Genomic DNA, 72,089 nt, shown 5'->3' with positions numbered 1-72,089 from the left:
TACTAAAGTCTAGAAACGGCTTAGTACTAAGATTCTAGCGGTATAGGAGATAAAAAGCTAGCCTACTAAGTATATAAATAAGCGGCTTTTTATTTTATAAAGCCCTAATAGTCTTAAGGCAGCTATACTAGTTCTACTTACCTACGCCTATAGTAAATATTAAGGGTATATAGCGTATAGGGCCTTTATCCTTAAATTTAAAGGTAAATAGATCTAAGATCTTAGCGGAGTATTTATTTCCGCTATAGGTAAGTATATAGTGGCCTAGTAAAATATTAATAAATATATAGAAGTAGTACTCCGGGGATAAAACGGCGTCCCTAGTCTAAAGCTCGCGGTAAATACTCTAAAACTCTTCCTTAGTATAGCCGTTAAGGAGGGTATCTCTACCCTTATTAGCGAACTGCTCTTTCTTATACTATATATCCCTCCGCTATAGCGTCTTTAAGTACTTCCTAACGCTGTCCTTCTATAGAAATAGGTAGCTATTTATTTTTATAATTTTCTATATCTAATAGAGGTCTATTAGAGTAGTAATATAGCTATAAACTAACTGCTATAAGAGACGCGTCTTCTTTTAGGGTATATTATTATTAGCCTTATAGCTTTTTCCTTTTAAGGGCTGGTCTATAACCTTCTTAATAAGAAAAAGAAGTAACTTATTCTTTATAATAGTATTACTATTATAGTACTACTTCCGTTTATAGAAGGCCTAAAGCTAAATAACGCGTTAGCTATAGGGCGCGATACTTTTAGGGGGGATATTATATCCTTCTTACCTTAAACTCTCTCTGCTTTAGTTTATACGTTAAAGATATATTTTTAGGCCTAGTAGTATGCGTAAGGGCGAGAACATGCTACGCGTTAACGCGTAATTCGGCATTATTGGCGATATTAATCTCTATGCAGTTAGTTAGCGCTATCTTATATAGTAGGTATAATAGCAAACATGCTACCGCAATTAAGGATTAGGTAGGGAGGACTTTTTTATATATACTTGGGGCTTTAATGGCCCTAATTACCATATAGTTAGCGTTAATTAGCGGCTTAATTAGCGGGTAGTCTTTAATACGCGTATTTCCACAGCTTGGCGCTCGTGGCGCCGTAGAGATCCTTAAATCTACCCTAGATAGCTAGCTAAACACGTAATTTTTTAGCTAACCGAGGATTAGCTAGGCCTTAAATACTAATAACCCTTTATAGCGCATTATTAAGTTTCTTAAAATAAATTTAAATAAAATAATTTCCTAAATATAAATACTCTTTATACCTATTTCTCTATAAACACTACTATAGATAAACTACCGCTAGGACGCTACGCTGCTCACCCTATTAACACCCTATTAACCTCTATATTATCCTATAAGTAGTATACCATCTCGCTTTCTAGCCTACTACTATAGTGTCCTAAAATGCCAATAACTCGTTAATTATAATTATGCTATAAGTAACTGGTATTTATAATGTTACGTTAGAAGACTTAGTATTAATTAGTAGTTAAGGCTTAGAAAACCTACAAGATACTAAGTACAAGCCTATTATAATAAAAATCACGGCGAATCCGGTAGATATATTACTTTATATTTATCCGTCTTTTAAGTAAAACAAATTACTTAAGACGTTTAGCGAGGAAAAGATAGGGTATAGTAATTAAGACTTATGGCGCTATGGTAACTATAAAGGGAATGGAAAAAATGTAGATATCGAAAGGTAATTAAGGGAGGAGGGGGGGGGAGGCAATTTCTTATTGGACAAAACTAGAAGTTAACTATTAGTTTCTTTAAAATCTAGTAGAAAGTACCTATATTATAGATTATATCTTTTATATAAGTTGACTGCTCTTTTTAAGGATATATTTATACTATGGAGCATAAAATGGAAAAAGGTACTATTCGCGATTATTAGGCTCTAAGGTAAGGATAAAGATATTAAAGATACTCTGTAATATTAAGTTCCTAAGACCTAATCAGCCGAGTATTAAGATTAAACGAGATTTAGAAGAAGCTGGCGGCTAAAGTAAGGAATTAAAGAAAAGGCGGTATAACTATAAATAAAGGATATCGTATAGGCCCAAATGCGTCAAAAACTAGTTTTGTGGTTTAAAGCCGGCTAATTAGCCAATTTGCTCGGATAGGCAAGGTTTTTAGATTTGGTAGGTTAAAGCTTCTATCCTCGCGCTATACCTAGATAAATTAAATTAGTAGCCTATAGACAACTAAGGCAAAGCTAGACTATAATTTAGCTCTTCTAGCGTCCCTCTACCTTATATTTCTCCTTTTAAAGACCGCCTTATCTCCTCCTAGAGCTTTTAAAGCTATTATAATCTAAAATATTCTCCGGTACTTAGCGCGGTGCTTTAATTACTAGAGATTCTTTATAGTATGCTAAAGGTTCTAGTGTAGATAGAAAACTAAGGACTTGTATAAGGCTCTAATAGCATAGAGCAAGCTCCATCCTCTAGTGCACTAATTTTTTATAGTTATTTAGGACCCAGCGAAACCTATACCTAATTCCAACATAATATCCATACTTAAGGTCCCCACTTACTCGCCTAGTATAACGGCTAATCTAATAGAGCGCATTCTTTATATCAGAAATGGTTCTCCTAATCTAAGCTAGCTCATCTAGATTGTTGGAGAGGGCGAATTTAACGGATGGAAGGTAGAGTAAGCGCTCCGTTTCCGCAAGGTCGATCTATACATGCTGGACCAGGCGGACGAAAACTTCGTTCTCAGAGGCGACTTCGTGGAGCTTTTTGGCACGAACAGCGAATTCGGAAAACGTGTATGCTCCAGCGACCGCGCTTAAGGCAGCGCCGATGCCAATGGCTTCCAGGAGACCCTTCTTGGCCATTCGGGACCGAAAGCTTTAAAAGAGGTGATGGTGGTTAAGCTGCAGCGAGGTAATGCGTTGACGTAAGTCGCAGTAGCTACGGCAGAGCTGAGCAGGGGAGGCTTTGGTAATAGGCAGGAGACTGTCAGATAGTGCATATAGAGCTGTTTATTGATGAAAGAGTTGATTAATTGATAATCTTGACTTAATCGTTGATTGACCTTGTTTTGAGCCCCTAGGACTTTGAGCTACGAAGAGACTTTATAGTGCACGAGCTCCGTGCACGTAACTCGTACACGTAATCCACGCCTTTAGAGAATACAGATTATCTAATACACCTCCTTAGCTTTAAGCTCTGTAAGGTTAAAGCTAACCACCCTCTTATATCCGTTAATAAGTTAATTAAACTATAATCTTATCTAAATCCCTCTATCTTTCTCTAATATTATCCCTTAGGTCCTCTAGTTGCTTCTCCTTAGCTAGCTATTCCTTAATATCTACTATTCCTATTATATAAACGAAGCTTTAAAACCTTTACTTAGGTAGGGCCTTTATAAATCTATTAGTAATTATCTCCTTTATTACTATCTATTAAAATAGTACTTATCTTATTACGTATTCCTAATATAACTAGTATTAATAGATATTAACGTATTAGAGCTTTATAATTAGCTTTACCGTATCTTCTATAATTAGTTAAAGTATTTAAGTATTATTGCATTTAATAATTAAGGGCTTGTTTAGCCTTAATATTATTACTTTAAATAATCTACTAATAAAGATAGCTTCCTTTGCTATCTAAGATAGGGCTAATAACTCTACTTCTATGCTTAACGTTATAACTATACTCTACTTATTTGCTCTCTAGGCAATTAGCCCCCTAAATAGCTTTATAATATACCCTTATAAGCTCTTTCTATTAATAGAGTTATCTATAAATAATATATTACTAGTATATATAAATAATTACGCTTTACTTTTACCGTCTCTTTTATTATTTTATCCTTTATTATATATTCCTTTATCTCTCCCTCTACCGTTTATTCCTTCCTTATCTCCTCTATAGTAGATTACTCTACTTCTTATGCTATATAGGTACTAGATTACTCTATCTACCGCTTAATAGTACTATTAGCTTAGGTTCTAATTAAACCTTACTAGCTATAATACTACAAAAGTAATATCTGGACGCGTTATACTAGCTATATAGAGTACTAAACCTAATTTTCTCTAATATAGTATTATAGAGGCTAGTAGGGATATAGGACGGACTAATAGGTCTATATTAGGGGACGGATATATTAAATAGATTAATCGGTAATTAGTAGAAAGGGGTTTTAATTCTACTATAGGAGTATCTAGAAGACGCCCTTTAAGATTTTTCTTATACTAGTTAGCTATCTTTTTAATATAGGCTTCCTAGAATAGCTATAGGAGCCTTTAACTATAATTATATAGCATATAGATTTCTAGAAACTATTTTAGTTCGCTAAGGGTATTTATCTAGTATTCTTTACTTAGCTCCTTAATCGCTTCTTAAGCTTTCTTCTTATTTATCTTTTAGTAGTAAAAGACAATATCGTTAATATAGAAGAAGATAACTATTTTTCCTTTTAATATAACGTACGGCTTTTAGGGAACCTTTTTAAAACCTAATTTATTTAACGCGCTCGTGAGATTCTTTTATTATAATAGAGGTGATCATTATAATCCGTAAAGGACTTTTTTTAAGCATAATACTTTATCTGTTTTTCCTTTATTAAACCCTAGTAGTAGCTTTATATAGATAACTTTATTAAGATTATAATAGATAAACGCGTTAATTGCATTTATCTATATTATCTCTAGGTTAAATTTTATAGTAATCGCTATTAGGGTTTAGAAGGTCGTACTCGCTAATATAGTAGCTCTTATAGGTAGGTCTTCTAGGGCCTATTAATTTCTATATACTACTAGGCATGCCTTATATTTCTAGAGGAATCCGTACTTATTTGTCTTATAGATAAACACCTATATTAAGCTAAGGATCTACTATCCCTTTACGTACTTCTTATCTATTTCTTAAAATAACCTTATTTAATAATAGGATTAGAGATAAGCTTATTAAGTCTTTTAGAACTAATCTTAAAGAGGGTGTATATTAAGGTCCTTAATTAACTAAGGTAGAGGAAGTAAGTTCTTCCTATATAATCTAATATTACATATTCTGCCTAATTTTAGCTTGCTATTATTAAGTTAACTATTAAGGTTAAATTTCCTTCTTACTAAGAAGGCGCTATAATAGGCTAAAGTAATCTTTTTAGTAATAAAGTCTTTAAACCTATTATTGCCAGCTTCCTTAAATAAGTCTTTAACTAAGTTATTAAATATCTCCTAAGTATAAAACCTATCTCCCACTTAGTTAATAATGTCCTAATCGGCATCTTATATATTTAACTTTATAGAATACTTAACGTAAAAGGCATATAGTAATTCTTTATCTTTTTCTATTAGAGGTGGCGTATAATATATACCTTTAAGAGCTTTTGTAAGCTTAAGATTAGCTAACTTATTAAAGGTTTAAACTAGCTTATTATTAGCGTTATTATCTTCCTCTTAAATTAACGGTTTAAATACTTCTTTATTATCTTTTAAAAGAACCTTATTCTTAATTAGAATATTAGGGAGTTAAATCTTCTTAATTAGCATATTTAATTTAGCGTATAAATTCTTTAAGATGTCCGTTTACTTGCCGTTAAAGAACGTCTTTTTATTAAAGATAATGTCCCTAGTAGAGATAATAATACCCTTATATAGGATCTAGATCCTATAGATATTAGTAGAGTTATAGCTAATAAGGTAGCCGATATAGACTTACGGATCTAGCTTACTTAGCCTTTTATTTTTTTAGCTAGGCAACTAATATTATTATATACGCCCTATAGCTATAGGCTTTTAGGTGCGCCAGTTACGGTTTTTTTTAATCTTTTATTAGCTAGGAAGGTATAGAATCTCTTATATAGTAATTTCTATCTATTACTTTTCTATAGTGTTTAATCTTAAATATAGACTATATAGTTAACTATCTCGTTCTATAATAGATCATATAGTAAATTAGCAGCAATTCTTATTACTTATACTTTTTTAATAATTATACCCCCTAAGCGTTTAGTGGTATTATTTTATACTTAGGTATATAGCGCTAAAGGCTTAAATAGAATCCCTTAAGTCTATAGCTATTTAAGGGTCTTCCTTTTCCCTAGTTTATTATCTAATCTAATAGTATTAACTTTAAGGTTATACCTTAGACGAATCTATAAAATAAAATCTTTACGCACTTATAGTATCTCCTTCTCTTTATTATGCGTTATTATAAAATATAGAAAAGATCTTCCTAAAAAGGTATTATAGACAAGTATAACTCGTATAAATCTAGTATACGCTTTTTTAAGGTTAGTTTAGTTAATATAGAGGTTAAGATAGGGTTTATTAATATTTTGTTTAAGAACCTTTATAAAACCTAACGCTTAATTTTAGCGAGACTGTAATATTAATATTCTATTATTTTAGGGCCTTAAAGCTTAACTCTTAGGGCGTTAATACCTAAATAATAAAGGCTTATAGGTCCTAGATAACCTAGACGTAGATACTATAGTTATATATTACCTTTTATATATACACGAATATCTCTTAATAATACTCTGCGCTTTTATTAGCGGTATAGTAGTTAGCTTATATTAAACGCTAATAGACTTTTTAGTTAGACGTATTTAATAGTCTATTATCTATAACGTTCTTTTATTTAATATAGGATTATATTATTCTTCTAAACTAGAAGATTATTATCTTCTTTATTATTTTAGTAGTATCCTTATTTTTAAAATAGACGGAATAACACTAGATTTATATTAAAGTCTATATAAAAGGCAACGTCCTTAAGACGTAGGATTCCCTTACTCTTGTTTAGTTTTATAACTTAAATAGTAATATTGCCGTAGCCTAGTATAGGCACTCTAAACTGCCGGTAATAATATATTTATATCTTAAAGCTTTCCTAAAGTTATAGAAATAAAAGAGGTTATTAAAGATATAGAGAGTAGTTCTTAAGTTAAGAATAATTAATAACTTTAGTAGATAGAGTTAATCGGTGTAATATAATTCTAGGAATATTATATTAGCTTCTCCCTTAATCTTAACTTCCTAACTCTTATCCTATTATTATTAAGCCTTATCTTCTTATTCTTTAAGTCTGATTTTTATAACTTAGTTAATAAGTTCCTTATTCTTTTCTACCTTCTTTAGTGCCCTATTAATATAAGTATCTCTAATTATAACTCCTATAGGTCTCTTATCTTTAAATAAATATTAATAGTCCTAAATAGAATATCTTTATATTCCGTACGCTAAGTACTTAGGTATTAGCTTTTTATAAGACGTCTCCTTATTTACTAGTATCCTAGCTCTCTTTAAGCGTCTATTATATACTAAGGTTTTTCCTCTCTATAAACCTTTAGTAGTATTAGAGTAATCCTTAATAGCTTACTCTATAAAGTCTGCATTAAAGGTACTCCCTCTTATAGTAGTATTAGCTTTCTTTAAGGGTGTTCTAAGTCCTTCTTATAGCTTCTTTACTACTCTACAGTATTTAGAAGATCTTAACTTTTAAAGGTTATTTAACTTAGTAGTATACTTTATACAGTAGGCGTTACTAAAAGGTTAAATAACTTCTACTAATTTTTAAAGCTAGATTTTATTGGATATTTAAGGGATCTTATACTTTTCTCCTAGTAATATTGCGTGTTTCTATTAGTCTAACTATTAGTTTAGCTTTAATAACTGCTTAAACCCCTTAAGAGCTTCTATATACTAGTGTTATACCTTCTTCCTAATAAATAATAAGGTAGATTCTATATTCTCCTTTAACTAAGATAGCTATTCCTTAACAGTTAAAAAAGGGTTTGTATAATTACAGCACCTGTTGTACCAACCGCGTGCTTACGCGTTCGGTACACCAGGTACGCGTTTACGCGTTCAGTGCACCAACCACTCGCTTACGCGTCTGGTGCACTTATAAAGCACTGACTAATTAGGGGGGAGGTGCATCAGTATATAGACCACGTAGTCTGCTTTATACAATCGACAGTCACTATCCAAACAAGCATACGATACTACATGTATTTCGTGCCCGTGGATACGACTCACTCGTGCTATTAAGTTAGTACGAACAGGGTTAAATAGTAGCTTCTTCTAAATTAATACTATAGACATAATTTAGATGCGGATTTATTAAAGGTGTTCCTCTTATTTTAGGAAATACTTTATATTAAGTAAAACCTAAGCAGATAGTTATATAGCTGCGAGGCGCTAGTAACTCGCATACGACTTACCTATAAGGCACGTGCGCTACACATACCTAGGGAAACCCCTTCCTTACCTCACATCTTAGACTCCTCCTTTTCCCTTAAGGATTTGTCTATCTATATAATATACCCTATTATTCTATTAATTGGACTCCCTATCTACATCCTTACCTTATATTTAAATCCTTACCAATCCCCCTAGGAGGATAGCTGGTTTAATTTTTCCATAATGCCTCTAAAGATAAGATCGACGCCTATACTTAACGGTAACACGCCTATAATATAATAGTAAAACGCCTTAGGATCTAGTACAGACGAAGCCTCTATACTAGCAATATCTAAGCTACCTTCTAAATCTTAAGATAATTAGATATCTATAAACGCTAGAGACTAGTTTAACTTATATACTTAGGCTTAACAGAAGCTTAGTAAGGTTACTAGCGTCCTACCAAATACTACTAACCTAAAGGAGCTAGATAAGCTAGTTAAGAAAATAACCAACTTATAGAGCATTATCGATTTAATAAAGCCCTCCTATTGCCTCTCTAGTAAAGAGCATAAGTTACGCATTAAACGCATACAACAAGCGAATCTTAATACTCTGGTTAAGAAGTCACCGCCTAATATTAGTAGCACTACTTAACAGAAGTTTAACTAGTGGATTGCCGCAGTTAAGAACCGATTTAAAGTTAATAACGCTAACTATAATTATAAGCGACGCATGTAATAGGCCATTAAAGGTCTTATAAAAGTTAAGATAATTGCCTAACTAGTATATTGCTGGCTAGGCGCTAAGGACAAAGGTCCTCTACTATAGGACTAATTTAAGACTATAGTCTAAAACCAGATTAAGAACCCTATAGTAAGACGCTTTAATAATACTACTGCGTATTATATAACTATAATAAAGGAGAACCAAAAATTCGACACCTTTTTAGCCCGTATGCATAGCTTAGAGGACCTCTTCTTATATACCCCTTTTATTAACCCTAACCAGGAGGTAGACTTTTAGTTTTTATATCTCCCAACCTACCTATAAGCAGAGCTCTTCCGCCAGAACTTTATTATATAGGTAAGAATTACTAAGAACCTCTTTGCTAAAATCTACTATATAGAGTAATTACCTAGCACTATAAAGCTTGCGGAAGATTACGTAGTTAATAGTAGTAGATCCTTGCGCTTAAAGCGCAGTTATAGCATAAGCTCTATAAGGTTAGGTTTAGAAGACAGAATCTAAAAAAGGCGAGGCTTTCCTAAGCAAACTTCTAAGGAGATTACTTAATAGCTAAATAGCTCTAAGGACCCTCCGGACGCTAATACTATGTATATATATTATAAGAAGAACGTGGATAGTAACCGCAAAGAATACTAGCGGTAAGCCGCTATAGATAAAGCTTAACTGTTAAATAATAGGGCTGTTTATAACTAGGGTTCTTTAATTAGGGTCCTTTAACCCACTAGTAACCTACTAGTAGTAACCTATACTAACGGCTTAAATATTAGGTGGTAGGTCTGTCTATAACTGGGGTCCTTTAACTAGGGTCCTTTAACCCACTAGTAACCTATTAGTAGTAACCTACATCGACAACTTTATATATATATTAGGTACTAGGCCTATTTATAACTAAGGTTCTTTAACTAGGGTCCTTTAACCCGCTAGTAACCTACTAGTAGTAACCTATACTAATAATATATATATTATTCTATAAAGACTTAGATAACGTATACCCTAAATATATACCTTATATAGGCATATTGCGACCTAATATTAGATATAAGAAGACGTAGATAACGTATACCCTAAACGTATACCTTATATAGGCGCATCACGACCTAACATTAAAATAGGAAGAAGACTTGGATAACGCATACCCCTAAATGTATATTTTGCGTAAGCGTATTACGACCCAATAATAATAACCCTATAAGAGACCTGCGTATTATATATTACCTTACTAGTACTAACTTTACGCAGAGTCTCGTGCTATAGTAAGTAGTAGTAGTAACTACCCTAGCTAAAACGGCTTTAAGAAATACCCTTAAGTTACTAGTCTATCTATAGAGTATAAGGGACGCCTTTATACGCTCTATACCTAATTAGTTAACCTAGAGCCGGGTTTTTACTAGAGAGCCTTATAGCTAAAGCGTAAGCAAAAAGCAAGCGCTACTATTAAGATATAGCCTATACTAAGGATGGGTAAAGGATATTCTAAGGGATTAAAAAGCTAATAATTATAGTAAGAGTTACGGTATATATATGGGGTAAAGTTTAATTTATTAATATTCTATATAAGCTATACTCTAATATAACCTGGTAATTTACTAGTAACTTATAGGCGACTTATAGGCGAAACTATAGCGTATAACAGTGACGAAGCTTAATTTATTAATATACTGTGTATACTACAGCCCTAAAAGTACTCTCCTTAGACCTAGTTTATTACTCTATACCTATTTAGCGGACTGTCTATATATTAGGTAATAGGTCCACCTATAACCAAGGTCCCAGTGTGTCCAATAGTTAGCCTAGCTGCGATCTTGAGAAAAATAGCTGACTAACTACGTTAATTGGATCGCTCGCTGTCCGCTAACTGTTGGATAACGTACGCTAACTATCAAGCTGCCAGCTAGCTGTCCCAATTAGGAAATTTATATAGAATTTATAGTGTTTCATTTTAGATTTTTAGCAGCACCTCTCTATATACAAATATAAACATTGCCCGATTAAAATCTAGCCCTAATTTACCCAATACAGTATTTAAATATAGCTAAACTCGTCCTGCACCCGTAGAGGCTTAAAAGGTAGGTAGAATAGTTAGTAGTAAGGGCTCCAGAGGCTTTATTTCTATATTAGATTTAATTAAATATAAAGCTCTGTTAAATTTACCTTACTAAGCTGGCTTTTCTACCTCTGTAGTTGGCTTATAGCCAGTAAGATTAATATTTAAGCTCGTTAACTAGGGTGTAGCTAAAGCTCTATTATAGTTAATATAGTCGATTAAACTGCTTAATAAAAGGCCTTTAATTAACCACCACTTCTGACATTAATCTGCTTTAATCATGTCGGCTAATAGTCTATTCCGCTTATTAGTAATAATCTTTTTAGCTTAACTAAAGGCTTATTTATATGCAGAGCTTATCGCCGGTATAGAGAACATATTAAGGGTAATCTTAGCAAGCGTTAGATAAAGGATTTAACCAATTTTAAGCCACCAGTTAAGAGGATCAGGAATAACATTATTCCGCTCGTTACCGTTATTAGAACGGATCTTAATAAACTTAAAGCCTGCGTTATAGTAGCGGTTAAGCTTACTGGCGAGCTTAATACGCTTTTAATTGCGCTTTAAGAAAGTAAGGCTCTTATCTATAACTAAGGACTATGCATATTTATTAGCTAAATCGTCGTTAGATTTATAAGGAACCTTTTAATAGGAAAGATATAGCCGTAGTTCTAATTAGCTAGAGGAGGCTCTCGCGATACAGAATTATCTTAATCGCCCGATTCGGTATCATCGTTAATTAGAAGAGGGGAGGAAGCAGTTAATCCACGAACCCTACACAGTGTTAAAGGAGTTAAGTAACGCGTAGATTGTGGATTTAATGAGAAAGAAGTAGAGGAAGAAGTAGAGGAAGAAGCTCTACTGCCTGGCTAACGCGTGAAATGTAATGTATATTATATTTTGCACAGGTGATAAAATAGTAAATTTTAGCATAGGAGAACAGGCTGCGCGTAATAGAGATATTGGGGGAAATACCCTATTTACTATAGTTAAGCGAGAGATTCCTAGGGGTTTCTTATTGCTTGGCATATAATCTCAGTTAAAGATTTAAATATCCTTAACTTCTACCAAAAGCTTTAACTTACTGTAACGGCGCTATCGCACGTTACCTGCCAAATTCTGCCATATTCTGCCGACCTGCGATTGGCCCGCCCAAAGCTAGCGCCTTAGCGGCTCACCCTATATATTTGTTTACATCGGTCCTAGCAACCCCTTTTCCTTCTCTTTAGCTTAGTATCTTCGTAATACAGCATTCATTTAAGCTTCGGTTTAGAGGCATTTATTTAAGCCGTGATATTATACTAAGCTCTCCCTACCTTACCTGGGAAGGCCTTAATAATATCCCACCCTAAAGAAACTTCGTCTGCAACAACGCATTAACGCGCTATACTTAGACACTAAAACAACTCTATATTACCTAGAAAGGCCTAGATAATATCCCACCTTATAAGCTAAATAGGACTAAACCTATACCCCCAAAATTAAAACTAAAGCATATAATACTAACAAACCTTAGGAAGCTAATAATAGCACCTAAAGTAAGCTTATCTAAGAGAGCTACCTCTACCTAAGAGGAACCTAAGATCCAATTAGGATCAGAAATTAAAGACAATAATAATATTATAAACATACGCGAGCAGATTCGCGCCCTTGCAGCCAGCCAGGAAGCCAATTATCTTAAAGCAAGAAATATATAAAAGACCCTATAAGAGATCCTAAAAAGCCTTACGGCCCTATAAAATAGCCTAGCTTCCCCTTCTTAAAGCCCTAGCTAACCTATTCACTCTACTAAATATAATATACTAGGGAGTACGGATATAATAATAAAGTAATTAAAGTCCATTAAGCTCCCTAACCCCCTACTACTATCTAACGGGATAAACCCTACCTTTAAGAATTAGAGGATTTAAGTATAAGGAAAGCTCCGTATTAACCACAACTATTTCCTTTCTAAAGAAGCTAAAATACTTTACCTCTTTAGTTAAACCACTAGGGACACCCAACGGCACCTTTAAGCTAAGTTTAAGGACGACTCCCCTATCTAATTTATATCTATTAATAAGATAATACGGCACCTAGTAGCTATCTATATTAACCTAAATAAAGTACGGGATGCCCGTTATAACTATAATTACCTAATAATAAAACTAAACTAACCCTTTACCAAATTTTAGACTTAATTCCTATACCTTACAGAAGAAGGCTAGGTTCCCCTTAAGAACTACTAATTAGACCTATATAATAAGCTAATAATCCAGCTATAAGAAAAAATCGCTATAACCTTAGATAACCTACTAACCTATAAAAAACTCGTAGCTTATTACCTATTATTAGACTCAGAACTAAAGCAAATTAACGCCTACCCTAATTAGCAGAAGTAACTCTATAACAATTAAAACTCGCTAGCTATACCTATAAAAGCTAAAGCAGAAAGACAAGTTTTAACTACTCTTATACTAAAGGCGGTTATAACTACATACTAGCAAGCCTCGCCTAACTAGCTATATACCACACTATTAACTAGTATTCGCCGTAATACTCTAATTAACCCTACCTTAGCCACGTGCTTTAACTATAATAAGTAAAGTTACTTTACCTTATCCTGCCCAGAGCTAAAAAATATAGGCGATATTAAGGAGATAGAGGAAGGAGAAACATCCAATAAGTTAGAAAAAAAAGAACCCTAGGGAAAAACTCCCCCCTAGGGTACCCTATTAATCTCAAAGAAATTAATCTTAGTTAGTTAATAGGTAGAAAGCATTTTACGGTTCTATATATAATATCTTAAAATAGATATAGAGTTAATATAACTGCCCTTATTAATACTAAAGTAAATAGCTTCGCCTTTATAAATACTGCCTATATAAATAATATTACTAAGTTTCTAAATACAGAAGCTATCTAACTAGAGAAGCCTATCTAGGTAAAGGGCTATAACGGCCAAGCCAGTTAGCCCATTACCTACATCTTAAAGTTATATATTGCTCTTAATAAATAACGCTAATATAGTATCCCCTTTTATATTCTAGACCTAGGGTCCCATAATATAATCCTTAGACGAAAATAGATATCCTATTTTAATATTTAGTTAAATATACAAAAAAGACGGTTTGTTTAGCCGGAGGATAGACTAAGGTTGCCCTCCTTTATTAGGGAGATCTAAACTAACCGCAAGACACTAGCTATAAGGGCTAACCCTACCTACTAGCAGGATATCCGGGCCTATGACCTAGCCTTTACCCAAGAGAACGCCCGCCGCGAAGCTAGAAAGAACTCTATACTAATAAAGATACTCTTCTAAAGCGCTATATTTAAAAAGGACTCTACATATAAAAACAGGACAGATAATAACGTAAATAACGTCCAAATTATATAGATCTAACCATTATAGAAAAGAACGTATTAATAGGATATAAGGGATAACCTCTAAAAGATACAATAGGAGCTAAAAGGAGTAACAATAACACTAGTACCCTAGAAGTCCCTAAAGTTATATACGCCCCTATTATTAGTTAACCCCCCTACTATAAATATCGCCGTAATTAGCGCTATAGCGTTCCACTTTAATATATACTAGAAGGATAATAAGGTCTTTATAATAAGCCTATATAAGATTAACCGAATTATTAATAATAGAGAGAAAAGGCTAGATAAGGAAACCGATAAAGAACTAGTTAAACGCCTTCTTCCTACTATTTATACAGGCTACAAGGATACATTCTTAAAGGCGGCCTTAGATAAGTTACCCCCCTACCAGACGTATAATTACAAGATTTAATTAGAGGCTAATAACTCGCTAGGCTATAGCCCCCTCTACTATTAATTAACGGATAAGCTAAAAGCAATAAAGTAGTACTTAATTAACAACCTAGATAAAGGGTTTATCGAGCTAAGTTAAGCCCCTTTTACTTCCCCTATCCTATTTGTAAAAAAGCCTAATAGAGGCCTTTGTTTTTATATTAACTATTAAAAGCTAAATACTATTACTTAAAAGAACCGGTATTCTATTCCTTTAATTAACGAGACCCTTACACATCTAAGCTAGGTAAAGATCTTTACTAAACTTAATATCCGCTAAGCTTTTTACCAAATTAGGATAAACCCTATATCTAAAGATTTAATAACGTTCTATACCCGCTATAGTTCTTATAAATATAAAGTTCTTCCTTTTAGACTAATAAACGGACTAGCTACGTACTAAAGGTATATAAATAACGTTCTTTTTAATTACCTCAACGAATTCTACACGGTATACCTAGACAACATTCTTATATACTTAAACAACGAACTTAAGCATTAAGTTTATATTAAGAAGGTCCTAGAGAGACTACGGAATATAGGCTTATAAGTCAATATTAAGAAATGCGAGTTTAGGGTAAAACGTATAAAATACCTCGGGTTTATTATAACTATAGAAGGAATTAAGGTCAACCCTAAGAAGGTAAAGGCAATCCGTAACTAAAAGCCCCCTTATATAGTAAAAGGAATCCAATCCTTCCTTAGTTTTTATAATTTCTACTACTAGTTTATCCGTGACTACGGAATTATAGTAAAACCTCTTATATAACTAACTAGGAAGGATATGCCTTTTGTCTTTAATAATAGCTATATAAAGGCCTTTAAAAAAGTAAAAGATCGGCTTATCTCTTCCCTAATCCTTTATTACTATAACCTAGACCTTAAATTAATGCTAGAAATAGATGCCTCTAATAGGGTCATAGCGGGAATCCTATTACAGTTATATCTAGACAGCAAATAGTACCCTATAGCTTTCTTCTTAAAGATAATAGACCCGGCTAAATATAACTATAAAGTATATAATAAAGAAATACTAGCTATTATTTAATTACTTTCCTAATAGCGTATAGAGCTTAAAGGTATAAACTCCTAGATTAAGATATATATAGATTATAAAGCCCTAGAGTACTTTATAACTATAAAGCAGCTTATAGGGCGATAAGCCCAGTAGGCCGAAATACTCTCCTAATTCTTCTTTATAATTATATATTATTTTAGTAAGTAAAACTCTAAGGCTAATACCCTAACCTAAAGAGAATAAGATATAGGACCCTAGGATAAGCTAAAGACCTAATATTAGACGCGCGCCCTCCTTTATTTAGAATAGCTCAACCTATAAATCCTTAAGGAGCTAGACTCCTAGTAAAATAAGCTAGTACTAATAGAGGAGTCCTTAAATAAGCTAATAGGGCTAATTAACCGCCTCTTAACTATAAACTGCATAGCTAACGCCCTAAGGGCCCTCCACGAATAAGCCGTAAAAGAAGACCCCAATTTTAAAACAGAGGAAGGATTACTCCTATACTAAAAGCGGCTTATAGTCCCTAATATTAACAATCTACGGACTAAACTAATCTACAAAGCTTATTGCTAAGTCTCTATAGCACACCCTAGCAAAAATAAGACCCGTAAAATTATTAACTACCGCTACTACTAGCTAAGAATAGTTGCGGATATTAATTAATATATATAAAACTGCGAAGACTACTAGAGAGCTATAATCCCACAGAATAAGACCCTAGGACTACTTAAGCCACTCCTAATACTAGAGCGCCCTTAGTAGTATATTTTTATAAACTTTTATAAACTACCTAGGGACCGTAACAGATACGATATAATTATAGTTATAGTTAACCACTTTAGTAAACGCCTGTTCTTAATTCTATATCACAAGAACATTAATACTAAAGAGGCAGCCTAGCTATATATCTATTACATCTACTAAATCTATAGACCACTAGATACTATTATATCCGATTATAGGCCATAGTTTATATCGGCCTTTTAGAATAAGTTTACCTAGATTTTAGGCATTAAGCTAAAGCTTTCTACGGCTTATTACCCCTAGATAGATAGTTAAATAGAGATTATAAATTAGTACCTAAACTAGAGGCTTAGGCCCTTCGTTAACTATTTCTAGGATAACTAGTCTAAACTACTACCCTTAATAGACTACGCGTAAGCAACCCTACCCTATAACTCTATAGGGTTTACCCCAATTTAGCTAGAAATAGGATACTTACCTTATATAAGCTTTAACTAGAAAAGGCTAGAAGAACCCTAGACTATATAAAAGAAGCTATCCTATACTAAGGCCTAACAGTACGCCAAATAATTGGAGGAGGCCTAAACAGTAGCCCGCGAGAACCTAGAAAAAGCTTAGAGGTTAATAGAATAGCAGGCGAACAAATACCGTTAAGAGCCCGATTTTGCCCCTAGTAATATAGTCTAGGTTATAATAAGGAATTAAAGGACTAAATAACCTAGCTATAAGCTAGACTACTAGATAGTAGGACCATATAAGGTTTTTAAAAAGATAGGCAACTTATATAAGATAAAGCTCCTAGACTTAATTAGGGTTTACCCTATTTTCTTGCTAGATAAGTTACGGAAAGCTATAAATAACCTATTACCTAGATAAAAGAATGAGCCTCCCCTACTAGTTTAAGTAAATAATAATAATAAATAGGAGGTTAATAAAATACTAGCCTATAAGATAGTACGGGGAGCGCTAAAATACCATATCTAATAAAAGGGCTATAATCCTAACCTAACCTAGTACCCTATATGGAACTTTATAGGCTACCCCTAGAAGTTTAAAGAATTCTATAACTAATACCCTAATATGCCTAAACCCTTAAAGTACCTAAATAAATAGATAGAATGCTAGTATAATAAAGACGATAAGTTCCTAAAAGAATATAGGGATAAAAACGCCCTAAAGCCCTAATACAGCTATCTACTAAATTCTGCTATATTTTGCCGGTTTCTGCTAATACCATAAAATTTCAGATATCTAGGAACTTTGACCGCCGGTTAAAGTTATCTAATTAGTTAGATCCGTGCTAAGACTTTTAGCGGCTACTTTTTCTAGCCTAGTGCTTCCACTTAGCCTATAATTGCCCTTTATACTTAGTTAGGACGGACTTATATCCCCTTTATCTCCTTATCTTATATTTTTATAATCCTACGTTTATAAGCCTAGTGCTACCCTATTTTTTCTAACTAAGCCTAAGGGCAGGCTTTCTTTTAAAGAGGGGGGTAATGTAATAGCGCTATCGCACATTACCTGCCAAATTCTGCCATATTCTGCTAACCTGCGATTAGCCCGCCTAAAGCTAGCGCCTTGGCGGCTTACCCTATATATTTATTTACATCGGTCCTGGCGACCCCTTTTCCTTCTCTTTAGCTTAGTATCTTCGTAATATAGCATTTGTTTAAGCTTCGGTTTAGAGGCATTTATTTAAGCCGTAACACTTACCACTAAATTTTACCACTAAGGCAGCGAGCTGCTAGCTAGCTGTAGTCTTATAGCTAACTAACTGTTATAACTCTATAAGCTCGCTAACTGCTTACGTTATCAGCCTCTTAGTAGTGACGCTAGCAGCGACGCTAACTCTTAGATATACTGCAAGGTCCTTTAACTAGGGTCTTTAACCCGCTAATAACCTACTAGTAGTAATTTATACTAACGACTTATACTAGATAGGCCCGTTTATAACTAGAGTCCTTTAACTAGGGTCTATAACCTACTAGTAACTCGCTAGTAGTAACCTATACCGGTAACCTATATTAGATAGGTCTGTTTATAACTAGGGTCCTTTAACTAGGGTCTTTAACCTACTAGTAACCTACTAGTAGTAACCTATACTAATAACTTATATATTATCTTATACCTATCTATAACTAGGGTCCTTTAACTAAGATCTATAACCTACTAGTAACCCGCTAGTAGTAACTTATACTAATAACTTATATACTATTCTATATATATACTATATAAGTAACGTATAAGGCTAAAGTATAGGTTAGTAGCGGATTTAATAGGTATATAGCCTTACCGTCTATAAATCTGGCTATATATAAGTAACTAATAACCTACCCTCAAAGTATACATGGCGCTATATTGGTATAGCGTAAGGCTAAAGTATAGGTTAGTGATGGATTTAATGGGTATATAGCCTTACCGTCTATAAATCTAGCTATATATAAATAACCTATAACCTACCCGCGAGGTACTAGCGACCTACCTATATAAATAAGCTTTGGAATATTTCCTATACTAGTAAGGTACACGCAATTAGCAGAATTTGGCAGAATTTGGCAGAATTTGGCGGAATCTCTATATATATACCTATCTTTCTGTATATAAAATCAGGACGCTCTTTCCCTTCTAATTTTTTCCTATTAAGGTTTTTTATAGGGTTTTATTGAGGCCTAAGTACGCGAAGGATTGGGGACGACCCTTTTTAAAGGGGGGGGCATTGTTAGGTAAAACCTGAGCAGATAGTTATATAGCTACAAGGCGCCGGCGACTCGCATGCGACTCGCCTGTGAGGCACGTGCGCTGTATGTGCCTAGGGAAACCCCTTCCTTACCTCGCACCTCAGACTCCTCCTTCTCCCTTAAGGATTCGTCTGTCTATATAATATACCCTATTGTTCTATCAATTGGACTCCCTATCTATATCCTTACCTTACACTTTATATTCTAGTTATAGTATTATCTACTATTCTTATACGCTTTCTATTAATTTATTAAGAGCTATATATATAAGGTTATATCCTTATTAAAATCTATAACTTCTAAATAGGGTAGTTCTTAAAGTAGACCTTATTAAGTTGCTGTATTATTTAGGTTAATATAGGCCCAAATTCGCTAATCTATAAGGGCTTGGAGTTGATATAGCCATTACTTTTAGTCTTTTAGCTTATTAAGGATGATTATAGTTAATAAACTTGTTAGTAGAGTTATTTAATTAATAGGTAAAGAAGGAATTAAGATAGTATTTTATTGTTAGGATTGTCCTTTAACATTAGGATCGTCCTTATTATTAGGATCGTCCTATAATAATTAAGGTGGAATCTCGTGGAATCTTATGGAATCTCGTGTTAGAATCGTCCTGTGACAATTAAGGTAGGATTTCTGTTAGAATCTGCGTCCTTTAACGATAAGGTGTTAGGGTCTGACGATGAGGTAGAATTTCTTTAAATAATTAAGTAATAGCTGAATAGCTTCTTAAGTCGGCGGACCGGGCTTATAACTGTTAGATAGTGCATATAGAGCTGTTCATTGATGAAAGAGTTGATTAATTGATGATCTTAACTTGATCGTTGATTGACCTTGTCTTGAGCCCTAGGACTTTAAGCTACGAAGAGACTTTACAGTGCACGTGATCCACGCCTTTAGAGAATACAGATTATCTGACAGAGACACGCGCTGTGTTGTTCTGGTGCTACGGCAATGCGGAGTATGGTGGGCCATACGCACCAAACCGCCAACGCCAAAATTCGCCTCATCAAAATATCGCCCCATTTGAACCACGACTTGAACCACGATTTGAAGCTTTGATTTGAAGCCTTAACTTAAAGTTTCTCCTAATTTAATGCTTTGATTTGGGGCCCTTTAACTCTATACCTACGTAGAGCTTCGTGCAGAGCTCTATACGGAGGCTCTATATATAAAAGCTCTGCGTATAGGTGCTCTACACGAGGCTCTGCGCGGGGCTCTGCATTAGGGACTTCACGTACAGAGGCTCTATATACGGATACTCTGCATATAGAGGCTCTGCGTATAGAGCTCTGCGTACAGAGGTTCTACACGACGCTCTGCACAACGCTTTACATTAAAGACTGCGTACGGAGGCTCTGCGTACGAAGGCTCTACACGACAGTCTACACAACGCTCTGTATACGGAGGCCCTACGTATAAAGGCTCTATATACGGAGGCTCTATACAACGCTCTACACGACGCTCTGCATTAAAGACTCTATATATAGAGGCTCTGCGTATAGAGGCTCTGCGTATAAAAATTCTATATACGGAGGCTTTATATATAGAGGCTCTGCTTATAGAGGCTCTGCACAAAGCTATATATGTAGAGCCTCCGTATATAAATTCTTTAATATAAAGCGTTATATAGTGTTATATAAAGCCTTTATATAGAAAGTTTTTAGTAAAGAGCGTTATATAGGCGTCTATTTATTAAAATATTTATAAAGATAACTATAGAGACGTATATAGAGACGATTATAAAAGTATTTATAAAAATAATTATAGAGGCGTTTATTAAGATAATTATAGAGGTATTTATAGAGGTAATTATAAAGGCGTTTATAGAAATATTTATATAAGCGTTTTTAGAGACCCCCTAATATACTAATATAATATATTAAAAAGGCTTTAAAGAACTATATAAAGCTTTAAGTAGAGCTTTAATAAGATTATAACTAAAGTTTTAAAGTTTTAAAGCTTTTAGATTTTAGGTATTTAGTAGTTTAGTATATATAGCCTACTATATAAACTACTAAGTGCTTAAATTTTAAAAACTATAATTAATAATAGAAATTTACTAAATCCTTACCTATCTAAACTACTTCTTTATACTTAGATATAATACTACTTATTATTTTATTATTACCTTATATTTAAAGCTATAGGTAAACCTACTTAATTACTTAAATAGAAGCTAATTATGTAAGTTTTAATTAATTTTAGTAAAAATAGTTTCTATATATCTTGATTAAAGCCTTTTTAAATACCCCTTATATAACCTAAACGCCTATTATAAAGAGATACTCTAGTTTTTATATAATAATTATAATATAGTAGTAGTATAAAGTATACTATTTGCTAGATTAAAGTAAAGAAGATAAAGTAGAAAGGTTATAAGGATAATAATATAATAATATAGCCTAGGTTTAAGAGATAATTAAAATATTTAAATCTATAACTATAGGCGCAATTAGTTTATTTTTATTAATAAACTGGCTTATAATAAGAAGATAACAAGCAAATAATAAATAGGAAGTATAGGTAGGTACCTATTAAGAAGCCTATTAAAGAAACATTAAAACTAAAAAGATTTAAAAGATAGAGCTTACTATTAATATATACCTAATAAGGTAATATACTTAGTTAGTTAATATACTAGGGCGCTATTAATAGATAGAGAATAAATTTTTTACTTATATATAGCCTTATTTAGTTTTAGTAATAGATAATCTATTAATCTATTATAATAAGGTATATATTAAAGAATAGGCGTACTAATAATACTATTTACTTAAACCTAAGAAGTCCAATACCTCTATAATACTGCTAGTAGTAGACTTAAATATCTTTTTCTTTACTTGCCCAATTTTAATCTAATTGGAATTTTTTTTTAAACTTAAGGTAGTAGCTATATACTTATTAATATAAAGCTAAATTATAAAATAACTTTAGCAACTTTTTAAACCATATAGTAGAGTGACGAAGATTTAATAAAGTGGTATAAATGGTATTTTTTATAAGTAGGAATTTAGTAGTAGTATATATAATATATTTAGATAAATGGAAGAATAAGATTATATAAAGCGCCTATTAATTAATATATTAAATAAGGTCTCTACTATAGTACTATAACGTTATTAATTTGTTCTAAAGTTTTTTAAGTTATCTACTATATAATTAATAAGCCTATATATATACTTTAATATCTTAAAGGTATAATACTTATTCACTAAACTTAACCCTACTTTAGTAGAGATATAAGTAAAAGCTAGATAATAGCTTTATAACTATTTAATAGAGACGCTAAGCTTACTATTTAATTATTTAATATTACTATTAGTAAGGCTACTAAGTAGCAGGCTAGTAGAAGATATATTTAAAATTAAATAGTAGAGATTAATAGGCGCTTTAGAGAATATAATAAAATTTAATAGAGTACCTTATAAAGAAGGCATTAAAGAAGTTTTTATATTTAGTATAAGATCTACTATAAAATAACTAGTGGTAATAATTGGTAATATAAAAGAAAGTACTGCTACTTATATATTATTTTATACCTATTATAATATTTACTAGTTGTGCTACTAGTTTTACTACTATATCTAGTTTATTAAAAGCTACTATACTATTAATACTAATAGTTTTTACTATTAAAGATAATTAGCTAATAATTATATAACTATAATATAAGTCTCTGTCAGAACGTTAATCACGTAACGTGGTCACGGGACCATATAGCGAGACTAGCTAATCTGACCTTAGAGCAACCCCTTACTTCTAGACAACAATAAAACTACCAACTTTAACACCGCATACGTACCACTACAAGTGATATTTGTGCATGTTAATAAAGCGAGTATACCGACACTAATTAGTAGACGTACAGATTAGGAAATACGCAATAGCTAGCGCTTAAGAAGTAGTACTAGAAACAGTTCACAATTACCTAGTTCTTATCTGTTTTATTAAAGGAGAAGACTACAACTTCTACTTAAGCTTAAGAGCGTGTATTAGCCTTATAGCTAATACAGCAGATCGCTAAGAGAATAGCAGCCTTGCTAAGAACCATTTTACAGGCCCTACGGCTATAGAAACGTACACATTTAACCCTTAACCCTTAACCCCTAAACCTCGAACCTCAAACCTTTACAACCTCTACTTAAACGCACACTGCTTTACACTATAACGGAGTAGCATAAGAAGATATCAAAGTACGGTAATAGAATCACTGCTGCTATAGCTTCTAAAGATAAGCTAGGAGACTACGTAGCAATAAAGGTCTACGTACACACATAGGAGAACTTCACAAACTACACATTATGGACAGTATTCAAGGAGGAATTTAAAGGCTTTACTATTAAAGATTTTAAACGTATGCGAATCAACATAAGAGTAAAGTTACGCACCTATCTACTTAAGAGAGGAGTATATATCGGAAAGCACAGTAGCAGATACTCAATCTCAGAAGCACTATTTAACCTCCTCTAAGAGGAAGAACCTCACGAATAGACAGATAAGGAAATCACAGGAGCTCTTAAGGAAGTCAGCCCTATAGTTACAGTGGCATTATAAGAACAACTTAATTCTATATAAACAGCTCTAATATTAAATTAAGCTATAACCCCGTCAGCTATAGCCTCCTCAGTTCCTGCAACCCCCCTTTATAGCCTACTACCTATACATAGGGTATAAACGCCTGTAAACTATTAACCGCCTCCTACGCCTTTACTACCTCCACTACCTCTAACGCCTGTCATTTAGCCTATTACTTAGTCTGCTATTTAGCCTACCCCTACTTAACCTACCTCCAACTATAAGTAAATACACACTCTTATCGATTAACTGCTATAGGCGAAAAACTAACAACCTTTATAAACACCTACTACGGACGGAGTTAACACTGCCACCTACGCCACGCCTACATACAGTAAAGAGGCAGCCACTATCGCTAAGATCTACACGGACGGTCAGAAGTACGATAGAGTAAGTAATAGCTTTAACTTTAAGTTAACTATCTTCTATAATATCTGCAAGAGGGCTAGTCTACCTCCTAAAGGCTATGCGACTGCATTCCTAACTATGCTAAAAGGACTTACTTAGGATTACTACTATAATAGCAGCCTTTTAACCAGATCATTTACTAAGGCATATAACTATATACGTCACTTCTTTAAAGGACCAGAGTACTATTAAAGAAACCTTACTAAATAGAACGCCACCAACTTCTAAGGAATTATTAATAAGAACCTGGATAAGCAAATCTATTAGAGTTTCCAACTACTTATTAATAAGCTTTTAAAATAACGCTATAGATTACACCTAGAGTTCCGTATAGACCTCTTCCTTATAAATAAGCTAGTTACTACTTGCCAAGGAGTACTAGTATGCCGTATCGCCATCTCTAACCCTTCTAAAGACCTCTTCTAGTTAATTAGCAAGTTACAATCCTCTATTATTGTATAGAAAAAAGAACACCCCTTATAGACCTTAATAAGACCATCTCACTAAGCCTTTTTTACGGATTAACGCTACTATTGGAATAACCAGAATCAAGACCAAAACACCAATCACTATAGCAGCAATCGCTCCTATAGAACTAATGGCAGACTAAAGGCTAAGTGCTACGTCTATAAGAAGGAGGACTGCCGTTTATAGAAATATATAGAGGAGGAATATAATCGGTCTAGAGACGACTATAAGAGACGTTTTATTAATATTAAGGGCCGCAATAAGGGCAACTTTAATAACCACTTTAAACAATACGTCGCCGCCTATAAAAGAGATAAAGAGGATAGCTTAGACTTTAAAGCCTATATATATAACGTTAACGACTCTAGAAGCGATGCCGGAAAACCTAACAATAGTTCTACCTATATCACTACCTTTAGAACACTCACTATAGAGGAAGCAACCTCTATAAGCGTAGAACTAGCTAATAAGGCTTATACACACCTGCTTACGGCTTTAAAACTCACTATAGAGTCTACCACGGAACCTCACACGGAGACCGACCTATTTGCCTATAGTACGGCTACAGCCACAGCGTCACAATACACCTTAACGGTCTTTATGGGAATCATAATTAATATAGGTGCTTCGCGCAAGTCTATAGCTAGCTACGGTTAATTCTAAGCTCTATAGGCCGTAAATAAGTCTATAAGTCTTAATACGTTAACTAAGGGCTAAGTAACCGTCCAATTTGGGATCGGAGCCTCTACGTCTATCGGAACCATAGACGTTAACAGCCCTATAGGCAAGGTATAATTCCATATTATTAAAGCAGATACTCCTTTCCTACTTTACTTAGCAGATATAGATAGACTCTATATTAAATACGATAACCTAAAAAACATCATTATTACTCGCACTAAAAAGGTGCTAGTAGTTAGACGATTTAGCCACCCATTCCTCTTATAGAGCTTCTCCTTGCAGTCTTATTTAGTTAAGTCTTTTAACACAAACCCTTACTACTTAACTAACGTAGAGCTACAACGTCTGCACCGTCGATTTAGTTACCTATTAGTTAATAGACTGCAAAAGCTTCTTAATAAGACTGGCCATGGCTATAATACTAATAGATCTACTATTAAAGAGCTAACTAGACTCTGCTACTACTGCTAGAAGTTTAGCAAATCTTTAGGTAGATTTCGCTTTACCTTACAAGACAACGTCAATTTTAACTATAATATTATTGTCGATATTATATATATTAGCGGCTCCCCCCTACTATATGTAGTTAATAAAGCAACTTAATTTTAAACTAGCAGATGGCTACGAGATATCAGCGCTAAACACACTTGGGACGTTCTACGAATGTGCTAAATTAATAACTATTTAGGACTACCGGACTTAATTACTACAGACGCTAGGAAGAACTTTATCAGTAAGGAGTTTAAGCACTACGCTACTACTATGGGAACGACTATAAAGTTAGTTCTAGTCGAATCACATAATTCCATTAGAATGGTAAAACGCTACCACAGTCCGCTACAACGAGCCTACTAAATCATTACGACTGAAATCCCTAAAATTAGCAAGGAGATGGCCCTATAAATGGCCTTTAAAGCCATTAATAACACGGCTAGCCCAGGAGGCCTAGTCCCTACACTCCTAGTCTTTAAAGCCTACCCCCAAATAGTTAAATTGGACGCGCCATTACCTTTAGTTATATAGCGAGCTACGGCCATTAAGAAAGCAATAGTAGAAATCCAGAAGCTATAAGCTAAACAATAGATCGCTAACGCTCTTAATATGTAAAACAGACCACAAACTAATGCCATTTATAGCCTCCCACCTAGTTCGCCTATCTTAGTTTAGAGAGAAGGCAATACTAGCTAAAGTAGTTATTAGGACGGGCCATATATGCTACTTACCGTTAACGGTAAGACCTATACCGTAAAGCTACTAAATAGGCCTACAACCTTCCGCTCTATGGTTGTAAAATCTTACCTACTAGACCTATAAGACCCTATCAAACTAGATAAACTAGTACCTTTACTAGCCAAACCTTAATTATTACCTAAGACTAAACTATAGCTACCGCCAAAGCGAGGTAGAGGTCGCCCCTGTAAATACCTATTACTTATAGCCGTTGCAAACACGGCTGTTATAGACGCTATAATAGACACAAACGCTTTTACGGCTAATATTGCAGATATCGCTAATATCGCTATCTACTTATAGGACGATAATACCGTAGATATAGCTGACACTACTATTTACTTATAGAACGATAGCAATACCTAATTTAGTGCTTTATAACAAAAGGAGGTTATAGGCCTACTTAAGAAGGGCGTCTTTAAGATTATTAAGCTATATAATATACCAAAGGGGGTTAAACTCTTTAATTTATGGTTTATTAATAAGATTAAGAATAAAGGAACCGATAGAGCCTTTAAGAAATTACGACTTATTATACAGGCCTATAATAATTTAGAGAAAGAGCTAGTCCTTACTTAGTCACTAACAATTTAACAAGTTAGCCAGCGGCTAATTCTCTATATCGCTGCTATGCTACTATAGACACGACTTTACCTCTAAGATATCTTATAAGCCTACGTCTAGTCTACTATAAACCTAAACCGTAAGTTTTATATACGACTACTATATAAGCTAAATAAACAATTAGGAATTAATAAGGACTCTATTTTAAAGGTTATAAAACCACTTTACGGAGTACCTAAAGCTAAAAACCACTGGTTTAAGACCTACCATTTATACTACGTTAATTAGCTGCGAATAGACCAGTCCACGTACAACCCTTACTTACTTTATAGCAATAAACCTTTTAGAATCGTTGGCCTACAGACCAATAATATACTATTTCTTATAAATAATACCTTTATAGAGGCTAAACAAAACGAACTACATAAGGCTAAATTTATGGCTAAGGAGCGAGAACAACTAACCGCTAATATACTAGTTAAGTTTAATAGAGGACTTATTTAATTAACACAAGATAGAAGTATTACGCTAACGCAAAAGCGCCAGTGTAAGAACCTTAGTGTGGTTAATACTACGCTAATAGACAGCACTAGCTCTAGAAGAGTTACGCGTAACCTGCTTACGCTAAAGAACTAGTATATCACTTAACGCGCCAGAGGAGCCTATATCGCCTCAGTTTGTTAGCTAGAGGCTTTATTTAACTTATCCTTTACTGCCCAGGTAATTAATCCTAAGGAGGCAAACGCGAAGGAGTTAAATAAGCGCCTAAGTTGGCAGATTTAGAACCCATATAGAGGTCTTAAGTTTATTAAATTGGAGGCTAAGACCCTATAGCTCTTAGTCTTTATAGACACTTCCTTTACTAATAATAAGGACCTCTCTTCGTAAATTAGCTACGTTATTATACTAGCTAACACAACTAAGAAGGCCAATATCGTTTATTAGAGCTTAATTAAGTATAAAAGAGTTACTAGAAGTGTTCTGGCTTCTAAACTCTATAGAATAGCTTACGGCTTTAATATCGCCGTCGCCATTAAGTCTATAGTAGACAAGGTCCTATAAATTAACCTCCCGCTTATGCTTTACACTGATTTTAAGTCGCTATATAACTGTCTTATATAACTTAGAACCATATAAGAGAAGCGATTGATAATTAATGTAATGTGCCTATAATAAGCCTATGAACGTTAGCAGATTATAAAGGTTAAATAGATTAATAGTAAAGCTAACCCTACGGACGTAATGACCAAGGGGAAGCCTTATATCGCTTTATAGCGACTTATTGACACGAACCAAGTCGATATATAGGCTATAGGTTGGGTGGAACGTAAAGAGTAATAGAAGGTAGTTTACGGGTCATATAACTGGCAGAAGATGGCAGAAAGTTATATAACTAGCAGAAGATAGCAGAAAGTTATATAACTAGCAGAAGATGGCAGAAAGTTATATAACTGGCAGAAGATGGCCGAAAGTTATATAACTGGCAGAAGATAGTAAAAAGTTACGTAACTAGCAGAAGATGGTAGGAAGTTATATAACTTATATTATCACATTACAGACCTATAAAAGGAGTGTAGAAGCTATTGCGTATACGCTATAAATAGTCTAAAAGTAGACTTAACTTTAGAGTGTAGATTAGCCTTCTTTTTAGAGTTGCTCCAGTGTTAGAACGTTAATTATGTGACGTAGTCACGGGACTATATAGCGAGACTAGCTAATCTGACCTTGGAGCAACCCCTTACTTCTAGACAATAATAAAACTACCAACTTTAACACCGCATACGTACCACTATAAGTGATATTCGTGTACGTTGATAAAGCGAGTATACCGACAGTCTCTTATTACTACTCTTATTAGAAAGGAGAGCTTATTAATTAATTTATACTATAAGAGTTACTTTAATAGTACTTATAGCTACCTAGAGAGATATTTATATATTTATCCCCCTTATTCTATAGGTATTTACTATACTTAATCTTAGGTAGTAAAGATAGACCTAATATATTAAGTGTGGCTTTTTTCTATTCTATTACGTCTAATTAACGCGCTAATAGTAGAGTTATATTAAGTAGTACTTTAATTTAAATTTAAGACAGTATATAATATTACACTTTTTATTCTTATAGTATTATTAAAGGTAGTAATAGCGTTTAAACAGTGTATATAGTTACTCTATTTAGTAGTCTCTTTTTATATTTTAGTAGTAGTTAATATCTTCTTTTTACCAATAGCCCCCCTACTATATCTTTATAATCCTTATTAAAGAACTCTACCTCTTTATTAACTACTACTTTAGTTAAAATACCTACTATGTAAAGTGCCCCGTAAATAGCTATAGTAATTTCAATAATTTTAGTATTAGTATACATATTAATAGTGTAACGTTTCCCGCCCTAATGTCGCTATTCGGCCTAAAAGATACGGAGTGCTTGCGAACTTATTCGTAAGCGCGGCGGGATCTAATATATATACTCTTATAAATAGGCATAGTAGTAGCCTTATATTTAATTATAAAATTAACCCTTTAAGTCTTTTTATATATTTTAAATATACCTCTATTATTCCCTCTACTTCATACTATTTATCTATATTATTTACTTCTTTAAGTATTATAAGATTCTTTAAACTTTATAATATAATAATAGTAGTTAATTAATTAAGCTAAAACGAATAAAGGCTGTAATATTTATTAGCTTAATATATATTTTAGATAATAAACTTTTAGTATTTAAAGACTTTAAATAGGATAACTAGAATATTAATAAATATCTTTATAGTATTAGTATATGTAGTTATAATTAGAATAAATATTTAAAAACCTTTAGATTATTTTATAATAGTAAAAGGTGTTTATATAGGCAGTATAGGTTTAACAGTAAGGTTTACTTCTTTAGGCGCTCTAGAAGTGTTTTTTTATAGTATTTTTAAGTACTTTAGCCCACCTCTTATATATTATAGCGCTAACTAAAATAAGAAAAAGTATAGGCTTTAAATAACTTTTTTAAAAGAATAGATAATAGTAATATAGTATAGAGGGTAAGTAGTATTATACGTAAGTATAGAAAAATAGTTTAAATAGGTAAGGATTTAGTAAATTGCTAATTATTAATTATAATTTCTAATTATTAATTAACCTTTTCTAAAGCGACTATATTACAGCCAACTTTTATATTTTAATAACTTTTTAACTACGTATTCTATCTATATACTTTTAAAATATAAGATATAGAGCTTAATAAGCTAAATTTAATTATAGATAAAAAAGTTATTATATATTAAACTATATAACTCTATATCTATATAAAGTTTCGTATAAAACTTTATACGGAGGCTCTATATATAGATGCTTTATATAAGGCTTTATATAAGGCTCTATACGGGGCTTTATATTAGGGACTTTATATATAAAGGCCTTATATATAGAGGCTTTGCGTATAAAGGCTTTATATATAGAGGCTCTGCGTATAAAGGCTCTATATATAAAGGCTCTATATTAAAGACTCTATATATAAAAAGATTCTATAGATAAAGGCTGTTACAGCACTTAGCAGATCTTCGCACTGGCAAGTTGCCACAGATTGCCGCATATTGCGGTCACGTGACGCGAAGATCTTATAAAATATCAAACGGCGCTACTCTTCTTCTCCTTTCCTTTCCTTAGCTTTAGATTCTCGTTTATAGACAATCCAATCGTATAGGCTTGCGCGTCCCCTTTGCTGTGCCTATACCTTAATTAACTAAGTTGCTAACATTATCTAAAGCTCACTCTACTCTTTCTTTCTAAGAAGGAACTTAAATATATCTATAAGACTACGAATAGGACAAGAACATAGAATAGGACCTTAAGGACATCACTAGGACTATAAGGACAGGGCCTAAAAGAAAAGAATAGAACCCTAAGGAAAGGACCTACAAAATACATATAGACTAGAACCTCTAAAGAAATTACCCAGAATTACCTAATACCCCTACCACTATACCATAAAATACAGCAGTAGGTAAAGCAGCTGTAGGACCCTTAAATACTTTAGATAAGGAAATAATCAACGTTTTAACCCCCCAGGCGGAGCTTGCGGCTACTAATACCAAAATTAAATAACTGTAAGAGCTGCTTAAAGCTAGAGATACCCCTATATCTAATAATAAGTTATTATTAGATAACTAAAGACTTGCTATAGTCCTTTAGGCCTTATCCTAGCACCTTAGTAGATCTACTAAGGCCTATATAGCACCGAAGCGGTCGGTAAAGGTTATAGACCCCCTACTACTTACGGATGGAACTAACCCTATATTTAATAATTAAAAGCTTTAATTACGGGATAAGCTTAAAGTTAATGCAGACCACTTCCCTAACGCCTGAGCTAGAATAGCCTATATCTTTAGCCGTACTAACAGAGACGCCTAGACGCATTTACGCCCGTAATATACCAAAGACTTAGCAGACCCCTTTATCTCTAAAGAAGAAATAATTAAATACTTGTCTTCTATTTATAAAGACCCTTTTAAAGTATAAAACGCCCACCTTAGCTATAAAAGCCTAAATATAAAAATAACAGAGACCTTTTCGGCCTTCTAAACCCGCTTTCTACACCTAGCCGGATAGGCCTAGATCCCCCAGGAAAACCTACTACTAAACCTCTTTAATAAGCTTACCCTAGACCTACAGCGGGCCGTATTACTAGCTTATACTACGGTATAGACGTTAAAGGAACTTATAGACTATTGCCTAGCTATTAATTAAGGCCTCTATCGAATTAAGGCACGCGCTAATTAGCTAAAAACTAGAAACCTTGCAACCTAGGCTATAAGTACTACGAGTACGGCCTATAGTACCCTAGCACAATCGGCAACTCCTATAGTTAACCCAGCAGCTAGCCGCGCAGCTACCCCTACTGCGGGCCTGGTATACACACGGCCTATATATAGCAACCCCCGTATATAGGCCCTCAGCAATTAAGGAGCTTACTTCTTATACGGTTAAACAGGCCACCCTATAAGAAACTGCCTAATAAAGGCAAAGATAAATAAGGTCTTGTTAATTCAGGAGGACAGTACAAAGCTAGAAAAAAAAGGAACCCTAAAGGAAGACTCCTCTCTAGGGTTAAAAGGGATTAATATATTACATATCGATCTAGGTCAGCTAGTTAGTAGAAGAAGCTACACTATCCCTTATACTTTATTTCGTAATAGATATTAAGTTTTAACCTCTACTTTAGCTAACTTAGGAGTAAATGCCTTTACCTTAATTAATATAAACTGCGCTATAAAACTAGCTAACTTTTTAAACGCACCCCTTAAAGAACTACCTAAACTAATTCCTATTCGCGGTTATAACGGACGGATAGGGCTACCTATTATAACTATCCTGCGGATCCACCTCCGCGTTAACGGACGAAGGTAATATAACATCCCCTTCCTTATTATAGACCTTAGAAGCCATAATATAATCTTAGGGAGAAAATAGCTAGCCTATTTAGGCTTATAGCTTAACGTACGGAACAGGTAGCTTATCTAGCCCAAAACTATACCCCCAACGCCTTCCTTTATAAAAGAGATCAGTATTATAATAGAAAACCTTATACAGCCGCAGATAAACACTATTTACTAGGCTAATACAACGTATAGGGACTAGGCTTTTAAGAAGGATATACAGCTCAATCTGTAACGGATCTGTATACTACGCCGCCCCCAGACTACTTATATTACACTACCCGCACCAGAGACTTAGGAAGTCGGTAGTAGCCTAGCTAAGTCCCTAATAGAGAACTTAGGCCCTACGTAGCTATAAAGGAAGACTAGGGACATTAGATAATACACTAAACTAATAGACCGGAAGGATAACTTATAGAAAATAGAACGTAAGCTAAGGAAGACTATAAACCCTATACCGCAAAATACGGCCTAATAAACATCCGTAAAGAAACCCGCGGACCTCCCACCAGTTAATATCTGCTATATTAGCGCTATAGGATTCTACTAGAACCTAGTTTAGCCTAATACTATTACCTTTATAACTGGCTTATACAAAATTAATTAAATAATTAAAGAGAAAGAAGCCCTAGCCTAAGAGAAAGGTAAGCTTATAGATAAGGAGCTAGTAGAATAAAAACTACCCCATTAATACTAGAAATTTAAAGACACCTTCTCCAAAGTAGCGTCTAATATACTCCCGCCTTACTGACCATACAACTATAAGATTAAAATTAAGCCGGATAAGGTAGTTACCCTTAGCTATAGCCCCCTCCGATAGCAATCTACTGCCGAATTACAGGCCATAAAGTAGTATCTTATTAATAACCTAGATAAGGGCTTTATTAAGCCTAGTTAAGCCCCTTTTAACTTACCTATTCTCTTTACCAAAAAGCCAAATAGAGGACTTTGTTTCTATATTAACTACCATAAGCTTAATAATTTAACCCTTAAAGACCGCTACCCACTGCCTTTACTTAATAAGACTTTAGCCNAAATNAGTAGAGCTAANATCTTTANAAAGCTTAATATCCGCNAGNCTTTTTACCAAATTAGGATAGACCCTAAATTAGAAGACCTTACTACGTTTTAGACCCATTACGGAACGTATAAATATAAAGTACTGCCTTTTAGACTGACTAACGGACCGGCTATATACCAACAATATATAAATAATGTACTATTTAACTACCTTAACGACTTCTATACCGCATACCTAGATAATATTATAATCTACTTTAAAAATAAACTAGAATATAAAGAGTATATCTATAAAGTCCTATAATGGCTTTAGGAAGCTGGCCTCTAAGCCAATATTAAGAAGTTAGAATTTAGTATTAAGCGTATAAAGTACCTAGGGTTTATTATTAGTATAAATGGGATTAAGGCAGACCTAAAAAAGACGGCTATAATTAACTAATAGGTACCCCTAAGGACCGTAAAGGGGGTGTAGTTATTCTTAGGGTTCTGTAACTTCTACTAACGCTTTATTAGGAACTACAGCAGGATTACCCGGCCACTAAGCCTACTTACCTATAAAGACCGGCCCTTTTACTTTAATACTACATATAGGCAGGCCTTTAATAAGCTTAAGAAACGACTAGTCTCTACTCCCTTACTCGCCTACTTTAACCTAAAACGGCCCTTAATGCTAAAAACCGATGCCTTAGATAGTGTTATAGCTAGTATTTACTCCTAAAAGTAGACAGACAGAAAATAGCACCCTATTACTTACTATTTAAAGACTATAGTAGATGCTAAGCTAAACTACCTAATTTACGACAAAAAAAATGCTAGCTATTATCTCTAGCTTTTAGCACTGGCGAGCCTAACTAGAAGGCACCCCTAAGTTTATCCAGGTAGTTTCTAATTATAAGGCCTTAGAATATTTTATAATAACAAAGGCCCTTATAGCCCGATAGGCGCGCTAGGTAGATACCCTATCTTAGTTTAACTTCCTAATTATATATAAGCTAGGCGCCACTAACCGTATAGACGCTCTTATAAGGCGTAAATAGGACATAAATAACTAGACAGCCGTAAAGATCTTATTATAGACCTAAGCGCTACTATAACTAGAGTACCTTAACCCCTAGATACGGGCAGAACTAAATATAGACTCTTTAGATGCTAAGATATACCTAGTTAACTCTATGGAACTAAACCTTATTAATAAACTACTATGGGTAAACCGTACGGCTCCTTCTCTACAGGAGTACCGCGAAAAGGCAAAGAACGTTTCTAGCCTATAGTCCCTTAAAAGTGGACTACTTAAGCACCGTAAATGGCTAGTAGTAGCAGAGGAATAGAACTTGCGGACTCGGCTTATTGCTAAAGTACATGCCTAGGTCTCTACGGCCTACCCTAGAAAAAATAAGACCTGCAGGATTATTAGCAACCGCTACTACTAGCCCGGAATAATTATAGATATTAACCGCTATATACGGAACTGTAATAACTACTATAGGTCTACAATTCCATAAGATAAGACCCTAGGACTATTAAAACCCCTCCTAATACCTAACCGCCCCTAGTAATATATCTCTATAGACTTTTATAAGCTACCTCTAGACCATAATAGATATAATATGGTTATAATCCTAGTTAACTGCTTCGGTAAGTACCCGTTCTTAATTCCCTATTACAAAAATATTAATATTAAAGAGGCGGCCCGACTATATATCCACTACGTCTACCAAATTTATAGACTACTAGATACTATTATATCCAACCACAGGCCGTAGTTTATATTAGCCTTTTAGAATAAGTTCACCTAGATTTTAGGTATTAAGCTAAAGCTTTCTATAGTATATTACCCCCAGATAGACGGTTAAATAGAGATTATAAATTAATACTTAGACTAGAGACTCTAGCCTTTTATTAACTACTTCTAAGATAACTAGGCCAAACTGTTACCCTTAATAGACTACGCCCAAGCGACCCTACCCCATAACTCTACCGGATTTGCCCCTATTTAACTAGAAATAGGTTACCTCCCCCACATAAGCTTTAACTAGAAAAGACTAGAAGGGCCCTAGACTATACGCGAAAAACTATCTTATAAGGAAGCCTAGCAGTACGCTAAGCGCTTAGAAGAAGCCTAGAAAGTAGCCTATATAAACCTAAAAAAGGCCTAAAAATTAATGGAATAGTAGGCGAATAAGTATAGGCGCAAGCCTGACTTTACTGTAGGCGATATAGTTTAGATTATAACAAAGAACTAAAAGATAGAACGGCCTAGCCGTAAGCTGGGCTATAAGATAGTAGGACCGTATAAGATTCTTAATAAAGTAGGCAACTTATATAAGGTTAAGCTCCCAGACTTAATTAAAGTTCACCCTATCTTCTTACTAGATAAGCTATAGAAAGCTATAAATAATCTACTACCTAAATAAAAGAATAAACCTCCCCTGCTAATTTAAGTTAATAGCAATAATAAATAGGAAATTAAAGAAATACTAGCCTATAAACTTATAAAGGGAACGTTAAAGTATTATATTAGTTAGAAAGGATATAACCTAGACCCTACTTAGTACCCTATATAGAACTTTATAGGTAGTCCCCATAAGCTTTAAAAGTTCTATAGCCGTTACCCCAATAAACCTAGACTGCCAAAGTACCTAGATAAGTAGATAGAATGCTAGTATAATAAAGATAATAAGCTACCAGAAGAATATAAGGACAAAAACGCCCTAGAAATTTCTTAGTTACGTAAGGTCTTAAAATATCCAGGAACTTTAACCGGCGGTTAAAGTTATCTAATTAGTCAGATTCTCTTGCTAAGACTTTTAGCGACAAAGCCTAAGGGCAGGCTTTTTTAGAGGGGGGGGTAATGTTACGGCACTTGGCAGATCTTCGCACCGGCAAGTTACTACAGATTGCCGCATATTGCGGTCACGTGACGCGAAGATCTTATAAAACATCAAACGGCGCTGCTCTTCTTCTCCTTTCCTTTCCCTAGCTTTAGATTCTCGTTTATAGACAATCCAATCGTACAGGCTTGCGCGTCCCCTTTGCCGTGCCCATGCCTCGATTAACTGAGTCGCTAACAAAGGCTTTATATATAGAGGCTCTATATACGGAGGCTCTACATAATGCTCTGCACAGTGCTCTGCACGACACTCTGTACGACACTCTACATTAAAGGCCCTGTATTAAAGACTCTGCGTACAAAGGCTCTATATATAGAGGCTCTACGTACAGAAGCTCTATACGACACTCTGCACAACGCTCTGCACAACGTTCTACATCAAAGACTCTGCGTACGGAGACTCTGCGTATAAGGCTCTGCGTATGGAAGCTCTGCGTATAGAGGCTCTACGTATAGAGACTCTGCGTACGGAGGCTCGGCATACGGAGTCTCTGCATATAGAGGCTCTGCACGAAGCTACGTACGCGGAGCCTCCGTATGCAGAGTCTTTATATGTAGAGTGTCGTACAGAGCGTCGTGCAGAGTCTCCGTAGGTAGAGCCTCCATACGCAGAGCCTTTGCACGCAGAGTCTTCGATACAGAGTCTTCGATGCAGAGCATCGTGCAGAGCGTCGTACAGAGCTTCCGTACGTAGAGCCTCCATACGCAGAGCCTTCGTACGCGGAGTCTTCGATGCAGAGTTTTCGATGCAGAGCCTTCGATGCAGAGTCTTCGATGCAGAGCATCGTGCAGAGCGTCGTGCAGAGCCTCCGTACGTAGAGGCTCCATACGCAAAGCCTTCGTACGCAGAGTCTTTTCGTACACAGAGTCTTTAATACAGAGCGTTATGCAGAGCCTCTATATACAGAGCCTCCATACACAGAGTCTCATGCAGAGCGTCGTGTAGAGCCTCCGTACGTAGAGCCTCCCGTAGGCAGAGCCTCCCTTAACCCCCCATTTTAGAGCTTTATGCAGGCGTCTGTTTGTTAAGGTGTTCGTAGGGACAACCGCAAAGGCGTTCGTAGAGGCGTTCATAGAGACGTTCGTACAGGCGTTCGTACGGGCGTTCGTGCAGGCGTTCGTGCGAGCGTTCTCAGGGACTTCCTAGTATATTAATACTATATATTAAAAGAGCTTTACAGCTCCGTATAAAGCTTTAAGTAGAGCTTTGTATAGAGCTTTAGGTAGAGCTTTTACAAGATCAAGACTAAGAATTTGATGTTCTGAAATTTTCGGATTTCGGGCGTTGGCGGTTTGGTGCGCATGGCCCACCATACGGAGGCGGCTAAGCCAGTTAGGTTCTTGGCACCAGTTTGCTTTTTCGGTCCTTCACACCAATCGCTCTCCAGGTATGCATCCGGTATGTATCCAACAAACATTTATAACTTTTATATTTCCCCCGAGGCTTTATTGCAAACCCCCCATAAGTTGTGCCAAACGACCTAAAGCTCTTCACAAGCGCATAATTGTAAAGGTGGGTTGCTCGCTGGCTACTATTTGAAATGATCCGTGTCTCGGACATAATAATCTTGCAATAAAAAACATTTACACATATTAAGATAGAATGCACAGTGAACCACTCAATCGCTTCTCCAAAGACTTTTAGCTTCGACTGAACCCAAATAAACTGAAGCCGTCGGATAGATTCGGGACGTACCAACGTGACGCACCTTTTCGTCTCTCCGAATTGACTTCACCACTCCCACCATCTTTTTTCCGGGGCACGGAATTGTAAATCTCAAGGGCATTCTCTAGGGAAGCAGCCCAGGCATATTCATTTGTTCTGTCTCCCTGCCAAGACAAGGATCGTCGCTTCTCGAGCGCAATCAAGAGAGTACTAAACGCAGATGCCTGATCGGCCTTGGCTGCGTATGAAAGAGCATGCTCGCAATCCTCCCAGCTCCATTCATACTCAAGCAAATGATCCAGACATTCAAGACTTCCAGCCTCAGATGCCTTGTCAAGGGCCGTCATTCCCCTGACGTCCTTCGCTTTCAACTTGGAATATGCCATGAAAGCCGGCAGCAATATTTCAGCTACTTCAGCCCAATTTTCAGCAGCGGCAATATGCAGCATGGTTGTGCCATGCCCAAGCTCGGTTGCCGTAAAAGTTTTATAGTTGCTTCGGCTCTGTGAACAAAGATGGGATACTAGTAGTTGTATAATCTTCTGAGATGGTGCTGAGGTAAGTCGTAACGCACTGTATAGTGGTGTTCTGCCATACGAATCTCTTGCATCAGCGTCGATGCTTGGATTCTTAAGAAGACCTTCCACTATAACTTCATCCTCTACAATGACTGCGTGGTGCAACGCTGTTCTGTTGTGGTCCGTGACATCTTGGAAGTTGATATCAGTTTTATGGTCTAGACATTGTTGCCAAAGACTCGGACAGCTCTCCCTTAGAGGCGCACTGCGTATTGCCTTTAAAAATGCAAGCTTGACGCTGTCTGGGCTGGGAGAGTTTTTAAGTAGCACCTCTGCAACATCTCCATGATGCGCTTCTAGGGCGGCTTCAAAGGCGGAGGTTATGTAGGACATCCCGATGTCAGAGCGACACAGTGCCTCTACAATTGCTGCGTGCCCGTTTTGCGAAGCTAGAACTACGCTAGATCTGCGTGCCGCATGGAAACTTCCGGAAAAAGTGTCATTTTCCAGGGCCAATATGTTCTCAACGGCAGTTAGATTGCCACATTCTGCAGCTTGTTGTAAAAAGCCCGGGAGGACTTCCCAAGGTGACCTTTTCCAATGTATACCAGTCTGTGATTGAGTGAGAAGTGCTTCCAGGATCTTCTTTGATGAGCGGGACGCAACCTGGTAGATAACTTTTATGTCATGAATAAAGTCATGCTCTTGTCCATGCGCAAGGCTTGTCAAGCGGACCAGTATAAAATGGATCACATTCATTTGCCCAGCCTGACAAGCCCTAGTTATGGGATGCATATCGTTCCTGACATCATAGTCCCAGTAGGTAAATATGCTCTCGTTTGACGGCAGATCAGTCAACAGTTCTAGCAAGGAAACAATGCCGTGCCGTAGGGCCCAGCGGAATAGGCCAAGGTACGGGAGTCCATTCACGCGGGGCAATGGCTGCTCGGGAGCAGATTCCCAAGGCTTGATGTCGAACAGCAACTGACGGTCGAAGACGAGCTGTCTAAACCGGTTCCAGGATGCAATATTCTGGTCCAGTGCAGAAGTGTGCCAGATCCAGTGAGAGACGACGTAATTTAATAGACGGTATTTCTTGTGAAGTACTTCCGAAGGCGGCTTTCGCAGCATGACAGCGCTGAAATTCACCATTAGTTGGCTTTGAGGCTGGCCATACCCGGACCAGCGTAAAATGCTCGTCATGATCTTGCTAAAGCTCGACGCTCCAGGAAAACTATTCCAGATTATCGATTCTGCAGTTCTGGCATCTGTAGTGTATCGGATGTTCTCTGCTTTCATTATCTGTGACTGGAAATCACTGAAACAAAGATATGTTATACATAAATCACTGATTCCAAGCTGCGCTTCATGCTCCGCAAAGTGAATTGCTGCAGGATAATTAGTTGTCTCAGGAGAAGACATTAAAAACTGCCTGACTGTATTGTGCGCAAGGGTCACAGTCAGATCTTCTCGGTCAAAAACAACAAGGCTACCACACGCTTGTATCAATCTAGAACCATCATCTGAGCTGATTTTCTTCGGATCCCAAGAGCGATCTCCGTGATCTACCGCAACTGCTTCCTTCAGCTCATCGATGTGTAACGGTCGGCGAGCAAAAACAATCCACCGGAACACCTTTCGAGCAATCTGGAGCTTTGATGCGCCACCAGGAGAGTCATAGATCTTTCCTAATATGCGTGCGTAAGTTCCAGCTAGGTCCTTTGGTAAATTCTTCAAAGCCTCTCGAATTGACTCGGGAGATACCATCTCACAGATTTCGTCGATCTGGAACTTGACCCATAGAAACCTATCATACATAAGCCTTAAAGACTGGGGTCGCAGGGGTTCACAAATTCTCACATATCGTGGGCACCGTTAATCAGGGTATCGATTACCTCCCGCTTCAAGGATGTGTCAGCATCGGAAATCAAAAGGGTTCCGTTGTTTATGCTTGACTCAATGCTGTCGTGAACATAGGCTGCAATGTCGTTTGATACATGGCTTAGGGACATTTCGATAAATTCATAGCTGCCCAAGGATTTCCTAATGAACATCTCCTCGCGGCGACTCGTGGTGAAAACTTTTATAGTAGTTCCTGAGACGTTTGTGAGTTGTCTAATGAGGTCCACGATGGTAGTTTGGCCTTCCTTATCGAGTTCATCGATGCCGTCTAGGACCACAAGCACTTCACAGAATCGGCTGATGGCCATTAATAGCAACTTGATAAGCTGCTCGACCACTGGGGTAGTCGCTCCTTGATCAAAGCACTGGAGGATCTCTGCTTCAATCTCTTCCGTCAAGTCAACTTGCTCAATCAATTGTCTTATGAGTGTTCCTATTATGACAGTTGAATCGAGGGTACTCTGATCCTGGTATTCGCAGTAGTGATAGCATATTGCACGTTCAGCTACTGTGAAGTGAACGGACAAAACATCGACAAGACTCGAGGCCAGAATGGTCTTTCCACATCCAGGAATGCCAAAACAGCAAAAACAGTCAGACTTGGGCTCGTCGAGCCACATTTTGAACGGACTAGTTTTTAAGAGCCAAGATCCTGTGCCCTGATGGCGGAGCCGACGCAGCTTGTCATGCTTATTTTTATACTGATGCTTGGATAAAAGGGCAAGGAGCTCAAGCCTTCGTGTTGCCTTGCGGACTTTATCGTGTTTTATCCGATCAGCACGTTCAAGCTCTGCAGCTTTCTTTGCTTCGATCATATGTGCTACTCCTGCCTGCTTCTCGGCCTCTTCTTGGTGTTGCTGAAAGTGAAGAATGTACTCGTTGAATCGCCGTTGAAATGGCCTCCAAAGAATCTTGCAAGCGAGCGAAGTTGCAGCTAGGAGTTGTATCAGCGGAGAGTCTAATGACACCTGGTAGCACAAGTAGGGAGAGGGATCGTTTCACGAACCTGATGTTTTCTTGGCTTTGAGAAACACTTTCTTCGCATCTATACAAAAACGGATAATGTCGAGATAAGCATCGGACAACGCAAGCAGAAGTGGCTCGTGTTCTAGGAAGAGGTGCTCATACATTCGAAGTCGAGGGAGTACGCGTCCAATCTGGGCAAACATGCTGACAACATCCTCCAGATACTTGCCACACTGTTCAGCAAGATGGAGAACTACTCTAACACAACCCCATATTGGACACAGGATGCTGGAGGATGCATTTGCGAAAACATCCATCGACGTTCCGAACTGTTGTAAGGCTTCCGCAAAGGGTTTGAATTTGTCCTGTAGCTTCCAAAGTTTGCTGCCGTCCTTGAATACCTTCTGTGCCACGCTTGCGCTATAGAAGTTCTCCTCAAGTGTCTTACTTTCCGCCATCTTTACGATTTGGTTGTACAAGACTTTGTCTTCCTCCGTAAGGTCCTCCATAAATCTCTCCTTCGCTCTGACCCACGGTTCTGTCCTGACCGTTATGTTTGCTTGAGTGTCCATCGTGATGCGCTGAAGAGTCGAGTGCAACAGGGGTATCTATACGCGTCCTCTACGCATGACAATTGCAGCAGGCGTTGTAATAGTCCTTTGAGGGTCTTAAGGCACTTAGGAACGGTGTTGCGACGACGTATCGTTCAACGTTGCATAGGATTTTGGCCTTCCTTAGTTGCTGCAAACCCAATGAAGATATTGAAGCTGTAGCAGAAGCCCTTTCGGTCCGCAACTATACATTGGACAGACGTAAGGAACCGTGGCTTGAGAGTTGTTAGAATCGTCTTAGACTGGAAGAATTTAGCCGAGAATGGTCGCCATTGGCGAAGAGCCGTCTCCGCATCGGTAGCAGGAGAATGGACGTAGTTCCCAGTCAATAGGAGACATAGAGGTTGAAGCCATTATCTTTGCTGCACGAGGCCGAGCCAAGAGCTGAATATCAGAGGCGTACGGCGCACTAACCCTAAGTGTTGGAATAAGGAGACTGGGACCAGCCCCTATAGCTTGGCATTTTCCAAGCCTTGGGGAGAGGAAAATGAAAATACATCCTCATTATGTGGACGTGTGTTAGCCGGAGCGTGCTAGGGCAAGTTTCTAGGGCAGGACGCGGGCCACTTGGCGTATGCGTTAATTCGTGCAATCCTTGGCACGATTTTCCCCGTTTTCCCGCGCCAAAAACACGGAGATTCCAACACCTGCGATTATTCAACTTTATCGTCAGCAATTACTGAATTTACGCGTAAGGCTTAAGTCTACATATAAAATAGAGTCTGTATACTAACTTTTGGTGTTCTTATAGTTATGGATATCGTTCCTACGCGTCCTCGCCCACGTCGCGGCCTTCCCTCTATAAAACGAGCACGGATTATTAGATACCTCCAGCTTGGGTAGCAACCTAATGCAATTGCTAAGGAGCTTAATATTAGACTGCGAACCGTATATAATATAGAGAGCAATATGACAAGATATAGAAGCATTGTAAAGCCTTTCTATATACTACTTAGACTACTGCCTAAGTTCTCTAAGGCGGACAAAGAGGCTATACTGGAGTTACTCCTGTAGGAAGGCTGGAGGTAGTAAGTAGAAATAGTATACTAGCTTACCTACGAGCGTAGAGTTTATGTTACTTAGTTAGCGGTATTGCGTATGTTAAAGAGCTAAGGATAGACCTAGAAGAAGTTATACCGCCTATCGCTTATGTGTAGTAAGTCGCTTTATAAAGACTAGAAATAGAATATATTGTAGTTTACTATAGATAACTTAATCTTTCTAGACAAATTAATCTTTAATAAGAAGACTAGCTGGCGTAGCCGCGGGTAGGCTCTAATTAGCTAGAACGCTTAATATTATGCCGATATACGAAGAGGAGACATATAGAGTATCTGCGCCTTGATAAGCCTCCACAGATATCTGCCTTATACAGGAGTTTGATAAGGATACTTTAATAGTTAGGAGTTTCTTAATTGGATAATTAATAAGCTACTACTAGTAATAACGGCAATATATAGCGGTCGCCCAATGGTTATTATCCTAGATAATAACTAGTTAGAACTAGATAAGTGATAAAGGTCGTATACGAGCTGTCTGCTTATTGTGGGCGATAAGTAAGTGCCGAATGGACAGTAAATGGGTGGTAATACTAATGCCGTTCGCTATAAAGAGGACCTTATTATAGACTCTCGCGGCTAAGTTACCCCTTATCTCTTTTACTTCCCTACTTACTTACCGCTCCTTCTAATTAAGAATTCTCTCTAAAGGGAAACTTCTTAATATGACATAACCTATTACCAAAGAGAGAAGGAGCTACCTACTACTACCTTCCTCCCCCCCTTCTTTCTTTCCCTCTCTTATTTCGCTCGTTATCTTAAATATGGAGACGGCAATAATAATACGTTCCCCTTGCAATATGTACTAGCGGAGGGGGAGTCCGCGTGTATTAGTGAGACACTCTATATATATTAAATACATATCTCTTGAAATGTATTATGCCGCCTAGCTTAATAGAATATTCTAGGTAGCGATATTGAAACTCTCTCTAATATTTGGGGCGTCGAAAGTGGGTATCTACGTGCTTCTTTAGGACGTCTTTTTACGGTATATAGCGCATCCGTTTTTCGTATAAGAACTCGTTATTGCCTATATAAATAAGGCATACTAGGTAGGAAAGCTCTATAGGATATAACTAAATAGTCTTAGCTTTAGCGGCGTCTAAAGTGCTAAGCTCTTATTAAATAGTCCTGTAATCTTTATTATCTGGCAACTCTTCCTTTAGGGACGTATAATTAGGAGTTTAGTAATTTAAGGTACTCTTAAGACTAATATCCCTTCGCTTTTATACGTAAGATATTTTTTTACTTTTAAAGACGACGAAGTCTATTTTCTTCCGTTTTAAAGGTTTATGTTAAGCCGTTTCCTATTAATAACACAGTTAAGCTAGGTTTTTAATAAACTTAACTTAGGCTTTTTTGTTTTTAAAAGGTGCAAAGAGCATTCTAGCAATAGTAGCCCGCTCTTAAAGTTTAAATGCCACCCTTAGTAGTGTTAATACCTTAGTTAGGCCCTTCCTACTAATCTACCTAGCTATCTTAATTGTGTTAATTAAGTTGTGGAATTCGCGAATAGCGGTTATTAATTGTTCCCTCTGCAACCTTTAATATGTTATACTAATATTCTGCTTAATCTCTTTATATTACTAGTATAATTTGGTGCCTTTGGCCTTAGTAATAGGGTAGAGGCCTTTATTATAGATACGGTTTTTATATCCTTCTTATTTGCTATAAAGCGCTATAAGCTTAGGGTTATTGCGGACTTCTTCTAGCTGGTTATTATTAAGCTCTATAGGCGCTTGTTAATCTTATAATAGCCCTATTCCTATAATAAATTTAATTAGGAGATCCTATAAAGGACTTCTAAAATAAATGCTTTGGTAATCGCGTATAATATACGTTGGTATATAATACTTCTTATATATACTACCAAGATGGCCTATAGTCTAGTTCCGCTTTTCTAGAGTAATAGTATCTATTTATATAATTAATATTTAACTAGGTCTAGAGGTAATTGTTAAGCGGACCTACTATTAATATTTTTACCTAAAGCCTACCGCAGCTAATATAGCTCTAGTGCCTCCTTAAACCTAGTAATAAGCCCTAGGCGTATAAATATATTACGGTATTTAGCGTATAGAAAGGCCTTTTCTTTTATAATATTGCTACCCTTAGTTATATAGCTGACGTTATAGAAGAATGGCTAATTTAGTACTTTACCCTTCTATTTAATATATAGCACATTATGGTACGCCAGTACCTTAAGGTTAAAGATGTCTTAGATACTTATAAAGTTATCTTAGAATGCGTCTTAACTAATACTAATAGCTAAAATATGCGAAATAATATAGAATATAGAAAGGTCTTTAAGACAGAAGGTAAATTTCTTTCTATAGATTTATAGTTAGTAGGATATATTATTTAGACACAGTATAAAGCTTATAGTTTACCATCTTTTTCTTTATTCTTAACGTGTTCTAGGTATATATTTACTACAATTATATTCTTATTAGAGTGTTTCTCGCTATAAATAACTATAATGTTAATATTCTTAAACCAGACGGCTTTATTGCTGCCTTTAGCACTAGCGCTTTCTACTAGAGCGCCTAGTCTTATAGCTATAGCTACGTTAAGTAGAAGAAGAAGTAAAATTTAGACTTAAATAAAGCCATAGAGTGGCTTAGTATCGTTAATCTAAAGAGCGTGAAGGATAGTATAAAGGTCTTAGACGAATATAGCGTACTTTTCCTTTACCGACTTGTTAAGCCTAAGGCTTAGAATCTACTTCTATAGTTATTAGTCTACCTTAAAGGAGGAGTGGGAACTTATATCGCAAATATTATTAAGAACATCGCCGTCTATCTTATGGCGTGTAAGGTCTATATAGTATATGCTAATTTATTTCCAATAGCTCTGCATTAAGCTTTCCTTCTTAATTTAAAAATGTTTCTTCCGCTAGCGAAGATATACTTTAAACACCTTTAGGGCGCATTTACGCAGCTAGTTATCTAGCGTTTTTTAGGTTATTTTTTTAATCTTTAGGTAGTACCTAGTTTGCGGTAATTAGAGGGTATAATAACGAGTTAGTGGAAATTTTTATAATTTACCTCTCCCAGATTTTGCCTTCCCTCTTCTATAGTTTCTTAGTATAAGAAGTATAGTTCGGTTTTGCGGGTCCCTCCTCTTCTAATTTAGCAATATCTTTTAGTATTTCCTTAGCTTTAGAGTCTAATTCTATGTCTAATCCCGCATCTAATTCCACATCTAATTCCGCATCTAATTCCGTGTCTAGTTCTCCAGAATCTAAATCTATACCGTCTTTTAAACGAATGTATATATCTAGATTAGTATCTATGTCCGAGTCTAGACTTTAGAGTTATAAATTTAAGTTTTAATAAACGGCGGTGGTGTAGAGCGCTCCTCTTCTCTCCGTCCTATGGGCCGGAGCGGCTACTTTAATAGGTGTACTACCATTTTAGCGACGGCGAGTTTGCCGAATAGGTAAGGTGAGTATTATAGATAAGGATTAAATCGCCGGAGAAGAAGTGGAACGAGAATAGTAAAGGGAGAGAGAGAGGAAGTGGAACGAGGGTGAAGGGAGAGAGTGCGGGGAGAGGGCGAGCAGGCCATTCCTTTAAGTAGACGCTGGCCTTTCCACATAGGCTGTGCCATTGTTGAATCAACGCAAGCGCCGACGAGCTTTGCTAAAGCTTATGTCCCATTGTTAACCCCTCCGGGGGCATAACAGGGATGGAAAGTGCTTAAGTAAATAGAGCTTCTTTAAAGCGGCGATATGACAGGGTTTAAGCGAGGTGAGAACGCCGCCAAAAGCGGCGGCCAACAACCCCCAAAAATGGATGCAATCCCACCACCACATGTATTTATAAAGCTATAATAACTAAATTTTGGAATAAGGCAGAAATGTCTTGTCGCGCTAGGCTGTTAGCTGTATAAATAAAAAGAATTAACGGTATATGCTATTAGAAGGCCTTTCTAACTTACCTTAGTAAGGATAAGTTACTACTATAAGTTTAGGTTACTTGCGTACCGTTAGATTAATATTATAGTTGTTATAATCCGGTACTACTTTTAACTCTTACCTAGGCTCTAGATATCCTACTACTAATTACTTAACTAAAAGGCGGTTCGCGACCTTATTTTGCCCTAACTCTTATTAATAAATGGATAACTATATAGGCGGAAGTATTATATAGCGTAAGCAGGCGCTTCCCTATACCACTAAATAGGTATATAAATAAAATATGCTGCTAGCAGCTTGCATATATATATAAACTAGGGCCGGACTTCTAGGACACGTTTACCTTTAATTATCTCTATACTAAAGCTCCTCTACTTTAGATATAGCCTTATAAAGAAGAGGCTAGGCGACTATTAGTAGAGCAACTTTAGTACTTTATTAAGGAGGTTAACGATTTATATACTAAGATAAAGGCTATAAGATATATAAGAAAGCAATAATAGTAGTAATAGTAGCTATAGGAGCTATAAGGCTAGTATAGTTAGGAATCTTATACTAGTGCATTTAATTACGCCGTAACTATTTATAAAAGGGATAATACTTTTACCACATAGGTTACAAGATAAGAGGCGTTAAGGGCTATATAGCTACGCGCAATTAAGACGGCTAGAGCCAATAAATATATATCTTTAGGTATAGCGAGAGTTAGTATACCGCCGTTAACCTTATAACTAGAAGAATGGGTTAATAGAGTTATTAGTACGCCAGTATCGCTATTACTAGCCTTACTTGTTCCACCTAATAGTGTATTAAAAGGTATTTAATGTGCTATAAGACAGCTTAAATAAGCTCGCATCTTAGGAGTAAACGTCGCTAGGTATAGTCCTAACAATAGCTGGTTAAATATTTAGCAGCTAGTTATTAATATATTAGATATACGGAAAAGTACTACTCCTAGTTAAAAAAGACAAAGGTAAAGGCGTAATAGTTTAGAGCCTACTACCCCGTTAACACGTTAGTTGCTATTAGTAAAGAAAGATTTAAATATAAATAAAATACTAACCTTTATACCTGTTTTAAAAAGAGGGCGTATAAGGCATGCGACTCTAAAGGGTAATAAAAACTTTCGTATTAAATATATTTAATTGGCCTAGGAGTTTATAGGAGTTCGTAAAAGATAATATGTTATTTTTAATTAGCCTAGGAGTTTGTAGGAGGTTATAGGAGTTTATAGGAGATAATATGTTGTTTTTAATTGGCCTAGGAGTTTACAGTAGTTTAGAAAATTAAGAATATTAAAGTAAATATAAATTAAAATTCTAATTTCGTTTAATAATACCTTTAACCTTATAAAATTTCTTCTTTGTACTAATATCTATTAACCATCTTCTATTAAAGCTTTTTTTTATTAATAAAAAGCTTTTAAAATATCTCCTCCCACTCTCTAGGTGCGTGCGCACCTCCCTAACGTCCTCCTTAATAAGGAGAGAATACTATAGGCTACGGCCCTCCTTTATTATCGCTAGCTTCGGTCTAGTAGAATTCGTATTAAGATATAGTTAGTATTAAAACTCTAACCATTAACTATAAGATATAACTAACTGGATTTAATAGGCGCCCTCGCCCTTGCCCTCGCCACCGCCCTCCCCCCCTAGTAGTAGCAGCAGCAGCGACAGTAGCAGTAGCAGCAGTAGCACCACCACCTCCTCCTCCGCCGCCGCCGCCGCCAGTGCTACTGCCGCCGCTGCCGCCTGCCGCCGCTGCCGCCTGCCGCCGCCGCCGATAACGAGGATAAGGATGAGGATAAGGATAAGGATGAGGATAAGGATAAGGATAAATGGTTTAGCGGTAGGGAGTTAGGAAAGGAGCCGTAAGTATTAATNACTNTATAGTATATACTTAGCTTATATATATTTATAAACCGCTACCACTATTACTATTACTAACCCCGGCCCTAGCCCCGGCTCTAGCTCTAGCTCCTGCCTTAACCCTCCCCTTACTGCCCGCCCTTTTGCTACCCACCCTTACTGCCGCCGGGTTTGCCCTTACCTAGCGCGCCAACCCCGCCCGCCTGCCGTGGGCTTAGGCCCTTTACGGTAAGTCAACTGCCGCATACGCCCCTACCGCCCAAGGTAAAAAGTAGTTGTAGTTGGTGGTGGGGTTAGCGGCTATAGGGCTGAATAAGCAAAGAGACTAGGGCTATATTGGCTGGATAATAGAGACGGAGTTAGGGGTAGAGTTAGTAGGTAGTAAGCGATACACTACCTACTAAGCCTTAGGCGATAAGTGTTAGGTATACTCTAAAAAGGGTATACAGTAGGTAAGCAGGCCTAAGAACACCTGCGCTCGTTACTAAGTAGCGGCCCGCTCTAGCAGGTGTAGCCTCTTAAAGCGTAGGCGCAAGGACCCTAAGGATCCCTTACCCCTACCTCCTAGGCTAATGTCTTTGGCGGCGTATAAGCCGCTTAGTGGTCCACTACTAGGTCCTAATAGCAGTGGCATTGCGGCGTAAGGGGGAGGGGGGTAGAGGTAAAGGGAGGAGTAGGTTGGCGTTGCTTTCTAGCACTTCGGTATACTAAAGTGGCGGCTTTTATAGCATATTCTTTATAGGTAAGCTTTAATCCGGCTATATTAATTTAAGGGGTAAAACCTAGTTAATAATACTATCTAGTGCGGGCTTAACCGTAAGGCATCCTTTATAGGCAAGCTTTAATCCGGCTATATTAATCTAAGGGGTAATTTTAGATAACAGTACTATTTAGTATAGGCCTAACTGTAAGGCGTTATAGAAGCCCTAGAGTTACCCAGTAGGTAGTATAAGTAGATAGTAGTTAAATATAGTTACTAGGTTCTGTCGTTATCTTATATAAAATTTCGTGTAAAAGTATATATAAAAGTATATATATAAGTTTATATAATCTAGGAGTTTGTAGGAGTTTATAGGAGTTTATAGAAGTTTAAGGATTAGGTAAATTTAACCTAAGGGAGTTGCTGCCGGTATACTAGCTTAGAGCATTAATAAACATAGGCATTTAATTCGTTTAGGAGTTTGTAGGAGTTTATAGGAGTTTATAAAAGTTTATAGGAGTTTAGAGATTAGTTAGCCATCCTAATTCCTATAAGGTTGATAAGGTTGATTATTATAAGGTTAATTATTATAAGGTTAATTGTTATAAGGTTAATCGTTAGATTAATAACTTTATTTAACCCCTCCCTAACCTAGTTAGTATAGTCTTCTATATTAGCAAATCTATTAGTATTATTAATAGTCTTAGAAGAATATAACCCTTTAATTGCATCTAATTGTTAAATATGCTATTAGTTAAACTAATTAACCTTATCTACTAGTACCCTAATACCTTCTTATAAGATATTGGAAGAATTAAAGAACTTTATACTAGCTAATTGCTTAGTACTCTGTAGTTTAGCTAAATCTAAAGTAAAGAGAGTATAAGCGAGTAAAAATATATCCGGTAATGCTATAGCAGTAGTATAACTCCTGGGTATATACTCGCTAAATATAGCCTTTAGTCTTTTATGTAAAGTTCTAACCTAAGTATTTAATAGACATACTTAGTTAAATATAATATCCGCATTATAGGTTAAGTTCTTATAATACTTTATTTTAATCTTATAGCTACTATTAAGACACTTAAGCCTAAGGTTAATTACTTTATGTATAGTTGCCCTACTAAGCCAGTTTATAAGCCTAGAGGATAGTATTGCATATTATAACTTAGGCGTATTTACTAGGGAGAGATTCCACTAATAGAATAATATCTCGCGGCTATAGTTGTGCTAGGACGCGCCAAAAAAGTAGATAATAAGAGGGTCAATAAAGTGTCTTAGTATACCTATATCTGCATATTTAACAGCATACCAAATAGATAAAAATAGCTCAACCTCTTAAAGTATACGATATATTGTCTGGAATTTAATATCGTTATATAGTTGCTTAGTAGAACTATTACTATTCTACGCATTTAATATAAATGCGGCTAGATAGACGTCTTCTATAAGTTCTAAAAATTAATCTAGTGGAAGGGAACTAATAGCGTTAGTAACGTGGTTTATTTACTTAAAGAAGTCTCTACTAAAGGTAATAAGGTAACCCCTATGTCGCATTACTACGTAAAATAATACAACTACGCGTGCCGTAAAGCCCTACGCAACAATTAGTTCCATTAGGTAGTATTTAGCATTCTCCTAACTACACTAACTGCGGCCCTATATAGTAGTATTAGCCCGTAGGCAATAATGAGCCTCCTCTTTAGAAAGAGTGGGTGCCTAATGCGTACGGATAATAGTATTTAGTAGGTTTATTTAGATATAGAACTATATAGGTAAACTAAGAAGCTAATCCCGTTAGTTATATAGTTAGCGTGCCTAGGTTTACTTATTTTTAATAGCCCTAATATAGCGTGCTATAAGTTAGTCTCTATAGATAAGCTAAAGCTAATTACAGAAGTTGTTATAGATAGCTTTAGCTTTAGTAGGGTCTTCTAGTGCCTATAAACTAAGCTAATTTAGGAATATACTTTTATAGACGCTATATATACCTTTAATAGTACCTTCGTCCTTAAATATAGCCCCAAATTGCTAGAACTTAGTCTTGTTTATATTAAGACAATATATACTTAGTATTTTAGGATAGTAATTACTATTTTTAAATATAGAAGTAACGCAAGCTGTATAAATTCTCTTAATTGTATCTAATATAAGGCTTCGTGTAATACTTAACCCAATTTTACTATCTTTACTAGATATACTAGGGGTAGCTAATATATCTTTAAGCCTAAGGGGTATTACTGGATTGTGTATAGACTAACGTAGACCTAAAGTTGGTAGCTTAGGGCAAAGAATAATAGCCGCCGTTGTTATTAACCATATAGTATCTATATAGCCCATAATCTCGTCCCTTTTTCTCTCTTTAAAGTTAATGTTGTTATAAACAATTACTATCTGCTTATTAAACGCTTAAAGCTAAAGTTATCTCTAAGGAATTTAGTAAGTTAGCCTAGGAGTTTAAAGGAGCTAGATATTATACTTCTGCCGCCTTAACGATCTTATTTATTAACTAACTAGCCTAATAGTAACTATAATATATTCCAAGCCCTAATAGAGTCTTAATTACTCGCCGCTTTACACTAGAGCCTATTAGATAGATATTTAGCATTAAAGAGAGGAAGGCGGATCGCTTTTTAGCCTAAGAATAATATACTATGCTAGTAATAGTAAATAATTGCTTAGATAACGCATTAGTCTAAGGCAGAGCGTTATAACTAGGTTAGTGGGCGCGCTAATTGCTTATAAGTCTTATAAGAACAGTATGCTATATAGGGGCAACCTTCTAGATAGTCCTAAAGGCTAGCTTAAAGTTAAGTGTCTCTAGGTCTATAGTATGATTAAATTAAGCAAAGTAAGGCTAATAGATAAGATTATTAAGCTCTATAGTAAAATAGTCTGCTAGAGAATAACGCGAGTAGACATCCCCTATGCGCGGATCGTCTATAGCATGCCTTAGTTTAAGCCGTTACTGTTATTAACTGCTATACAGGCGGTGCTTAATTATAACCTCTTAGCCTTCTTTTAACCTAACCTAAGTAAGTATAAAGCCTTAAAAGCTCCATCGAACGCGGCGTAGTGTATTAGCCACCTATTATAGCTTAAATTGTGTAGACTGCCGTTCCCTATTACTTATATTATATCAATTGTAGGTAAAAAAGGAAGGTTTGTTAGAGGAAGGCTAAAGGGCCTTAATAGCGTCGCTATTAAGTTTATTGTTAAGGTAATCTATATCGCTGTTAGGTTTATTAAGATACCTATTAGGATATCTATTAGAAGGCGGAAGAGAGCTAGGAGGGATATTAGATAAAGGGCTTTGCAAATCATTAGATAGGGGCGTAGATATTCCGCCGGTAATGTCTATTATTTCTTAATAAGATAAAGGAAGTAAATAGCTTTTAATTAAATACGGTCGGAAGTATTTTAGAGTTAATTTAGGGTATAAGATATAGCGTTATAATGGAAGAGTTGTCGCCTAATAAGAAACTTTAAGTTTGTATATAAAGGGCTCCCATAAGCTCTCAGACTCTTAGGGAGATATTCCTCTTAGTGTAATATAATTGGTTTAAGACTTTACAGGACTAGGGTATAGTGATTTAATTGGCTTAGGACTTTGCAGGAGTCTATAAGCGTTGCACTAGATCCTTAGCGTTACGCCGTGGCGGGATTTCTCCCTAGGGGTCTGATTTATAAGATAACATCTAAGGCCTTTTTATTAGAATGATTAACCGAACAGTTGGCTATATTTTAGATTGAGTACGACCACTAGATTAAGCGCCACTAATTATATACTAATTAACGCCAGTGAAAGCACGGATCAACGTCAGATTGAAAAAGCTCCAGATTGCAACCGAACACGCCCTAAGGATATAGAGTTACAGAGGTCGAATTGGAGGGTGTGGCCTAGGCCCAAAAGGCTCTAAAAGAGGAAGTGGAACGGTATCTAGAGCGGAAGATATTTTAAGAGATAATAGAGCATTAACTCTAGTAGAGAAACGTTAGGGAGTCGATGTCGACGCGTCTTAAGCTGTGTTTTGGGTTCCAGGCTCGATATTACCTAATTAGGTAAAATGAGAGGTGACCGGGGGGGCCCTTGCTAGCGCTATGCGATTACTTTACCGCTGTACCTCTAGTTAATTTAACTATTAAATAAGAGCTTTATAAGCCTCTAAAGAGAGAATATAATAGGACTAGCCTAGTTATAGTACGGAGGTGCATGCCCCAAAGTATGTTATACCGCCTTTTAGCAGCGCGTCTTAAGTCTAAAACGCGTCTCTTTTACTACCCATTTTACTTATAATTAAAGACACACAATGGAACCAATTCGCAATCGTGATACGTCCTTTTAGTGGGGCCCTTTATTAGGGATACCTGCTATATCTATTGCTCCTTCCACACCATTAAAACGTAGGTCTAAAAACACGACTTAAGACTAAAAACGCGATATTTAGATGGCCTATTAATGCGGATTAAATACAAGGCAAATAATGGATATGCTTAATCTTACACACCGTTAAGTTCTCTTTGCACTTAATACTCCTACTCTAAAAAAACCTACTTACTACCCTTTTGCTTTAAACGCTAAATAGTAGCAATAGCTCGTTAATTATATATACGCGTCTCGGGAGAATAGGCGGATAAATTACTAAGAATTAGTAAAGGAGTTTTGCTATTAGCAAGTTGGATAGAAGGCTATAAAAGCAGCACTTAATAAGGAAGGATTTTATTTACGTTAGGCTATACGGAAGCCTCCTATCTTTAAAAAGAATAGGAAGCTATATTACGGTACTAGCACATTGCCTACATATTGCCGCACATTGCCGTCACGTGACGGCACTTTGCCATTACGTGACCGGAGAATTGTATATAACTTTAAGCGGTATTCCCGTTCTTCCTATAACGGAACCTTATAGTAGGAACTACGGTAAGCTCGTTAATAGGCTAGGTATATAGGTAATGCAGGAAGTTAACAACGTAATAATAACTAGTAAAGTAGTTGCCTAATAGATTAACTCTAATTATATTCTAAGAATTACTATAAGGAAGGAACTATCTAGGTAGGGACTGTAGTCCTTTAAATACATACCCGTACTCCTAAGAAAGTTATTACTTTATCTACTCCGTCTGCTCTATTCGCTCTATAATAGATTATATTATATAACTCTGCTTACTATTTCTTATTACATAGTTCTACTAAATCTATCCTAGACTATACCTATATTAACTAACTAGCTTCCTTTAACTCTTCTCTAAGTAGTTATAATATTGTACTTAAAGCGTTTATAATACTATCTCCCTCCTTTTTATCTTTGTCCTTAAAGATACCTAGTATCTTTAGGTTGTTTACTAGAGGTATAATATCCATCTAATTAATTTGGTTAATATTGTTACTTATTATACCTAAAGCACCTTCTTCTTCTTCTATAGCTTATTGGTCTCGTACCATTACTATAATATTATCTCTTAGTGAGATAATGCCGTCTCTATATTCTCGTTGTGCGAAAGAGGGGTTAGTTTACGTTATATTAGTAAGTTCCTTATTTTAATAACCCTCTTCCTATTTAGAGTACACTAAAGCAAATATTTAATCGTCCTATAATGTTTGCTCCGTTTCTAATACTAAGTATACACGTCTTATAACTTTTAATAGTTGCTAAGTTCCCTAAGTAATTTATTATAGGGTCTTGTATTTAATTTGCTGCTATAAAGCTTAATAATAAGCTCTTAGTTACTCTTACTAAACTTTATTATTTTTATAACGCTAAGAAAGAGGCGGCTAACGCTTAATAACGCGCTCTTAATTCTCGTCTTACTACGTCTACTTAGTTAACCCGTCTTAAGAAGGGTTGTAAAAAGGTTCGTTTTAAGAAGTAAAAGCTTATAAAATAAGATTTATAGGAACTTAGTAATAAAAGAACGGATTCTTTTCCAATAAAGAAGGAAATAACTTTAAGTAGTTTAGCAATCGTTCTTCCTATATCCCCCTTAGGTGGCTTATTCTTTAGTAATCCCTCTTTATTAATACTACCTAACCTTTTCTCTTCTAATATTCCTGTACCTTTCCTATAGCATTCTTTAAATTTTCTAATAGCTCCTAGGTAGTCTTATTATAGCCTATCCACTTTACTTTATACTATATTTTATTATCTATGTCCTTATAACTAACGATCTTTAAAACTTGCTATTTATCTTCCTCTTACCCTCTATATATGTCTACTTCGTAAACTAGTAGCTTAACATTTCTATATACTAGCTCTAGTATTGCAATATACTATATAGAGTAGATCTTTATTTTGGCTAGTAGGTCTAACTTAAACGTAACTAATAAAATCTTTTCCGTAATTTTAAATAGTCTTAGTCTAATATGGTCCAATTTCTTACTTAATTATTAACTCTTAAAATTTTTATATAATAGCTACACTTTATCTCCCTTTTTAAGATCTAGTCCCTTAGATCTTCTAGCGTTATAGTATTTTTTTATTTTTTGCTATACTACCTTTACTGTTTCCATAAGGTTTATATAAAGATTTATTAGTATCTTTATTCTTTACTTAGCTATATTACTTACTTTCTTTACCTAATATAGCAATAACGATATTCTTAGCTCGTATCCATAATTCGCCTTAAATAGTAATATTTTTATTCTTTCCTAAGGTGTCGCGTTATATACAAACTATATAACTGGTAATAATAATACCTAATTATTCTGTGTATAATTAATATAGTGCCTTAGATACTATTCTAGTGTCTAATTTAATCTTTCCGTTTAACCGTCTGTCTATAGATAATATGCGGTAAAAGTTACTACTTAAACTCCTTGTTCCGCTAAAAATACCTTTTAAAATACTGCTATAAATCTTAGATCTTTATCTAATATAATCTTACTTAGTGCTCTATATCTTATAAACACTTCTTTAATATAGATTCTAGTAACATCTTCTATTAAGATTTCTTCTATATATGCTATAAAGTATCCCCACTTTGTTAGCTTATCTACTATTACTAAAATTGCGTTGTAATCTTATCTAGTAATAGGATCTCTTAATTTTAGCAACTTTATAATAAAGTCCTATAATATAACCTCCCATAGTCTTTTTAGTATTTTAATAGGTTATAGCCTTCTATATAGCTTGTGCCTTATTAGTTTATTTCTTTAGTAATCTAAATATTTCTTTATAACTTATCTTACTAGTCCCTAGATTCTATTAATAATATACTCCTCCTAGAGTCTTAACACTAAGCCTATAGCTCTATTATATCCTTAAGTTAATCCCTTATAAAATGACTTAATAAATTTTTTTGTAATATTTCTTGGCATATATATTACTTTTTAGTTTTTATATTACTCTAAGTTTGGATTCTCTGCCTATATTTTTTAGATCTTTTATAACTATTTACTTTCTAGTAATTTATAGGTCTAACTAATTTCTTTTATTACTATAATTTTTGGATAATTATATCTAATTAATCTGTCTATATCCTTTTACAGTAAAGCTCCTAATGGCTTTTTATTATTTTATAATTTAGCCTTTTTACTTAGAGCGTTTGCTCGTGTATTATCTATACCCTTAGTATACTAAATCTTAAAATAGTATTCTATAAGTATCTCTACCCATTTAACCTTATCGGGGAAATATTCGCAGGATAAGATTTAAGTAGACTTTGTTTTTCGCGTTTCGTGTAATTGATATGCAATTTAACTAACTTGACACGCAATTGACTAACTTAATACGTAATTAACTAACTTGACATATAACTTAACTAACTTAAAACGCAATTAACTAACTTAACATGCAACTTAACTAACTTAATACGCAATTAACTAACTTAATATATTTAAAAGTTAAATAATACGCAGTTAACCTATTTAACAACTTTAAAAGCTAACTGCATATTCCTTAACATGTAATTAACCAACTTAAAATTTAAATAATATGCAGTTAACTAACTTAATAACTTTAAAAGCTAACTGCATATTCCTTAATATGCAATTAAGGTAATGTAATATATTATTTTAAAGTTATATACTAATTGCATAAATAAATTTTTACTATTTTCTTAGCCTGTAGTATGCTAGCTTATAATATATATTAGGATTAAAATAATTTTATATAATCTTATATAATCTTATATAATCTTATATAATCTTATATAATCTTATATAATCTTATATAGTCCTATATAGTCTTATATAGGTTCTATACTAGCTTAGCTACTTTTGCTATTTGTTCTAGCTTCTATATAATAACGCGATACAGGTTCCTTCTTTAAGAAAGTTGTCTAAGTATAGAGTATTATATTGGTCCTGATTAATATAATTATTAATATAGTACAAATCTGGATAAGAAGTAGCGGCTAGAATAATATGCGCGCTTTATAGAATAGATGGCATTAAATAAAAGCAACCACCTCTAAGTACTTGCCTAGTATTTACGCTCGAGCGCGGCCACCTTTTTACCTTAACTATACCGTGTGTTGGATGCGGCAGTCTATAATTTAATGGCTAAAGTAGCTCTACTATAGCTCTAGTATACTATATATATACACCGTACTTATCTAACCTTTTAATATCTAGAATAGTAATAATTAGCTAAAGCTGGCCTATAAGTCTTCTACTTAACGGTGTGCGGCCCTTTCTAATACGGTTGTTGTTATCTATATACTCTTGGACCTATACGTAATTATACCTCTACTAGTTAGAATATTGCTAATCTGGTGCGCAACGTACTACCTCACTAATTTAGGCCTTAAGGTTAGTTGCATTTTTTCCGTCTTGTTTCTAATAGCGGATAAATAGATATATTTTAATAAGTAGGCGCTTAACCTATAAAGGATCCTTCTCTTTCTAGTCTATATTGGAGTTCTAGGCACGTTTACCTTATAGTTTTTGCCTACACTCTTGGATAAATACCGTAATGCCGTCTAGAAACCCTAGGATCTTATAACAGTTTGCCACATAAGATATATAAAGCTACGTCTTTAACCTAAGACGCCTCTAAATAAGATCTGTTGCCCCATTTATGTCTTCTAAAGGCCACTAAAGCTTTATAACTACTAAATGCTATATTAGTTAAGTAACCTATACCTCTAGACGCTAGGAAGACTATAGTATAGAATTACTATTTATAAAAGCTATTTCGTCTTCTATTGCTAGTACTACTACCTATCTTAAATTATAAGAGCAGATTTAAAATAGCGAATCCTGTTTATTTGTTAAGTTATAAAACGCCTTAATAATATAATGGTGTCCAGCTTCGCTATTTACGCCAGTATAGTACCTATCTGCGCATCCGTATAGGCGGATATTTTCTTTAAAATATATAAGGGTATGGAATTTTGGTATATTAAAATGGCCTATATTAAAATCCTTTACCTTTAAACGGAAACTTTAAAACACGCCTTTAAGCATATTAATTTAATATAGGGCGTAATGTATATATCGTAGTGTCTCCTTATTATGGGTGTAATACTAAGCTATAATAACGAAGTTATATACGGCTCTTGTAAAATACATAGTATATAGTTCCCTAGACGATAGCAGTAGGGCTAGCACAGCGACAAGTTAACAAACTATGGCTTTTTATTTACCACCTGTTTATTAAGTAACTTTACTAAATAATAGATTATTAAACCGTTTTAGCCCTATAAAAGCCGGGATTTATCTAAAATACTAATTAAGCTAAGCCTCCGTAGACATATTTATTGTAGTTATTTTCATCCCTCTTCTTTTTCTTTTTAGCTGGACGATATTACCTACCAGTTTCTGTACCTATTTAATAAGTTATATAACAATACCCTTTAGAAGCTAATGTAGAATATCTACTATTATGCCCTTATAGATGTTAAATAGGCGATAGTGCTACGCGAAATATTCTACTAGGTGTACCTAGTTGTCTAAGGATAGAAGAATGTTCTTTAGTTACTAGCGTTTAATCTGTCTTCTTATTTCCTTATAGGTGCGTAGCGGGTATTATTTCTTAGTTAAGTTCTTATACTTTAAAGGGGGGACCTAGTATATAGTATAGTGCTATCGGCTTTTAACACCTATAAGCAGCACTTATTCTTTATAGTCTGCCATTATTCTATATATAATTAGATAATATTATTGTATAAAATTATCCGTATATTAAAGGTCTATGCCGCTTTCTGCAAGATGCTTAATTACTATTATATTTTAGTTTATAGAATATAGCGTTAGAATACTAAAGTAGGACTTACGTTTAAGTATAGTTCTTATCGCCTTATAATATGCTTTACTTTTTATATTATTATTCTTTTCTTTAATAACTAGTATAAAACCAATAAGAATATTTGCGGGGGATATCTGTTAGCGTTAAACTTGTTAGTTAAGATTACTAATAGTAAGATATACCGGCTAGGCCAATTTATTGCTATAGTGCATTATTAGCTGGGTCTTATTAACTGCTATAAGTATAGGAACTACTATAGTACCGCTAGGAACCTTATCTTATATCTCCTACTACTAGTTACCGCTATATAGCTTATTATAGACTTAGTGGTTGTTAGTATTATAGAGTCTCTTTAGTATATATACTAGTGCATCTTTAAAGGGTTTATGGTTAATTAGAAAGGCAATTATATTTATAATATCCTAGTAAAGAATATAGTATTTCCTCTACTTAGAGCCTTTAATGTTTAATTCTACCTTACACTCTAATTGGAGCTATTGTTTATCTTATATACCAAATAGAATAGCGGTAATTAGTTCCTCCTATTAATTTATAGATTAGAAGCTAAGTAGGCTATAAAGTAGGCTAAGGCGGGTGTCTTTAAGCANTANNTTNACGTCTNCCTTTATANAGCGAATGNGGTGCAGCTATATTNAAAAGGCGTAATTAAACTCTAAATGAAAAGGATTGTATGGTATACTTTGGCTATTGTTATATTATTATATAGTAATATCTAAAATTATCTGGTTAACTTACTATACATTATTATTAGTCTCGCATAAAATTGGTTTACCCGCCTTTATATTCTTAGTTGCTTTAAATGTCTTTACTCTAAGTAATAATAATAATAATAGGACGCTTTTCTAATATAGTATACCGTATAGAGGCACTAGGTAGGCATTCTACTTATATTCTACCGCCACTAGAGCGTACTTATTAGTATCTGTGTTTATACTGTCTAGTTATAATTACGTATTATCTAACTAGTTAGAGTGGTGGAATTAATTGCGAATTATAAGTAGTTGGGCCGTAATAAACGTGCGAGTGTTATATCTCTTTTTGTATACTTTTTTATAGACGTATTAGTAGCTAGGCAGCCGCCTTTTATAGCACTATAGGTGTTAGTAAAGGCCGCTATAACTCTTAGGGGTATAAGAATACCATAGATAGCTCCGCTGTATTATCGCTAATTATATATTAAATAATGTGGTATTATTTCTAGGCGTAAAGAGTGCGTATTATAGTACTAACGGTTAATTGCCGGTATTTAATCTGAGTAGCTTGGCTTTATAGCTGCTAAGAGTATACCTTTTATTTTCTTGCTAGAACTAGTTATACTAAAGCGTAAGTATAACTAGCTTAATACTAAGTTTAAGGACTTAAGAGTCTAAGGCAACTAAACTAGACGCTAAAGCGTAAGTGTAACTAGCTTAATACTAAGCTTAACACTAAGTTTAAGGACTTAAAAGAGTTTAAAGTAGCTAAACTATAAACTAAAGACTTAATAGTACCTAAAAAACCTTTATCCGTCTAAATAACAATATATAGTATTTTTAGGCGATGGCTATAGGACTATAGCTACGGCGAAGATATTATTTACTACTAATGTTACAGAGCCTAATAATATTAGCTATCTAGACCTGTAATTCTATTATTTCTATATAAGCCGTAGTAAAAAAAAAGGGAGAATTAAGGGTAGTGCTAGTTTAGTTAAGATAACTAAATAAGTTAGCATTTAGAACTATAATATCCGGTCTTAGGTATATAGAGTTCTAACTAATATCTAACTTAAGCTGCCGCCCGGAAGTCTTATATTTATTATTAGGGTAACGCTAAAGGGTTAGGCCGGATAATAGGTATTAGCAATAATATAGATAATTTAAAGCCCGTAAAGTAATTAAATAGAAAGCCCGTGTCTTATAGGCTAACTACTTATCTTTAACGGCTTTCGAAAGTTTATTTCTAGAATTTCTTTTAATACCTTTGGTTTCCTGTTAAACAGATATATTAGCACAAGCCTATATACTACTAGGGTGCGGAAAGCTAAAATATAGTTAGAGCTCTTTAAATAATTTAGTAGAAAAGAACGGGTTATTTAGGTTAGTCTATAGATTGGCCAGCTTAACCTTAATATCCTACCCTAGCTTATAAAGATTAGGGCCATCTCTATCCGGTATGCTACTGTTAATCTATATATTGGCATCTCCCTTATTTATAGCGGTTAAAAAAGCTTTAGGTATCTAGTCTCTAAAAGGTATTATAATACAGCTTTTAAGAGAGCCTACTCCGCGCTAGGGCACTAGACGCTATATTATAGGTAGAGCTTATAGTAGTTGTATAAGGCGGGATATATTTTTAGGCAGTATACGTTTAGAAAAATTAAGGCCGAGGTAAGCTTAATATAGCCATGTTTTTAAAGAGAAATTAAGGCTAAGCTAAGCTTAATATAGTTATTGTCGGGAATGAGGCAAGTTGCCGCCACGTACGGCAAACTGCCGTCACGTAATGGCAAGTTGCCATCACGTGTCGCCGCGGTACTAGCGTGGCGAGGAGCCTTAAGTTCCTCGCCCTCCCTCATTCTAATTAATAAGCTTTATTAACTAACATTACTGTAACCCTACTCGAGTAGTCGTTATTGGTAAGTTACCCTATGTAACTAATACTGATTAGTGGTTAAATATACAGTCAACTATAGAGCAGCTAGGTTTTTGAATAGAAGAGATAGTCTCGTATAGGGGTGCTATATGCGCTTATATGGAATGGATCCTAGCGATACTATGCTACCTTAGACTTGCGGAAAACTAATAATAGAAGTGTTACTAAGTACTAGGAGATACTAAGTTGCGTCTATTACGTAGAATAACCGCGTTTACAAAGATTTGGTCAAGTACTTTAGGTTAGAAGTATTACTAAACCTAGGGTCCTAAGTTAACGTCTAAAACGTGTTAAACAACATCTTAAATTGCCTACCTTTTAACAGTAAACCTACGAGATCCTATAAAACCGAAAATCCTACCTACCTTTAACGTACGATACCCCGTTAATCTTCTTACCTACTATAGTGTTAACCTACCCGAAGAAGTATAAGGAAGATATTAACCCAAAGATATAGAATAAAGCTATAATTAACCTTATAAACGCTAATAAATAAGACTTAAATGGATTTTTATTATACCGTATAGCATATTATAAGGATAGTAAATATAATAATACCGCGCTATAGGAATGTATAAAGGAGGACTTTATTAGATAGATAAAGGAAATATAGGCCCCTATAAATAAGGATATTATATAGGACTTCCGTAACTTCCTTTGGGAGAATAGAGTATTTATCCCTAAGAACGGGGGTACTATTAGAGACAATATTTAGGAGTAGGTTATTAACGTAAAAAAAGAGCATAAATGGACTCTATAAGAGATTAAGCACTAACTACGCACTATAAGGAAGCTTAACTCACGATAGAACCCAAGTAATATACCTCTAGAGATAAACCTACCTCCGCCTTTAACTCCTCTATATCCAATTTAACCTATAACCTTAACGTTAGATACTATACCCTAATAAGAGCAGGTATAGGATCCTATTACTTCGCAATTTAACGACCTTTGGACTCTACTAACTAGACCTATGTCCCTACTACAGCCTATAATATAACTTCTACCTCCTCTACCTTAATCTTAAATTGGAGGTAGTTTAAAATTGCTTATAGAGCTTGCGAAGCTCTACTTAGATTAGAAGAAGAAGTTTAGCGGGGAATTATATAATGTTCTTAATTTAAAACTATGTATCTTCTATAACTGTTGCTAGAAGGTAGGAATAGAGTCTAATTAATACTATAACGCCTATTCCGTTATGCTTAAGGGCCAAGCTAGTACCTTCTATTATAATTATTTGGTAGGAAAAGGATATGATTTTAACCGCATAATATATATATTAAGATACTACTTTAAAATAGAAGAGAATAAGCAGCAGTATATATTAGAATGGAGAGAGACTACCTTCCTAAGGATTATTGCTATAAACCCAGGTGTCCCTCGGCTTAATTATCTTTAAAAGCTCTTTAATTAACTTTAGACGATTTAGCATGGTTTATCCGAATTATATTAAGAGGATTTCAGCCTATATAATTAAGTCATTAGCGCATACTAAGGCGTTAAAGAATATAACCTTACTCTCTTTAATCCTGTAAATACTTACGAAGAAGTATATGCTTAATTAAGATCTTCTATTAGCACCGCTCTACGTTCTTAAGAAGTATAATAATTTAATGCCTAACTCTAACCTACTTTAATTAACCCGCCCAGCTAATATAATTATAATTAGACTAATCGAATATATAGTGGCCGTGGTAGGTAATATGGTAGAGGGTATAATTAATAACTATAAGGCAAAGGTAGAGGTCCTTATGGAGGTTTATTTTAAAGTAATTGCTAGAAGAAGTGCTATATTTATAAGAAACCAAATTACTAGTTAACTAGGCATTCTTTTAATAAGCAAAAGGAGGCATATAATAAGTTTCGCTAGAGTATAAAAAATATCGGAAATTATAAGGCTACTGCGGCTTACTTCTAAAGCTTTCTGGTTTAATATAAAGGCGTAGAAGATCTTAAGGGTGAGGTTAATAAGGCTAAATAGCTCCTTATAGATATGGAAATTGAGGACTACTCTCTTAACCAATACTTTACTAAGTATGGTGAGGTAAATGGTATATAAACTGTTACTATTCTTAATAACTAATTTACACTCTATTCTATTATAAAGTTAGATATCTTTAATAAGCTAAGGGAGAGTTCCGCGTTCTCCTTTAATAATAGATACTCGGCGAACGTCTTTTATAGTATTATACCAGATACTAGAGCCACAGGAGTATCTACAGCAGGAGAACCTTAAGTTTAAGCCCTTTAGTAGCTTAATAGCTCTGTCTAGATTAACCATTTAACGGTAGGCTAATACACGATTCGTTTTAGCAAGGGTACTATAATCTCTCTTAGCACAATTAGGGTCCAAACCCCCCTAGGGTACATTACTTTTTATATTGTCCTTATAAACACCCCGTTTCTATTTTATATTAAAGATATAGATAAATTAGGCGTTAAGCTTAATAACCTTAAGAATATACTTATTTAGGGAGATAATTAGGTGCCCGTTATACGCAAGTAGGGTTACCCCTAGTTGCTCCTTTATTAACTAAAAAAGAGTATTACTTAAAGCCACCTAACTAAGTTAGAGTTACGTTAACTATACCGTTGTTTTAGTTACCCATCCGTTTATTAATTACTTAGAGTTCTTTAGTAAGTAGGCTATAAAGTTAAGGTTAAGGCAATTAAGCACCTTATAAAGTACTGCTATAACTACTAAATAAACCAGAAGTCCCCTAGCCAATTTAAGTTTACCCTTAAAGATAACTACGACTTTAACTTCTGCATTATTATTAACGTTATGTATCTTAGCGGCAAGCCAGTACTCTAAGTTATTAACTTCTTAACCTCCTTCTAAGCCGCACGTTTCTTAAAGGATATATTAGCTAGGAACGTATAAGATACCCTTTAACTATACTAGATTAATGTCTACCTAGGACCCCCTAATTAAATCGTCTATAATATAGAAAAGAACTTCTTATCTATAAAGTTTCAATAATAAATAAAGGCAATGGCAATTAAGGTTAAGGAAGTCCCTATTAAGGCATATAATAGTATTAAAAAAGTAGAACAATATTACGCGCCATTATACCGTATATATAAGATTATCTCTTTAGAACTAGAGGACGCTAGCAAAAAACTTACCTTATAAATGGCTGTTAAAGCCATTAACGATTTCGCTAGCCCGGATGGACTCATACCTACATTGCTAGTCTTTAGCGCCTACCCTTAAATAACTAATAATTCTCCACTATCTCCCTCTATCGTATAATAAGCTAAGGCTATTTATAAGGCAATAAAGGAGGTATAACGTCTCTATGCTATACGCTAGGTTAACGACGCACTAGGAATAAGAAATGGCCTAAATACCTTAACTACACTCGACCTGCTACTCTAGTTTAAGGTACACGTATAGCGTAAAAAGGGAGGATAGTTAGGCCCACATTAACTTATTATAATTAATAGTTAGACTTATACTATTTAGATACCTTACAGACCCACTTAATTCCGTTTAACCGTTATTAAGCCTTATTATAAAGATAATAGTTCTAAGCCTTTATAGGATACTATAGAAAATGCCCTAGAGGAGAGCTATAATTAACGTGCTCCAAAAGGCGACAACAATTCTAATATAATTATAGTAGATACGCCGTAACCACAATACGGTAGAGGTCGCCTAAAGGGATCACGAAACCGCCAACATCTTATTGATTTTAAAGAGTAATTTATTGCCGCTATTAAGAACGGAATTAAGCTGTTAATAGCCTTTATAATAACTAAGGAGAAGGCTAACTTTAAGCTCGCAAAACAGCTCTAAAAGGAAGGTTATATTATAACTCCAGGAGCTCCTTTCTAAGCATCTAATAAGCAGGAGATTGATAGTCTTATTACAAGAGGAGTCTTTAAATTTAAGAAGTATAACTATACTAAGTTTGATGGAGTTCGCATCTTTAAGTTAAGAATAGTTAATAAGATTAAGGGTAAAGCTACTAACGCCCTATTTAAGAAATCAAGGCTTATTATCTAAGGCTATAATAATAATAGTAAGGAGGTAATTTTTACGCAATCTCCTATAATTTAATAAGCTAGTTAGTAAGTTATTATTGCGCTAGCTTCCTCCTTAATAAAGAATAGAATAGCGGTTTATTTATAAGATATTACTTAGGCCTATACCCAATTAGAGACGCACCTTTAGTGCTTAATATTAGTATACCTTCTAGAGCAAATTTACTACCAATATCCCGAGGATATAATTATGGTTATGCTTAAGCTATTATATGGAATTATAGAGGCAGGAACCTATTAGTAGGCTACCTATAGCAAGCACTATAAAGAGAAACTTTTAATAACTACTTCTATATTTAATTTATGCTTTTTTATTATAACTATAGGAACCCTATTTAGAATCGTCGGTATATAAACTAATAATATAATTATCTTAGGAGACGACCAATTCTTAGCCCTTAAAGAAGATAAGCTAGTAAGGGTAAATCTTATAGCAAAGCTAAAGGAAAAGCTTAATTTAATAACACCATTACTTTTTAATAGATGTATCCTCTCCCTAAACAAGGATTTTATTACTTTACGCTAGAAGGGTTAAGGTAAGAAGATTAACATTATTAACGTTAATTCCCTAAAGTAAGAATATATGGAGCAACGCGCTTACGGAGCTTATATTACTTCTATCTATTAACCTAAGGCTTTATTTAATCTCTCTATTGCCACCTAACACTAAAAACCAACTAAGGACGACGTTCTTGCCCTAAATAAACATCTTTCCTGGTAAATAAACTATCTCAATTAGGGACTACTCTATATACCTATTAGTCTTCCTACCGCTAAGCTCTTTATATTTATTAATAGATTATTTATAAATAATAAAGATTTTAGCTCCTAGTTAGGATATAAGATTATTATCGCGAATAAATCTACTAGAGAAAATAACTTTACAATCTACGGCAACCTTATTTATTAGAGCTTAACCAAAAGCAAGTGCATTACTTAAAGCATTCTAGCGTCAGAGATATATAGAATAGTTGGCGGAGTTAATATAGCAATTATAATTGGAACTACCCTAAAGATAATTACAGATTAACTCAAACTTCCCGTTATTCCTATAATTATATATACTAATTTATACTCCCTTTATAAGTGTTTAGTTAAGCTTAATACTATAAAGAAGAAGCGCCTTATAATTAATATTATAGCACTTTATTAATCCTATAAATATTAAAAACTCTTTAAGATTTAATAAATTAATGGCTAAAATAACCTAGTAGATATAATAACGAAGGCGAACCCAAATAAGGCACTAAAGATGTTTGTTAACATAAATACTCTACATATATAAGTTAAAGGTTGGGTAAAAAGGGAGTCCCTAGAAATATCTTAGTTATATAAGGCCTTAAGATATCTAGGAACTTCAACCGGCAGTCAAAGTTATCTAATTAGTTAGATTCTGTAGACCCTAACTTAAACTAGCCAATTAGGATTTTCTATCCCCAGGATAAAAAATTGCTATTAGCTCGCTTATAGCTAGCGCCTTAGCGGCCCTAACGGCCCTAACATAATATCTACCTACGACTTCTTAGTAAGAAAGCACCGCGTGCTAAGAGGCAAATTTTAGGATAGCGAGACTTATACTACAATAGCAATAGTAAGCGAGGAGGGTTTATATTTATTACGATAGTTAAGCAGTATTTGTATATAGATGGCAACTATAAAAGAAGAGTTGCTAGTGTTGGGAATAAGGCAAGTTGCCACCACGTACGGCAAACTGCCGTTACGTAATGGCAAGTTGCCATTACATGTCGCCGCGGTACTAGCGTGGCAAGGAGCCTTAAGTTCCTCGCCCTCCCTTATTCTAATTAATAAGCTTTATTAACCAACATCACTGTAACCCTACTTAAGTAGTCGTTATTAGTGAGTCACCCTATGTAACCAATAGTTATGTTTTTAAAGACAAAGAGGCTATAGTATTAGTTTAGGCGGCTATAGAAGTTTAAAAGATTAAGCGGAAAATAGCAAGAAATAGAAGAAAAAGGCGTATAAATAAGAGTACGGTATTATAGGGCTAGAGTAATAATAGCTGTGTTATAGATAGCTTAATATATAATTTAAACTATAGGACCTATATATAAATAAGTCTAGCAAATATCTTTAATATAAGGTATAGTAGCCATAAGTAGGATCTAGGATACTAGTTTTGGGTTATCTATATAGTAGACGTAACAGCTTACCTAAAAAAAAGTTGCTTTATTAGTGATATAGCTTAAAAATGGGTTATACTTTGGGTAAAAGGGTATCCTAAAGCCTTATCTTACGCTTATAGGATAAAATACTATATTATATTTTACTTTATTTCGTATAATCTTAGACTTTTTATAATATCTTAAATTATCCCCCTACCTTTCTCTACTATGTACTTTACCTTATCTTACGCTTATGGGATAAAATACCATATTATATTTTACTTTTTTTCGTATAATCTTAGACCTTTTATAATGTCTTAGATTATCCCCCTACCTCTCTCTACTATGTATTTTACCTTACCTTACACTTATAGAATAAAATGCTATATTATATTTCACTTTTTTATACAATCTTAGACATTTTTTAATGTCTTAGATTATTCTAAACTTATTTCCCTACCTCTCTAGAGCTGCTTTACTAACTAGTTATAATATGAAGAATAGAATTATTAGCTCTCTTATTATTATTTACTTAGTTAGCAGCGTAAATCTTATATCTTATCTCGCTACGTACCTTTTATTCTATTTCTTACTCTAAGTCTTATATTTTATTCTACTACCTATATTAAAGCTTACATCTTATCCTACTTCTTATATTAAGACTTACATTCCGTTCTATTTTTTATATTGCTCTTAAATCGCTCTTATTAGCATCCGCTATTATCTTAAGTTAATACTATTAGTATACCTTTTTATTATAACTATTAGGATTATCTTATTATATTATTACTAATTATTTAATATATTATCCGCTCCACTATCTTTATAAGTTACTTTATACTATTCTGTATTAAGCTTTTACCCACTTATAAATATATAGGGTCCCTAACTATAATAGCGGCGCCACATCTAGAATCTAGTTAGTACTTAACTACTGTGACTAATAAGAACTTATTATAAATAAGTGGTCTAAAGCTGTAGTAAGGACTTATAATTAACGAAAAAATATATAGCGAAATCCTCTAATACTATGCTAGCGAAATTAATAAAGCGTTTAGTGGTAGGTTGCTAACGTCCGGACCTATGCAAAATGGAGTTAAGCATATAGTCTTTAACCTTCTTAATACTAAGTATGGGTACGTGTTTAAGAGATCCGATCTACTATTAGAGTTTAAAGCTTTTACTATTACCGCTAAAAAATCTATATAGTAACACGTAATGACTAATAGACGTAGAGGCGTAGAGGTTATAATAGCTAATGCTATTTAAAAGCGTGGCGCCTTATCTTCTAGAGAGCAGTCTATTAACTTATTTAGATTAAGGGCAACCTCTAAGGCTGCCTAGGTACTCAGTAATCTGTCTATTAAAGCCCTATAATAGCTAAATACTACACCTATACTATTCTATAAAATAAGCTTTACTATATATAATTACCTAGACAAAATACTATTTACTAGGGCCCCTATTCTATACGGATTTATATTAAAAACTAAGCATAAGTATCTATTGTCCGATTCTCTAGAGAAAATTAATATATATTACTGTAGATATAATAAGCTACAGGCCGCAATAAGTGAAAACTTCTTGGCGGATAAATATAGGGATAGCTAGACTATAGTAGATCTGACTACTAGTATACTAATTCTTAACTATATAAACCTAGTATTTATAGTGCTTTCTATAAAGAAGGCCGGACTTAATATAATTATAATTAGAGTTAAAGATCCTAATTAGATTATAAAGCGTAAGAGACTTTATAATTTATAAGATTATATAATATTATATAGAGTTATCTAACGTACGTTTATAGGTATAAGATTTAATAAGGGTGATTCCGAGTCTAACTTTAACCCTAATATTATATGATTGGTGCCAACTAGGAGAAGAACAGACATACCTACCCTAGGTTAAAGTAGTTATAAGCAGTTAACCCTAGAGTCTACGCTACCTATACCTAAGCAGTTAAATCTAAAGCCTACGTTAACCCTAAAGTTTATGCCACCTATACCTACTAATATATTATTAGCCGTATAGCTAGCTATAATTAAAACTGCTTATAGCTAGATCCGTAGTAGTAAAGACTAGCCCCTACTAGATAAATTAGAGCTCTTAAAAGGCGTAGATTTAGATAAAGTATAAATATTTAAGATAATGCTATAAGATAAAATAAAAGGATAGTATAATAAATGGCTAAAGTCTAATCGCGAAATATTTATTAATATATTATTTAAGGATATAAATAATAACCCTAACCTAATTTATATTAGGGAAATTAATCTTAACTATATATAGGAGCGCCGCCACTTTAACGCCTTAATTAACTCTATTTCGACTAATAAGGAACTAGAAGACGAGCATAAGGATAAAATTAAGGAGGTTAATTAGGAAGTTAATTACCTAAAGGACGTGCGAAAAGTATATATTAACCTAATATTATAAATAAAGGCGCTATAGTTCCTCTTATTTCTATTAACTATTTATAATACTTTTTAAGACGTAACCTTCTACTTATATGGTATAAAAAAGGGTAAAGCTATATAGATATATTAGCTGCTTAGTGTTACCTATACTCTTTTTAATTATATAACCCTAGGTAGGACCTTTTTTATAGATATAATAGGTTTAGGTAAGATACTTTAAATGCTTTTAATCTGGTATACCGGCGTGTTAATAGCTAAGATTAACCTTAACTGGCTTAATTAGAAAAATTAAAAAGGTAGAGATAAAAGTCTCTATCTTGCCCCTAGTATAGATAAATACCTATAGCTGCCTAACGCCCGATACCTAAGTTAAATAGATAGTATGCTACAGTGCTATTATATTAAGGGAAGTATCGCCAGAAAATTTCTTAACCGGCTAATAAGACTAACTATATATATTACTAGATAGAATCTACTACCCTAAGCAGTTAAAGATATTAAATTATGGTTTAAGACCTTAGAACTAAATAATTTTATTCCTAAAGGCAAACTATAAGTCCGCGTACACTATACGGCTTTTATTAGGTCTAGTATAAAGAAGTATAATTTTACGGATAAAGATAGGGATATTTTTAAACCTATAAAATATAAAGGAGAAGGTAAAGTGGTCTGGTAGAAAATGGACCTAAGATTGGCTTTATATCTTATAATTACGACCTTATAAACTTAGGCAATAACCTAAACCGCTTAGAAACAGTATAAAACCATTTTTAATCTCTATAGAGACGGTGGTCCTTATTATATTATTAGTGGGATTTTTACTAATAAGTTCTATATAGATAGGTTAGAGATAGATTATTTAATAAAAATCGCCAAATAAGTGTATAATAATTAAGCAGTATTTCCTCACTTCTA

General features: G+C 34.8%; 2 protein-coding genes across 2 annotated transcripts; one reads left to right on the top strand and one right to left on the bottom strand.

Annotated features, from left to right (window-relative positions):
• Positions 1–37,948: 37,948 nt before the first annotated feature.
• K441DRAFT_630556 (uncharacterized protein) lies at positions 37,949–42,399 on the bottom strand. The gene is made up of 3 exons (XM_067646278.1): positions 41,621–42,399; positions 40,573–41,548; positions 37,949–40,519 (listed from the first exon to the last, which is right to left on the bottom strand). Exons 1-3 carry the CDS (start codon positions 42,150–42,152, stop codon positions 38,170–38,172), a joined length of 3,858 nt encoding a protein of 1,285 aa, XP_067507031.1. The 5' UTR covers positions 42,153–42,399; the 3' UTR covers positions 37,949–38,169.
• Positions 42,400–43,043: 644 nt separating this feature from the next.
• On the top strand, positions 43,044–43,205 carry K441DRAFT_547066 (uncharacterized protein; the record flags this gene model as incomplete). Its single annotated transcript, XM_067642892.1, has 1 exon — positions 43,044–43,205. A coding segment is annotated over one exon (162 nt), but the record flags the coding sequence as incomplete, so codon positions are not given.
• Between the last annotated feature and the right edge of the window lie 28,884 nt (positions 43,206–72,089).

This window comes from Cenococcum geophilum (genome assembly GCF_001692895.1).
Source record: "Cenococcum geophilum 1.58 unplaced genomic scaffold K441scaffold_9, whole genome shotgun sequence".
NCBI lineage: Eukaryota > Fungi > Ascomycota > Dothideomycetes > Gloniales > Gloniaceae > Cenococcum > Cenococcum geophilum.
Note: the sequence above shows the minus strand (reverse complement) of the source record. Positions and strands in the feature narration are given on the sequence as shown.

Coding starts and splice junctions, on each gene's coding strand:
- K441DRAFT_630556 (XM_067646278.1), bottom strand. CDS start 42,152: ATGGACACTCAAGCAAACATAACGGTCAGGACAGAACCGTGGGTCAGA. Junction 41,549..41,620: donor CAAAGCCAAGAAAACATCAG/GTTCGTGAAACG, acceptor TACAACTCCTAG/CTGCAACTTCGCTCGCTTGC. Junction 40,520..40,572: donor ATTAACGGTGCCCACGATAT/GTGAGAATTTGT, acceptor TATGTATGATAG/GTTTCTATGGGTCAAGTTCC.